The sequence below is a fragment of the Neopsephotus bourkii genome, unplaced genomic scaffold, assembly GCF_033783945.1.
Source record: "Neopsephotus bourkii isolate Nb327-2 ecotype Australia unplaced genomic scaffold, CSIRO-AGI_Nbou_v1 NB_1767, whole genome shotgun sequence".
Classification (NCBI taxonomy): domain Eukaryota; kingdom Metazoa; phylum Chordata; class Aves; order Psittaciformes; family Psittacidae; genus Neopsephotus; species Neopsephotus bourkii.
The window spans coordinates 11,609,379-11,680,588 of record NW_026902241.1 but is presented as its reverse complement, the minus strand read 5'-3'; the positions used below and the strand labels follow the sequence as shown (position 1 = coordinate 11,680,588).

Here is a 71,210-nt window from a genome sequence, read left to right as displayed (position 1 = left end):
TATGATCACCAGGGCTGTATCCAGATTAGAAAACAAATAGATCAAGGACTGCTCTCTGACACTGAGAGCAGGCGGCCCACATCAGCCCGGCTAAACTCTTTCTCAGGATAATGGGATGGCTGCCTTCAAGCTGCCTGAGTCATCTGTATCCTTATCTATGTCACACCTTGGCTGGATCCATAACTCTAAGCGAACTATTCAAAGAGCACTCAAATTATGCCTCCCTTTTCCTAACAGGCTTCCTGGATCCAAATCTCCTTTCATACTGGTGTAAGCCAGTACTATAAAGCACAAAGAAAATGGTAAATAAAGCCCTGTTCTCCTGTGGCACAAGCAAGTGTCTCTTCACTAGGTCTAGGAAGAAGACTTTTTATTTCAATTTGTTTTCTTCTCCATTTTTCGGTTTTGCAATCAGTAAAATTGTTAGTCTTGTTCAAACACGATTCACAGAATGCTTTCAGATGAATGATAACTGGTTGTATATGTATCCACCTTAACATCTTGACCTTGCTTTCCTTTACATGCCAGCATAAATCAGTGAAATCACTATATAAAACCAGTGTGAGATCAGAATCAAGTCTATGTACAATGACCATTATTAAAGGGGGAAAAAAAGTGCTTCCTTCCCATTCTATCAGATATCATCATTTGCCAAGCAACATGCCATGTTGCCTTGAGGCGCATGATTAATGCCAATGCAGTTCCAATAAAGCTTACAAAGCACACAGCCCCAGTCTCCCTGGAGAGTTAGCAACAATAATGAGCAAAGCCTAAACGATGCTGTTCATCTTTCAGTCACCAGGGACTCCTCATTTCTGAGTATTAATATTTATTTCTTTTTCAGAGTAATGACATTTCTTAGCAGTGGATGTTTTTATCAGCTGGCTACATCCACGAGACACTGAGTGTTCATTTCAGCTGTCGTCTTGAAAGGAATTTGCCTTGGAATGCCGCTGCCATTTCCCTTTTACCAATTTGCTTATTCTCTCATTTGTGTATTGGTTTCCAATTTGTCGTGGTATGAGGTTTCTCTGCTGTAAATACCAACCCCACCTCCTTTGCTTGGGCAAAGGGCTTTCTGTCAAAGTTATCTAAGGTATCTTGTGTGTCAATCATGCATAGCACTAGGTACAAGTCCTTTTGTGACTGGTATACTGGCCAGTCAGGGCTAGAACCAGTAGAACATTAATTTTCAATACAGACAGGAACAAGAGTGAGCCTAAATTTATGCCAAATTCTCATTTACACAAAATACTCTTTATACCAGTTTGGCAGTGGAAAGATACCTTACAGTGCCTACAGATATTTAAGGGCCATTTCCAGTGCCAGAACATTGGGAATCCTTCATTGAAGGGTCAGCTCCCAACTCTCAGGCATTTGGCCTGACTCTGAAGTTATAGTTTTGACCCACTGTGGCTTTTATTCCTGGACACTTTACCATATCAGTCAATGCGCTTCCCAAACCAAGCATTTCACTGCCTCCTCAGAGGCAGCCATTTGCAGTGATTGTGTGTGGGGCTAACAGTAATGTCTCTAGACTCTGAAGGCTGAGAAGTAAAAAATTACCTTTTCCCTTTGATCCTCCAGGGGCCACTTCTGGTGTGCAAAAAAATGCAGCTGCTCAGCCTAACATCTAGCAGAGCTCTTAAGAGTTCAGGAACCACACACAGTCTGTCCAGTGCCCACACATCACCCTTCCCAGGCATGGAAGTGTGGGATGCTGCAGGACCCGTCCAAACCTCCAGACTCAGGCTGCTTGGATGGATAGAGCTGGTGGGCTCACAGCACAGAGGCACAGCTACAGTGCGGTGAGCACAATACATATACTTTATTCATGTGTGGTGTGCCTCCTTCTATTTTCTGATAGATGAGTAGATAGCTAGAGAGAGAGAGAGTGCGAGTGAGGGCATTAATAGCATGCTTTCTTTAAGTGAATGAAATACACTTTCATTCGCAATTGACTAAATCAAGTGTGTCTATTCTTTCTTTTACCCATTCTTAAAGATGCTTTTTAGAAAACCATTGCTGATCAGGCCAGAAGTGATTTTTATAAAGGCTTCTAATAAATCTCCTAGCTGCAGTTGCCTAGGAGCCCTGCATACACACTGCAGACCAACAGGGAATCAGGCACTTGAATCTTTGGTTGTTCAGCTCTGGTGGAATAAATAGAAACTCGGTATGTTTTGTTCTGTCAGCAAGATCTGACATGATGTGAGACACTAAAAGTGTACTCAAGTCTAATGCATTAGTGCATTAGTTGAGTGTGTACAGGTAAAGAGGGAGCATTGTTTCACTGGATACATGAATCTTAAAGGAGTGAAGAGAACTGCTTTTTTGCAACACCCCCCGCTGTCAGTTCCTGGAGGCAGAGAACTAGAAGTGATGAGCCAAGAGTCTGATCTAGGGTGGCAGATCCATCTTTAGCATGGGAAAAACAGATACTTCACTATGAAATGACATCATCTTTAATAGCGTGGGATCTGTCACCAGCAGTTGTAAACAAAGACTGATTTACAAGCCAAGCAGCCTTCTTAGACAGCAAGATTTGATTCAAATATGCAATCCTAATGTGTTGGAGAAAAGATCTTAAAGTACCCTGAATTTATGTAACTCCTTTATTTAAAGTTACCCAGCAAAGAGTATCTTCTCACCAAGTAATTTCTACCTTAACAAAAGTTACTTGGAAAAAATCTCCCTGATGCTGGGGTCTTTAAAATGAACGATCACACACTGGTGGAGGCCAGTTCTGCAGCACCAAAGACTCATGCTCATTTCATGCTATGTCATATGTAGGTCTCTAGCATGACCCTATTGTGATTCATTTTAGACCCTGAGCACAGGTTTGAGTTCCAGCAGGTGAAGTCCATGCTATGGTCCTCCCTGGGCCTGGGAATGTGGGTTGTGCATTCACAGCCCCCAGAACAAGCTGTCTCGTGCTGTAGGGCTGTGTCTGTCAGGCTGTGCTTACGTGATCTGCCAGCCCCTGACCTCCCTCCTGTATAGTCACAAAGAGGGAGAGTGACAGAGGTGCTGCCTTGCAATTACAAGGGTTGTCCTGCAAATCACCCTATGAGCCAGCCCGCTCCTTAGGGAGCACCAAGAGCCATGGCCTTATGCACCAGCGATGTCTGGTGTGGTGTCCTCCATGACACCCAGTACAGTGCTATCTCTCAGAGTACACAAGGTGATTCTTAAGACAAATGTGTTACAACATCTCTCTGAGAGTGTGGTTGTATGAAGATAGGAGAAAATGGTCATCATAAAACAAGTTGCTCATTATGTCAGTGCTTTATAATACTAGCGCCCAACTGAGCAACCGCAACGGCATAGGAGTGTCTTTATTTGTCTTAGCTGAAGTGCCTCCAAATTTGACATAAGATAAAACAGCATAGAGCTCCTCATATTAAAATAGCTTATATTACTAGACTGCTACAAACTGACACCTGAAACTCTAGCAAAAATATTTACGTGCCAGTATTTTATTTCCAAAAAAACCCAGCAGCATTTCAGGGGGAGACTCAAAATCAGCTCCTGTCAGTTTTAGAGACTGTTCCCATGAAGTGGTTCATTAAACAAACCCTAAGAACAAACAGGAGGCAGATAACCCTTTATGGAAAAGTATTACCGATGATCTTTACCCTGCGGGAGGGTAACAGCTCAAACACTGCTAGTGCTGCACTTGGATTTTGAAACACTGCCACCTCACGTCAGTTCAGCAAGGAGGCACAACCCAGGCCAGCTTCCCAGCGCTCTTGGTAGAGGCTCCTCTGGTTTGCCTGGCAGCATACGGCACGGCAGCCTCACTCCCAGAGGCACTGTCGCCCACATTATTGTTGTTATTTTTTAATTGAAAATCATTAATAATGTCCATACCTCTTTACAAACCTAGAGCCAACATGTGCTCCCCTTTGGCAGGTTAAGCATCCAGAAAACATGAGATGTAAAGTTGGGTATTAGTATCAGCTGTTTCACACTGGTACCTGTGTTGCACTAGGTACATTGACATCACTTGAGAAGGCACTAGAGGATCATTCACTCTTCTGTCTGGCTCTGCAAGGTGTCAGGGGAAAGCTGGACATGGACAGACACTACTGGGGTGCTGAGGCCACAACTTCAAAGGAGAGCTGCCCCTGCAGCTGGCTTAATTTTCACATCCTGCAGCAGAGCTTGCTTTATTGCTCTATTTTCCACTGCCTCTGAGAAGAACTGAAGTGTCTCCCATATCAGGGAGACAACTGGAGAGTGATCTCTGGCGTAATCATTGCTTTTAGTGTAGAGCAGAGTGTTAAAATAGGTGCTGTGGTTTTGTAGTCAGTAGAATACTTAAGTATATAGTAGTTTGGCTATCCACTTCTGCAAAAGCACTGTCTTTTTTACCTGAAGGCTACTGTAGAAGGCAATTGTGAACTATCAGCTTCAGTGTTCGTGCACGCATGAGCTGAATTAGGTGGGCCCATGGAAAGGGCTAGAGCTCCCCCAGCATACTTTCCTGGTGACCCCCAGTCAGTCTATATCTGCCCGTCTTCTACATGTCTGTGTGTGAGTTATTCACACACAGAATCAGGCTCTATTTCAATGCTGTAATGTGCCCAGTTCAGCAAAAATGCCTGAGTGTGTGTTTAGCTTCACGCTCTTAACAGTAGGCGAAACGACATCTTACGCTCACTTTAGGAGGCATAATTCTCTCTCCACCTCTAGTACTCACCTGCTTGATCCCCTCTTCCAGCCTCTCTGAGACAGCCCGGCACCTACAGAGCCTGCAACACGTTGCGCAAGGAGCGCACCGGGCACTGAAGTGCTCGTCTGGCTCCTGTGAGCACTCGGTGGGGACACTCCTGACGCCAGCCGCCTGGCAGTAAGCTGTAAGGGGCTTGTAGGCCACAGGAAGGGAATCCAAAGTGAAACGGGACAAGTGTGGGTAGATAAAGCCTGGAGGAGCCGTGAGGTGGCACTAGGGAACTGCACAGCACACGGCACAGAGGGCAGATTAGGGTTCTAATGAAAACAGCCCTCAGGCTCTGACCCAGCACCCCAGCGAGGCAACCAACCCAGACTCACAGCATATATAAACAGGCTTGAATGTTTCGCCAACAGTCTGGAGGAGTAGATAGAGGGCAGATCAGCATCTCAGTGCTGAATAGAGAGCTGTTTAAAATCTGCCTTATATTATAGAATCATAGAATAGTTAGGGTTGGAAAGGACCTTAAGATCATCAAGTTCCAACCCCCCTGCCATGGGCAGGGACACCTCACACTAAACCATGTCACCCAAGGCTCTGTCCAACCTGGACTTGAACACTGCCAAGGATGGAGCATTCACAACCTCCCTGGGCAACCCATTCCAGTGCCTCACCACCCTTACAGTAAAGAACTTTTTCCTTATATCCAATCTAAACTTCCCCTGTTTAAGTTTTAACCTGTTACCCCTTGTCCTGTCACTACAGTCCCTAATGAAGAGTCCCTCCCCAGCATCCTTATAGGCTCCCTTCAGATACTGGAAGGCTGCTATGAGGTCTCCACGCAGCCTTCTCTTCTCCAGGCTGAACAGCCCCAACTTTCTCAGCCTGTCTTCATACGGGAGGTGCTCCAGTCCCCTGATCATCCTTGTGGCCCTCCTCTGGACTTGTTCCAACAGATCCATGTCCTTTTTATGTTGAGGACACCAGAACTGCACACAATACTCCAAGTGGTCTCACAAGAGCAGAGTAAAAGGGCAGGATCATCTCCTTCGACCTGCTGGTCACGCTCCTTTTGATGCAGTCCAGGATACGGTTGGCTTTAGGGGCTGAGAGCCCTCTCACCGATCAACACCCCCAAATCCTTCTCCACAGGGCTGCTCTGAATCTCTTCTCTGCCCAACCTGTAGCTGTACCTGGGATTGCTCCGACCTAGGTGTAGGACCTTGCACTTGGCATGGTTAAAGGAAGATGCTTACACACTTCACAGAAGGGTACGGCCTCAGCCCCTGGGAAGCTGTGTTTTCTAGTCGCTACTCACACGTAAAAGGGTCCCCGTGAACAAACTCTCTCATTCTTAATCCAGTGGAGGCTTCTGCATGGAAAAGTTAGTAGGGTTGATGGTAGGAGCCCATCACAACCCAATTTCATGCCAGTTTAAAATGTTATGGCATCACATCCTGCAGCAGCAAATGTTTCAGAGCTAGAAATGGAAACTGGAAGAATAATCTGCTCATTTGCCCATGGGCTCTAATCTGTTAGCAGCTGCTTTACTTAGGTCATATGACACAGTGATTTATATTTCCCATTACCTTATGAAAGGTACCAGTTTTCATTATTTATCTAATTGGTTAATCCTTCCTGACATTCTGCCTTTATTATGGAATGGTTCATGACACGTTGTAACTGCTTTGGGCCATTCTGTTAATCTCCAGTACCCAGAAACCTGGATTACACTTCTAGATATGTAATTTCCAGGTGGAACAGATACAACTGCCCTTCCCATCCCTCCATGCTAGGGTTGCTTGTGCCCTCTGTACAGCTCACAGGGGTTTCTGCAAGGAATTAGCTTGTCTGATGTGGTCATCTTCTGCTTTATTTTTGACAGTAGATTGTGAGAGAAAGCAGAACCAAAATGAAGACCTGGACTTCTAGGATGGCGGTTTGCAGATATCCACACTTAAATCACATGACTGCATAAGTAGGTGCAGTTAATATTGTTGCCTGAATAAACAGGTTTCCCTGATGCAATGGGACAAGCCTCCCATCCAGGTATATAAAAGTTCCTCTTGTGCAGTGGGAACATCTGGTAGTAGATGGATTAAATAAAACAGAAATTGAGCTGGGAGGAGAGGAAGGAGACAAAGATAGGAAGGAAGCAAAGCTAGCAAAGCTAGCAATTAGGTCCAGTGATCAGTTGCTGTGCAAGCTGAAGTGGGAGGAGAGGAAGTGGAGCATTGTTTGGGTTGTCAGGAAGAAGAGAAAATAGAAGCAAAGAGGGAAAAACAATAAATATAGATGAGTTCAAATACTCTTTGAATCCACAAAACAGTTTTGAGATTGAAAAAGCTCACATCAGACCAGGACTTACCTACCAACTCATCACAGCGCAGACAGGAGGAGTGATGATCCCCATCCCAAGGCAAGCTGAGTCCTGGCATCCAAGAAGTTTCCCAATGAAGCATATACAGATACATGCACATGCATGCAAACACATGCACACATGCAGACACAAGCAAACAGCGAGCATGCACAGCATGACAGGAAAATGTTCAGAATTGCATTTAGCATCTCAAGAAACCTAGGGATTACAGATTGGACTGTGAAAAAAATCTGTGCAGCCTGCAGTGGTATTGAAAATGTATGCCCACTTGGTTGCCATCTGTCCTTGCGCTGAATACCAAACAGGAGTGCTCCATATATGTTTGCCCAATTGCAATCCTGCTCACCTTAAGTTTGGGAGAAGCAGAAAACACCGTCAGAATGACAAGCTGACAGCAACAATATTGCAACAATATGCTGTGGGAGAAGGAAAATGAGAGAAAGAAAGGACATTTCCAAAAGAGATCAAGATGTGATGCTGACGTTATCACACCCCAGGGAGAGAGCTGAAACCATGCAAGTTACTTCATTTTAAAACTTTAGGTTCATTCAGATTTCCATTCCCAAAGGTAAGCAGCCAATTTCCTTTCTCCGTGAATAATTCAGCCTTGCTATGTATTTACTATCTCACATGTCATCTCCACCTTAGTGTGTAAAAGTTCATTTTGGACAATATCCTCAACATTCTGGAAAGTATCTTTCTCTTTCCTTTTACAAAACATTTGCAGATTTCTTCAGTTTCTAGATCAAAGCTATTGGAGTGAGTCCAGGAAAAGTAGGGGTTTTTTAACCTGTGGCTGTATATCAATCAGCAGGTCACCAAAGGTTTCTGGATGAAATGTTAACACTGCTTGGGAAGACATCCATAAGTTACTGAACATTTCAGCACAGGAAGGAGGAAGTAAAGAGTGACTCAAATCAAATCCAGGATTTCTTGATTTCAGTAAGAGAGAACCAAATCTCTTCACAACTTTCCCAAAACTGATGATTGAAGGCACATGGAAACACATGTCATAGCTTAGCGAAGCTGTCCCTGAAGTCCATAAAGCCATCCTTGTAAGGTTTTTGTGGTCTTTGGCTCAGACACAAAATGCACATGAAGCACTGATCAGAAAAAGGATTGTGCAGAACTCAGTAGAGAAATGAAGCCCTGGGCAGGCTGATAGGTTAGAAATCAAGATAAACTGGGTGTGAGCTTCTCCAAAATGCAGGTGGGAAGAAGTTTTTTATTCCTAGAGGAAAAGGCTCGGAAAATTTTGGAGCCAGGTCCAAATTGCCTCAAAATTTGGGAGATACTTGTGTTTGGGATTCTGTCTCATATTCACCCTAAGTATAAATAAGCGGAGTACTGAGGGAAGGGGTCCTTTCAGTATTCTAGTCACTGGTGCTGAGCACAAGCTAAAGCAAACTGGAAATCTGAATCAGATCCCAAACTTTGTGTTCAAGCTTCAAATTAAATTTCTCCCCTGCTAAGTTCTAGTATCTAGCTCTTCCAAGTGTGAAACAAACCACAGTAACTGAGCCAAGAAAATCAAAAGAAGACACACTTCTCATGCCAGGCTGGTGATGATGGGATGAGAAGCTGCTTGCATGGGACAAGCTGGCTTTATACTCTCTGCAACTAATAAAATAAAGGCCTAGCTATGCTAGAATTTAGATTATAATGAAAGTATAATTTGCAAAGCTGTAGTTGAAGGGCATCTCCTTCTCTGTTCTTATACCAGGACTAAGACAGCCTTATAGAAACCAAGCTGGATCTTGTTGGAAACTCCATCTGTGACCCAGACCAAAGTGCTTTCCTCCCACCCAGTTCATAGAAGTTCAGATAAGGATCTGCTATTTCTGTCTTTAAGCCTAGAGCTGACTGCTGTCAGTCTCGTTAAATGTGCAACATACTCGAGAACTTGTACAGGGCATAATTTTGCCAGAGGGCAAAATTTGGCCAAGGGTATAAAAGCTCCAAACATCCAGGGTGGAGGAAAGCAGGCCTCACAGTGAGGCATCCCTGAAAGCAGTAATAAAAAGGTAACCTTCCTTCCGTCCCATAAAATCAAGCAACAAATGGTATCTGCAGTGCTGACAGAAGTTGCTGTTTGCTGAGGCTGTGATATAGCCATTGACTGTTTATCTAATGCAGATAAATAAGCAGATATCAGAGTAAAGGTCAATGAAGTATTTGCCCTATCCCTAAATTACACAAGAGCGTGTCATCATGCGGATCTTAGCTCAGTGTAACTACCCTGGCTCGTGTTTCAGCTCGTTCCTTTCATCCCAGAAGTGAATATTCCTGTTTTTTGACATGTAAAAGGTAGTGAACAAAGTTCAGGAGGCACCAAACAGAGGGAGGACTCCCTAACGTTGTCATGGGAAAAGGGCTGCTGGCCAAAACAACAACTGTGTCAGCAGCACGTGTACATATTCAGAAAGCGCATTCTGAGTAAGAATTTTATGATTCCGGGGGTTTGTAGTTGGAGAATGTCAGAAAGCAAACGCAGAAAACCCCTCCACATAGTTTACCCAAATACGTGGCCCAGCATAGCGCGGGAGGAGAGAGGGAGTGGGGAGGGAGGAGTTTTACATGCCTGAAAGAGCTGGTTTTCAGTGTGTGGCCGTACTAAATACAAAAAGCATGAGTAAGAGCCATGGGAGAATGTGAGGAAGTCCCTTTGGAGCAGCTAGAGGTCAAACCCTGTTTTCTTGGACACAAATCTAAATGCAGGGTGCGCACTAGTGAACCTGAGTGCAGATGCAGTACACTGGCTCCACACTCTCCAGAATGAACATGGTTAGACACAAATGTCAGTACATCATTCGTATCTCTCTGAGAGAGTCCACCTGGGCTCCTATTTGGTTTTATCTTCTTCACATCACAGCAAAGTCTTCCTGCTGTGTCACTGTCTCGGACAGGATATGGACAAAGAGCCTTACTTTTTATTTGACAGCTACCATAGTGCCCTGAGGCCCCGGTGCAGCTGGAGCTCCTCTGTGCAAAGCATCATGCCACGTGGAACAAACACCCATCCTGGACTTTGGCATCGCTCTCTGCCCCTGAGTAAAAATCACTCACAGGGGGTGCTCTGCATCCTCAGGCTCCCTCTGCTCAAGGTGAGAGCCTTTGGGTGGGGTCAGGGCTCCAGCACAAACTTTGCTTCAGGAGGCGTGTCAGTGAGCCCGTCTTATGGCTTTGCCTCATTTCTCTTCAGCATCTCTGACTTCCCAGGCCCTTAGCAAAAAAAAGAAAAGTAGCTGCTTCATGCCTCTGTGACTTCACACAGTGAATTTCCTCCTGCAGCTGGCTCTATGCCCTGTGTTACATCACTATAAGGTGGGATAATACAAAGCCATATGTTGTCAAGACATTTGGGACAGTAATGTGTTCCAAGCCTCCTCCACTCATCTTTAGGAACTGCAAGCCTTGGAAAAACAGGTGCTTAGGCATATAGTTCAGCCACAAGGCTGGTGCAGTGAATCAAAAAACAGGGCAGGAAAGGATCTTGACTCTCGTTACCATGAATAAGAGAAAGCTGAAAACTGTGGCTCAAGCCTCTCAAGAATTTATGATCTGATATAACTGAAACCTCCCAGGAGATCCTGGGTCAAGATAGAAGAAATACACAATTTATGGCATTCCTAATGTATCCATCTCCTCCCCCAACATGTAGCTGCCATTTATGTTAGCTGTAGATTTTACTCAGACAAATTACTTTTCCTGCAAGCTACTACGATGATTCTTGGTTTTTTGCATGAGAAACAAGAATACTTGCAACAACAAAAAAGTCAGATGGAAGGGATTAGGGACCAGAAAAAAGCTTCATTTAAAACTATGTATCCACAGCAGCAAATTGTTACAGACCAATAACTTCAGCTAGGGTAAAAAATGGTAGAGCAGTTACATAGTGCCGGTTGAACAGATAGAGTTGCTCAAAGAACCAAAATTGCAAGAAACACCGGCACTGTTAAAAACCCCATCTTCTACTGACCAGTGTTCTTCTCCCCTAAGACAGATGAGACACCACTTGCTACTTTCTTTCATAAAAGGTCCTCATATAAAAACACCCACATTTCAGAGGAGTGCCAGTGGCCTCATTTCAGCAAGATCTGCAGATGCTAGGTCATGTCTGTATGGCAGATGCACTAAGGTGCTTGGTTCTTCTAGTGGGTAGGGTGCTCTGTCTGTGCTGTGGTTAAGAAAATATTACTTCCACCAGAAAACAGCTTTCCAAAATGGAAAACTTGCCCTTTCTGGCTGTTCAGCCCACACCCAGAATTTGACACAGCCATCTGTGAAAAGCCATAGCACTTCTTCCTCAGCTCATTCTCTGTCCCAATTATCTTCGTGCCCTAGGGTGACCAGCCTCCTAAAGTTGGCCATGTTGTCCCCCAGTGATACCTCTTGCAGGCACACATGAGAGCAAGGTATTACTCAGCCCCCAGAGCAGAAGACCATGACCCCTGGGCAGTCAAAAAGGTCCCTCACAGAGCAGAGCAGAAAATAACCTGCTAGAAAATCACAGTCTTTTGTTTTACCAATTGACACTTCCCAATCTGCTCCAAGACAATTGCTGAGTTATTTGTGGGGTTGTTTTTTTCCTTCTTCGCTGTGGCAGCTGCTACTTTGCTTTTTCCAAGTGTGCTTTCTGGCCACCAGTGGCTGGCCAGCCAGGGAGCAGGGAGACACTGGAGTAGCTGGTTCCACTCGTGAGGAATTACTACCATTGACTAAATACAAACACTTTGTGAATTTGACAGATATGTGTGCTGTATATGCCTTCATAAAGGCTAGAAAGACTGATTCCCAGGGATTCAACAACTTCCTCTTAATTAGTAGAATTTCATGAAGAGGTAGATTTCATTTCAAGCTTTTTCTCTATTTGCACATGAAGAAATTATTTGTTAGGTACAGTCAAAAATAGCTTTACATTTGCTAAGTGTCTATAAACCTTTCAGAAAGCAAGAACTAGCAGATGTGTAAAGGACATTCTGTTTAAGGTATTTGCTTTTAATAACAGATTGATGTGGCAGCACTTTTGTTCTTAATATATGTGATGTTATTGGAGGGGTTTAGTTTAATAGGATACTAATGCAGGTTTATTTGAATGATGATGTATTTATGTTTTCTGTATTTAACAAACAGTTTTAAAGATGAAACTTTGGATGTATAATTATGTTCATCCACATGGGGAGTTCCATACAGCTCATAAACAGACAAGGCAAGCTGTGCCTTTAAAAGCAGCTTCTGATCCCAGCCAGAGTATCATTGGAACAAAGTTTGGAAGTGTTTTTAGAAGCATATGAGGAACTTTCCTTTAGGGGTGACACTGACAATTCCTGATTCCAACCATAGTGGCCAGATGTCTGAAACTGCTGGAAGCCCAGTTTAAATTACCTGTTTTCTACAAGCCTTCTTTTTTGGAAGGATGGATCAAATTAATCATATTATTAAAAGAACAGCAAGGAAACTAATGACTGCAAGCACAGGGCACTGGTCCACGGAGAAGGAGATAATTAATTGCAGCTGTTAGAAACCAACTTGGGCACACCTGCTAAAGTGGGGAAGCCAGAGCAGTATTTATTTCGACACTTTTTTGTGGGAGAATGCTTGGAAAGCTACAGATATTGTAACATTAGCAGTTTACGTAGTTTTAAGTCTGAAATGTCCACAAACGAAAGCACCGAGCTGTTAATACACGAGACTTACATGTATCCAATTAGGGCTATTAAAAGTAAGAATGCTGTGGATAATTTCCAATGTTAATTAATTGAAATAGTATCAGTTGGAGAATGCCTCCCCAGAAGCTGCTTCAACTAACCCCTACCAGCTATGATTTATCACCACTTGGCCTGGCAGTGTGGAGGTTTTAAAGACTGAACTGCTGCTGCAACCTTACTCTTTAGCAGTGAAATTAGGCTAGAATTCTATGCAGTTTGTTGGGAATGAAATAAGGAGATACTTTTAATAATGATGTTGGGTTAGAATGTTGTAAGGATTTGCAAGTTGAAGCCCAAAGGGTTTCTGTGATGAATACTTGAAGCAAGCAGTAGGCAGCCTCTCTATCTTTATTAATTTCATAGAATCATAGATTAGTTTGGGTTGGAAGGGACCTTTAAGGATCATCTATTCCAACCCCTTGGTTCAATGGTTACTGTGAAGAAAAATGTTACCAAGGAAAAAATAAAAAGGTTCAAAATCTGAAATGTACCTTTTCAACATGAGCTGAGGCACAGGTGGGGGTTCCTGTGGTTTCACAAATATGAAGAACATGTATTAAGAGTCTACAAACTGGGAAATACTAGAAAAATCCTGAAACAGGAAAATATGCTCATTATAGGATGGTATGGTAATGGGCAGGTTTCCTTTTAATCCTAGAAAACATTTGAGGCAAAACTATCAAGACATCCAAGGGATGCCCTCTGAATAAAATTCTCATTTTAGCTGAGTTAAGAGCTATAGGATTTGCTTATTTTGAAAGGTTTTTAGATAGCAGAACCTGTTGTATGCATTTACAGTTAAGGGTCCTTCCTGAAAATGCAGATGAAAACTATTAGGTAAAGTGCTGTGTGTAAAATGCATCAACTACAAAAGACAAACTTGTAATGTGTTCAGTTTGCAATGCGTCATCTGACTAATGAAGGGGATTAGAATAATTATTCAATCAAATATAAGTGGATAGGGAAATAAAGCATTTACTTGGTTGATAATAGCTAAGATAATATGACCTAAGAATGAAAGATTACTTTCTAATTTTATGACTTATTTAAATAATTTAAAATTAATTATACTTGTACAGTTTTATTACCCAACACAGTGTTGCAGCACGTAATTTAAGAGCCATTTGCATTTTGGCAATCCCTCACACTTTCTTCAAACATGGTTTTTGCTGTTGGGCCAGGAAGACCTGCCTGTGCCATTCTGGAGTTTTCACCCATAAGTGTGAGATTCACAAGATACTCCTATTTATGCACAATTGTCCATTTTGAAACCAGAATCTAAGAACAAGGGGTTAATTCAATCCCTCCCTTATAGCAGGAAGATACAAACAACATTGCTATCCAGCTCCTCTTTGATCACAGGTGAGCTGGAGTTAGAGGGAAACTAAAAGGAAAGCACTGCAAGTTGAGAAAAACAATGAACAGAAACATTAGTTAGGAAAATTCTGATCAACTGTGTCTGATTTTCTCCCCAAGAAACGGCAAAGAAAAACACCCCAGTAAAGGTGCAGTCTGCATGGGGGGGGGGGGCACAAAGTGGATATTTATTGTTTAAAATACAACAAAGCCCAACAGGAAGGCTCTGCAGCTACTGTAAACTTTCATTTCAAATTTTAGTAAATGGATTGTGGCTGCACAGATTATGATTTAACTTGCAATATTAATATTTGATTGAATATAAATATTTTCAGTGAAAAAAAATTAATAGTGCTATGCCACTAGTAAATCTGATTTGTATTACAGGACTAAAGTTGTTACCAACAAGATTAAACGCTGAAGATGTATTAAAATTTCCTTCCAAATAAAGGCTGCCTATCAGTGCACAGTCCTGTTATCAGCCCAGTTAGGAGGGTCTCTCCCAATCCTAATGCTCTGATTTTGTGGAAATACAAATTGGGAATAATAAGAGGTGAGATGTTTGCCTAATGCCAGTGAATTTCATTGTAGGCATGAAAGTATGTTATTCAGAAAGGTTACAGAAAACCTTTTTCCTGGTTAAGAAACAAATTGAAAACATGCTGGGTTTAGCAGTTTACTAGAATTCCTTTTTCGTTAGTTATGAAGAGAAGGTAATATGAAAATACAGTGATGGTTTACATTTGTAGAGCAACAAGATATTAACTACCTTGACTAAAAGTTAATTAGAAAGTGGGAATGTAAAATAGCAAAGCAGGGCCTAAACAGCATCTTTAGGAGGAGGGCTCTTTTAGACGGTCCTAAGGGACCTCTAGACTGCCCACCACAACATTGCTGCCTGGCTGTGCTGGAGTAGTCCAGGTAAACAACCTCTTTGCTGACAGTAATAGTGAAAATTACCTCTATATTTCAGTTTTAATGAATCCCTGAGGTTTCACTAATAATTTTTAAATAATGGGCCAGAAATGAAGCTGGCAAAGGCAAGAGGTGTTAATTGGCTGGTTTTTACTCTGAGGATAATTGAGTGCTATCATCTTTGCTAATGTCTGCAGCAGAGAAAGCTTCGATCTCCTGCCTCTGGACTTCTGAATGATTTGTGTCTGGAATTAAGTATTTACAAATTGTATATTCAGACCCAGAGCCTTCTCCCATCAGTATGGACCATAAGCATCATTTGAGTTACCCTATTAGAAGAAGATCACAACTGGAAGGCCAGGCACAAGATCTTCAATCTTGTTACAAGTCTTTTAATATAATTTTGTTGTTGGTGGGCAAATCTCCCAAAATCTCCTTTTACAATATCAGATGGAGTGACCTTTTTGTTACTACTAACAAATAGTCTGAGCTCTTGTGCAGAGGAAACATACACAAACATGCACAAGGTGCAGGAGCTGAAAGAACACAGTGTAAAGCACCTTTGGCCGTGGAGTTTTAGCCCATGAGAAACAAGAGTGGGCTTGCACTATGTACCCTCAGAACATGATGCAGACTATCTTTTTGAATGTATGCAGCACAAACCACCTATTAGATCATGCAAACACCATTGCATGGGTCCTCAAAGAAGGCCCTGAAATCCGTCTTTTTCTGTCTTCAGTGTAAATCTTGTCGACGTACAAAGTGCTTAAACACTGTTGTAAAAAATGTGTTATAAAATATAGAGTTAAGCATGCTGGATCAATTATAGCTTCTGCACATCTAACTCTCACTACTGCTTCAGGAAGTAAATCCACTGGATTTATACTTCTATAGGGTTTCCATTAAGTCCTGTGCTGTTTACATTGGCTTTATATTTAAGGACCTTACACAGACCTAAATCTGATTTCTGGAACTTAGAGAAGGATTGTGTGTCACAGCTGTAATAAAATTTAATCCTCAGCCAAAACTTTGAGCATGTCGGTGATCGATGGAGTATGCGCATCACTCCATCAGCTAAGTGGTGTCAGAAAATTATCCTCTTTGGTCTCCTAGAAGAAGCCGACCTACACTTCTGTTACCCTGAATTGCTTTAATTGACTTTGTCCATCTAGACAATGCTGAAATCAACACACAAGCAGAGCTTTCGTGGCTTAATTGACAGAAGCCTGCAAACACATATTTGCATAGCTTTAAAGGATGATGACTTGTTCCTGTAGAGAATCAATCGCATCTGGTATTTTCAGCTGTGACTAGGATTTTGCTCAGTTCCTTCTCTTTTTCACTTTACTTTCTGGCACAGAAAATATCTCCTGTTCTTTTGTTTGTGCAGAAGAGCATCCTATATTGTCAGGCAACACTTCATCGACTCAGCAAGCAAGTGCTCAATTTATGCTTTAGTTCAGCAGGATTTTCTTTTTTTTTTTAACTTATTTTCTTTTTATTGCCATGGGCTGACTTTGGGATGACCTTCCATGAACAGCCCAGAAGCTTTGCTGGCATATACTCCCTGTCCCTTAAAAGTAGTAGCAGTGTAAGAGCTTCCAAGCTGCCTACTGCAAGACAACCCATGCATTTGGCAAAAGGTCCCTGAGCCTTCATTCCTCCTTTGCTGAATGTGAGGTCAAAAAGTGTGGTCAAGAGTGAAAACACATTGTTCAGATACATATGCGCTGTCTCTCTGAGGAGGTCACCATGCCGCTAGGAGGTCACTTGCCAGATTATGGAACTCAGGTACCAAACACCATACGTGGCACAGCACCACCACCTACAAAGAAGACCCGACTGGCCTGGGCCCAGTGCCATCCTGACAGATGGGTGTTTGTGCCAGCGTCCAAGTAGATGTAGGCATGGTACCTGTTTTGGAATGCGTTACTGGGCATCTGCTCCGACTTTCTCTGCTTATGACTGAAAGCAGGCATTCTCCCCAATCCCAGTCAGTATGAAGCTGCAGAAAACCTAAAAGCTGAATTCTGGACACCAAGGCCCTCATCTATACCTGCTTCAAAGACATTTACACTGCCAGAGTGATCTAAACAGACCTTAATAAGTGAGAATCAGGCTTAAATGCATACTTTTAATCAGAAGGAGGTGCTGAGTGTATCTGCCCTCATGGCTCAAAAAGGGAATTTGCTCTTCTGGGGCACTAGTGAGGGGCAGCAAGAAGCATCATGAAGAACTGGTGCCTCTGATGTACCCAGGGTAGGCATTGCTGTAGGTACAATGCACTTAGAAGACTAAAAGGAACAAAAACATTCAGCTTTGAAATAGAAACATGGTGAAGGTTGAGTCTTCTGACAGATTTAAAAATTCTGAAACATCAGCTGGGAAACATACCTGCCTCATTTGTCTTCAGCCTCTCCTCTAACTAGTGATAACATATCTGCGTGGGTTTTGTGTGACAGCAACAGCGAGGAAGCTAGATAAAATCATCAAACACATTTTATATAAGCCATCAATAACAGTATTCAGTCTCTAGCACCGTAGGCTGGATGGGAATCCATGCCCATTCATTTCAATCAACATGTCAGTTTGACGATGTGATTAAAAAAAAAGAAGAAGAAAGGAAAGAAGCTTATTCACAGGCAACAAGTATTTTCAGACTTTTATTTTCCAAAAAATTCTGTGGAAAAGAATAGCTACAAGGCAAAACCAGCTACAAGGTTATCTACAAGTGAATGCAAGCCAGGCAAAAACACAGCCATGAAAAATGACATGAAAAGTAGCCAGAGACAGAATTGCATTTTGGGAACCGAGGTTCACTTGCTACACAGATGTTGCATATTTAGGCATAGGTGCTTCCTTCAAACACTCTTGAACATGTTCCCCTTTGTAGCACAAGGAAGCTTGCGCACTTCATCCACATGGAGCAGCTCAGTTACCTCTGTCCCAGCAAATAGAAGGTGTGTTCCTTGGCTTTCATACCAAAAATATTGTGTATATAAAAGCAGCTTTAGATCTTCGATGTTCTGAACCTCATATGTGTTTAGAAAAAAGAAACTAAAATCTGATCCCTTAATAAGTAATCTGCTACTAAGAGATTTTCTTCTGTGGAATGCTTCTTGAGTATATGACAGTAAGTTGAAAAGTGGTAATCTTGCAGCTTTTAAGACATAAATATCCTGTGGCTTCAGAGAAATTTAGCACATATTTGGCAGTGAAAAGTTTAACACTGCATTGCAGACCAGTCTTAAACCAACTTGGCACAGACCACATCTCCAGGCTCATGCAAAGCCACAGCAACTTTTTAGCCTTAGAGACATCCCCTCACACATCACCACCTATTCTTCTCCCAAGCCTCTTCCAGCTGCTGAGCTTTCCTCACAGCCCCAACAGATGTGCTATGTGCCCTTCAGTGGCCTCTATACATGAAAGCTGGCCTGTCACAGCTTCCATGGCTGCATAATATCACCAGGTTCCGGAGGGAGAGCAATACTGGGAAAGTGTTACGTGCAGTTGCAGCTCATTTAAAGAACACTGCATCTGGAAACTGCAGCACCTCATGACCAGAGGACTCTTACTGGTCAGGGAGCGTTCTCCACTGACCACCACCTAGCACTGCCAGCCTGTGTCCCACCAGGTCTCCCTCTAATAGCACCTGTGCACACAACAAAACAGGAGCTTCACAGTCTGGTTAGATTTTTTAATGACAGCAGCTTTCAGAGGCAAGGATGTCACTACAGACAGCACATTTAAAAGTATGTAACAGCTCAGAGAGAAGACGAGCATATAAAAATTTGGCTTTACTTGCCAAACCTACACTTGAACAAGAGACATGGGAGTACTTTCATAGGGCAGGGTCCAGATGCACTGCTACTTGCAGCTACCACTACAGCAAGGCATGGGCATCATGGTACATTTTGGACAGGTTCCTGATTCAGTTGGCTGGGAGACAAGGACCCTTCGTCTCATCATGCATCCACTACTTGGTTATCTGAAACATAAGACGTGAGAAGACAAATTCCTCCTCAAGCATGCAGCGCATACACTGACCCAGACAAAGGCACAGCTTGTTGAGCCGTGCAAGTGAACCATGCAGGTTCACACCCGTGTCCAAAGCCAGCTTTGATTGCTTCCTGGTGCTGCATTCAAAGCAACTGAAGAGGCAGAATTGAATCAGGACTGCTATATCATATCTTCGGGGATATTCACTCAACAAATATGTCCCAAATTAGCAAGCAACCCTCTTCATTATATGCAAGTTCTCCCAAGCAGCGAAAATTGCTTTGAGCTTGAAAGGGGAACACTTATGTGGCCTCAAATGTCCCTGAGTAATCTATTAACAAATCTTCTAGTTCAAGTATATGGTACTAAGAATACCAACCCCTTTATCCATTCCCTATTTTTAAACATGAAGCCAATTACATCCCATGATCACTATTTCACCAACAGAGTAGTTAATTGGTGACACCATGAGGCTAACATCATAAAACACAGGTGTCACACAAATCCATCTGTATTCTAGACACTGTCAATGAGTAGTGTACTTTTATAACATGTCCCAGTTTTCTCATGGCTTTATTTTCGTCTGCCTCTCTTGACATGCTGAACTAAGTATTTAGACCCCTTATCTCTATTTACATGATTTTTCAAAATTAAATCAATTAAATCACTGTTTTTGGAAGCTACAGTCTATAGTCTGATTTCCTTTATAGTCTTATATATATGTATATTCGGTATATTTCTTTTTCAAATGTACAACACTAGTAAATGAGCATTAATATGTTTCCCTGTACAAAACACCTAAAAACATTATATAGAGTTCTGCAAGACGAAAAGAGATGTTACTCAATCCCTCATCAGGGCAAATTTGTACTGCAGCATTATAACATTATAGGATAAAGCTATCCTAAAAAGAGCCTAACCCAGGTGAGTCTTCACTAATACCAGGTTACATAGTGTGGCTGCCTTCTCCCTACTACTTGAAGAGAGCATGATGAAAGAATAAAGCAGATAGCTAGCATACAGCATGCCAGACTCTAGTTATCAGCAGCTACCAGTGGAGTAGTGTAGCTCATGGGATTCATATTTATTCTTGGAAAAGTTCACAATAGGGCAAGATAAAGGAGTGCAATTACAGCACCAACGTATCTTTGCAATCACATTCTTCACCAGCTCGCATCCCTCTGGGCTAACAGCTGAAGGCTGAGCCCATGATTTTAGAAGTAGCCAACCCATAAATTTCCAGGCGCAACTGTAATTACATTAATTGACAATCATGTTCATGGGCTGAGGGCAGCTTCCGTGGAGCTGAAGATGACAGTGTTCAGATGATGTCAGCTGTGTTCAGATGAAGTCAGCTGGCCAATGACACTGTGCACAAGGAGGTCATGGAAACCTCAGAGGTTTCTCAGAGCATCAGTCACCTGTCTTCATATTTCATTTGGGTCGTAGAAGCCAAGTTCATTGCTGCTTCAAAACGAGCTGAAGCCTGCTGCTTCCACATACAATGGATTGCTTTCCATATTCAGCACACAAGAACAGGAAAGTGCAGCAGAATACATTATTCCCATTTCACCTCAGTCTCTCAGCTAAGGCTGTGTGTCACACAGCCGTAAGTAATAGAGAAAACAAACAGCAGTGTTAGGCTGCTGTAGTGCCTTTCAATACGGCCTTGTGGTGCCACCTTCAGACGAAAGCAAGTCATGCTGTCCTGTCACTCCCCTGGATAACATCCCATCCCAGCTGCACTCCTGCCCCAGCCAGAAGCACTCAGTCCATAATGAAGGTGAATCCAAAACATGGCCCAGCTTCAGATCCAGAAACAACTGTTTTCCTTCAGTATGGCAAAGGAAAACACAGGGATCTGGCAACTTGCAATGATAAGTTATTAAATGCCAAATCGAAACCTGCAAAGACCTAAGTCAGGTTATTTTATTTTGGAAGCTCAAGCTTTCACAGAATACCCTATCCTCAGTTTGAATCTCTGAGCAGATCCTGGGGATCCTCTCTTCTACGCCTAGAGGCGTACTAGCTATTAAAACACAGTAAACACTGATACTGGGATTTTTAGAGAAATCTTAACATGACCTTCTGAGCAACTATTTTACAGCCACAACAAATTATTGGCACAATAATTGTGGTGACGGTAATTTGGGAAGGAAGTGATAGCATTTAAATGCCTGATCTGCAGATACAATTTGACATAATGTATCTGTATTTACGAGCCAGAAGTTTCTAGCAGATGTAAACAGCAGGAACCATAAATCAGAAGATCAATTAAACTTTTGTCTTTGGGGTTCATTTTCACCCTCAGACTCAAGATGGACATGAATGAGGTTAACTATTTTCTGATTACTCAGAAAAAAAAATATTCTATCAGCATATGGGACCCTATATTCTCAAATTACTGAAGCGTCAGCTGTATTTTTTCTAACCTAGTGCAATCTTTCTGAATTATTTCTGAATTTTATTCTTTGTTCTAATTTCCTCTTCAAAGCAGGAACACTGAAACACCAAATTGTATTCACCTCTCACATTGTCCTGTCTTTGCTCTACCATTCTTGTTGTTCAGTATTACTAATACAGAAAGCTTTACAATTTTAATGTATTTGATTGGCATGTGTGCATGTAAACTAATTGGGAGTGTTTGGAGGCAGAAGAGCGTGGCATTAGCATGATGACATGTTTATTAAATATAACCTCCATATAGGCAAGCTCATCTTGTAAGATACATGTAACAATAAAAACCAAGATTTGACAAGACTAATTTGTCTCAGCCTTAAGTACTGTTTATACAGTGCAAGATGTCTAAATCTCCATGTTCTCTTATTGCTATCACATGACATATTTCCAGTAAGTTATTTGTTAACACTTATGGGGGGGGAGGTGTTGAGCAAAAATAACCAACATTTATCAGGGATTTGGTGGCATTAGACCAAACTTCTTTAAAGCTTAACCTAAGCCTCAAAACATACCATTTTGGGGGACAAAGCTCTCATCTGTAGTATACTGAGATCCACACAGCTCATGTGAAGACCCCTCAGCTTCCTCCAGTGTTCTGGAGATCAGATACCCTAGAGAAACGCTTGTATGCAACATTTCAGACCTCAATATCCTCCCTGCATCAGGGCTGTAATAACTTTGGGGACCTGTCTACATAACCTTTAATTACTGTTAATAGTATGAACTTGTTAAGTAGTCTATATGTATCTTTGTCTATATGTATCCAAAACATCAAGAACAGTCAGCAGATTCTTTGAGGGGTTTTTGGTGCTGGCTCAATGCCTATTGTTTCACTAATGGAAACTTAAAAGCTGACCTTTGACCAGAAAGGCTTGGTAAGGAGGTGGTTTGGACAGACAGAGGCAGTTTTTCCTACAGCTTGGGGGATGGTGGCGAAGTGGGAAGAAAGGGAAGTTGTGAGCAACAAGACTAAAAAGCCAGACTAAAACCAGGAGTTTTTAAAAGAACTGGCAGAAAGTAGAATGTGGACAGAGAGGAAGTGTTGTCTAGGGAGGGAAAAGATAGACAGGCTGCTGGGGTGGAGACTCAGTGACCCTTGCTACCAGGCTAACCAACCAGTATCACAGTGTTAGACATCAAATGTTAGTAAGACATCAAATTATTCAACAATCTGGCTTTCCTTGGGGTTTATTTTGGAAGTAAGAAATGCAATGGTGAAGTCAGAATCTCTGAAAGTAAGAACTAAAATTAAACAAACCAATCAAATCCCAGTCTGGTAGTTTACATATACTACATCCCTCAAACAGATGTGCAGCAAAAGCCTCAGCTTCTGACTGAAATGCTGGCAACAGGGGGTTTGAAGGGACAGACAGAATATCGAAGAGCCTAGGGCACGCATTTTAAGCTCAGAGCTGGACAGTGGGCTGCAGTTTTCAGGACGAAGCGTCACAGGGAGCTTCTGTTACCGGGATATAAACGCTGATGGTCTCACCAGTGATTCGGAGAAAACTGGTTCAGGAACAAACTCGCCAATAAGGTTTTCAAGTTGGCAAGCAGGTATTCTTTATTGCAGTGCCAGGAGACACGGGGGACAGCTCCTCCTAACGTGTACCCCGGATTCCTGCACAGCCCATCCTTATACAGTCCTTGGGCACACATACATATTCATGAGGCTACACATGAATTACATTATTTTCCAGAAAGTTTCCCGCATGCATACAAAAATGTGATATGGTGGTCTCTGAGGGTTGTTTGCTTCTCCCAACAACCTTCACTTCTGGCAGTCTTTGAAGCACCAGCTTTATTAACATTACAGACACAGCAATCATCCTGTCCTTCTAATTATCAGTTAGTTTAACTGCTCCCACCCTGGACATCTGCTAGTCCCGGATATTCCCCAGATGTTTACACCAGTTTAATGAGTTCATTAACACCACAAACATAGCGATCATCCTGTCCTACTTACCAGTTAGTTTAACTGTGCCCACCCTGGACATCTGCTAGTCCCAGATACTCCCCATCCCCAGGTCCTGGTTTTCTATTCTGCTTTCCTTACACTTTTTGCACCGCAGTTATTTTCCATTACAAAGCCATCAAACTTAAGGTTACTTAGAACTGATCACATTTTGTGCTTTTGTACCTCCTTGTCTCACTATCAAGGGAAGTCAACCGGAATCTCCTCAGATTCGAGACTACCATAAGGTGCCAGCAGTGAGGGACCGCCCCGCTCCCCGCCGCAGCCTCCCCAGCTGCTCCGTTGTCCCTGAGGAACGGAGGGAAGGGCCCCGATCACACACCGAGCCGCACAAGTCGCGCTGGGATGACGGCTCACTGCCGAGCACCGCATTCACCTCACAGCCAGCGCCGCGCCTGCGCGGGAAGGCGGGCCTTGTGCCCCGCCCCACCCCACCACCGACGGAGGGCGAGGCGGGCTGGGCGCGCCTGCGCAGGTGCGGCGGTTGGTGCCGGGGCGGGGCTGAGGCGGGCCGGGTTGGGCCGGGCCAGGCGCCGCTGGCTCCTCCGCTTCCCTCCCGGCCCGCCCGTGAGCGCTGCCGGGCTGCGAGCCTTCGCTCAGCAGCACCGGCCCCGGAGGAGAAGGAGCGTTCGGGGGCTCGCCGCTCCTGAGATGTCGCAGAGTGCCATGTCCGAGACCTACGGTAGGAACCGAGGGGCGGGGTGGGCTGGGGTGACCCTCCTCTTCCTCCTCCCTTCCTCCCCTCAGCGGCGAGCGGGCTCGGCTCCTCGCTCTTCAGGAGATGAGGGCCCGGGCCCGCTCTCGGGGGGGATTTCTCTGCCCCGAGTGTTCTTTCACTTATCTCCCTCTTCGGTGTGCGGGCTGACACGGCAGTGAGCGGTCGGAGTGGTTTTACACGGTGTGGGGGTGTTGACTCGAAACGTAGGCGAGGGAAGTCAACCACTACTTGTTTCGTTGAGTTCAGGAGGAAAGTTGCAGTGCCTGTCCTCCAGGAGAAGCTGCACGTTAGTTGGAGATTGTATACGTTTGAGGGTCAGGTTAGGATTTCAGTCCTGCTGTCTGAGGTGTGCAAGCATTAGAAAGAGCTGATCATGAGAGTGAGTTAGGGCAAATGGATCAGTGAGTACGTTTTTACATCCATGTGTTGGCATGGATATCTAGCTGCTGTGGTAGAAAACATCCAGAGGAGTAAGTCAGAGTGCAGGCACTGATGGGGTGTGTCAATGCCTCACAAAGGAAGCATCAAAATCCAGAGGAGGCCATGAAGGTATTCAGAGGGCTGGAGCACCTCTCCTATGGAGACAAGTTGAGAGAGTTTGGCTTGTTCAGCCTGGAGAAGAGAAAGCTCTGGGAAGACCTTAGAGCATAAAGGGAGCCTACAAGAAATCCAAAGAGGGCATTTTGCAAGGGCATGGAGTGACAGGACAGGGTCAAATGGCTTTAAACTAGCAGAGGGGAGATTTAGATGTTATGAAGAAGTTCTTTGTTGTGAGGGTGGTGAGGCATTGGCACAGGTTGCCCAGAGAAGGTGTGGGTGCCCCATCCCTGGCAGTATTCAAGGCCAAGGTTGAACAGGGCTTTGAGCAGCCTGGTCTAGTGAAAGGTGTCCCTGCCTGGGGCAGAGGGGTTGGAACTAGGTGATCGTTAAGGCTGGTCAAAGATAAGTGAGGGGTAGAAAAGGTGTACAGAGCTGGTACTGCTGGCTAGGTGGAGGAGGTGGGAAACAACTGACTAGTATTTGTTTCTCTTCTTTGTAACTGCTTGAAACACCTGTTTACTTCAATTTGGGGGTTTTCCCCTTTCCATAACATACAGTTCTGAAGTATTTTGCCGTATAAAAATGCTGTCACACATATTCAAAGTCCATGTGATTCATTTGTCATTCATATGTCAAACATATTCAGGTGGCAGGTTGTTGGGGAGTAAAATCACTTGAAACGTGATAAACTTTCTCACTTGTTTTCTAGCATTTTTTTGTTGCAACATCTTGTCTTCAGGATCTGTTCAGACTTTAGAGCTGGACTTGCATCCTCTTGCTTTTAGAGCAAAATCTTGAAAATAGATAGTAGTTTGGACAAATCAAAATTGAACACAACTGCTAACTGTGAGGGAGCCTGGCATGGCCCCCAGGAATTCTTACTAGTAGTCTAATCGATCTGATTATTTCTGCTGCATATTTGCAATACTGTAGTCATCAGTAACATTAAGTCATCATCAACATTAAGGTGTTTTGTCCCACCAGTTAGTGCTGCAGTGTACAGCAAACACAGAACTAAGGGGCAAAATGAGGCAAGAGCATGGGGCAGCTCTTGAAGTGTGAACACTGGGGTACTCAGACCCTGCTTTTTTTCCATGCTTTCTTGAAAAACATAAAACTTACATGTAGAACAGAGAGATGTGCTGTGTAGATACAGATTTGAGTTTGAACTCTCCTGTGCTTCATGAACTCCCAGGGATTTCTGACCATCTGTTACAGGGACAGTTGAGAATGATAGTATTAGGGCAGTTTCCCCCTGGTGACTGAGATCAGTGGTTACTGTCACCTCAGTGCTGGAATCCCTGTAGCTTCTGCCCTTGTAGATGCTTATTCATGAGCTGAGTTTTTCTTCTTATCATGTGGATTATGACCCATTCTAGTTATGTAACCTCAGTCTCTTTATCCATATGGATAGGCTCAGGGAAGTGATTGGTGGGGTTGGTTTGGTTGGGTTTTTTTGGGGTTTGGTTTTTTTTTTTGGTTGTTTGGTTGGAGGTTTGTTTTTTTTTTGGGGGGTGCTTTAATGTAATTTTGCTGTCTGACTTTTACATGACTTCAGTTTTGCCGTGAGGTTGCAGCTTGCCTTCCCTTTGAAAGGCAGTATTTTAGGTTTGTTGTTGGTGGTTTTTTTTTTTGTAATACATTTTTCTCAATCCATGAGAAACAAAGAGTCTTTCTTCTGGTCTGTCCTTTCCGCCTATCTTACTTCATTATCCTCCTCAGTTAATTTACTTGTGTTTCCCTGTATGTTGGTTTGGATTTTTTCCCTCCTTGAATTCTTATCTTTCTTATGTCTGTCTTATTTGAAGCTTTCCTGTTCACCCACTTTTCCCACCTATTTTTGTCCCTTATTCTGATTCTGATCTCTTCACTTTTTTCAAACCTCTCTGTAGCCTCTCACAGTCTTGGCACTAAATTCTTTGTTTGTAATCTGTATTTTCTCTCCCTTAGATCTGTTTCATCAGCTGTGTATCTTCTGTTCTCAGCTTTCTGATCTGTTTATCCTTTACAAAGTGCCAAAATCAAAACCAGAACAATCATAAATACAAGAAAACTTCATGAATTTTGAAACTGAGTTTAGAAAGAACATTATACTGCTGCTTTTGGGACAGGAGGGTCATTCTTTAAAAGTTTATCGTGTAGCATTGGGAAAAAAATCTCTTATAGGAAAACTACTTTAACTCAAGTTTTCTGAGCTGCAGTGGTCTCTCTGTAGATAGGTACCATGTAACAACACATGTATGCTTTCTCCTGCTTCACAGTGCAGAATGTGAGTTTTGTTTTATGGTAAGTGTAGGCTGACCTAAAAATAGCTTACCCTTAATAGGTAAATGCAAAGCAACCTTTGGATTTTAAACAGTAGGAGGGAAGAAGAAAGGTTGTACTACCTTTGAGTAAACATGATATGTAAGATTCGAGTCAAATCTCTTTAGTCCATACTGAACACAAGTTCATCAGTCTGTCATTTTTAGAGAATGTATAGGCTTTCTGTCCATTTAAAAATATCCCTTTTTTGTCTGGGCAATTTGATTCATCCTTTTCTTCCCATTCCCACCTTCCCTCTCCCCTGCCCTTGTCCCTTATCTGATGCTCCCTGCACTTATCATCCTGGCCTTTGGATTATTTCAAATCTGATTTTATTGCTTAGAGAGCATAGCTCTTTTTTGTTTGTAAGGAAACAGATCTTTCATCTCTCAAGCATTCATTATGCAGACTAGAATAGAGAAGGCAAGTTTATCTGTGCTGTTATCTTGGTAACACTTAACTGCTCTTATTGCTGGAGAAAGGACTAAGTGGGGAGAACAGCTCTTTTCTCCCATTTAGAGGAAGCATATGGCAGTGGGAATGCTTCAAAGCAGTCTTTCCTTATGCAGACTTCTGCAAAATAGAAGATGTCTAACTAGTAGAAGACTTTTTCATTACGTTTCCAAAGGGTCAGCATTAGTGAGTATAAGTTCTACTCTTTATCAAAGAATTTGAAGAACAAACTGAGAGTGAGGATATAATTTGGTCTTCCCCCCCTTCTTTGTTAGCAAGCATACAAGAAACAATTCAATCCTCATTACGTTTTAAAGACTAAGCTGCCGTTGCTCAGAAGCTGTTCAATTAGTCCTTCTGCTGGAGTAAACTTCAGTTAAAGGAGGAGGCTAGATGTCTGGGGGTGGTTTCCACATTATCATCTGTTTTTGCTGGTACTTGAGTCAAAGCCCACAATTGTCTCCTTTCTTCTTTACCCTCAACTTCCCCTCCTGTCTCCCAGCCACCCCCCAAACCATGTAGTTTATGTAGTTTAGCTGCTGGTGCATTTTTGGGATGGAGCCTCAGTTTTACTCCTTTTCACCTATGATAGAAAATAAGTTTTGTTCCCTGCACCCCCTACCCAGTTTGGGATTGATCAGGTGATGCATGTAGCTCACAGGGGAGAGTAAGCTGATTTTTCATACTGCCTTAATTGCTTAAAACAGCCGTGCTATGTTATCTTTCATCTCTTTATGCTTTCTGTAGTGCATGCCTTGCAATCTTTTTCCGTTTGGCTCAGAATTCGGTTTTTGTCCTAAATCCTTTCTGTGTGATGATGATCTTATTTACAGGCAAAGTACTTCAACTTTCTGACTTTTTCAGTAGCCAGCACGGTAGCAAACATCTGAGTGATGTTGCTTTTCAGCTTTTCCATGAAGGAAGAACAACAGAATTCAAAAGAAGAACTTCTCTAGGGTGACAAGCTTGGCATCTGACTGGAATGTTGGAGCTCAGAGCTGCTTTGTCAGTCACAAAAAAGAAAAATAAAAAGGGCTATAAAAATGAAGTAACTTAACTCCTCTGGGACGAGTGGGAAGAGGACACCAGAAAGCAAAACTAGAGCAATTAAGCAGTAATGCAGACATAACCATATGTGTTGCATTTGGGGAAATTGTGAAGAATGAATATATAAAAGTTTTTCCCAGTGTGAATATACAGTGATGTTACAGTTTGGCTAAAAGAAGCTATCTGTCCTGTCTCATTCAGTTTGTGTTTCTCTACTGTTGTACATTTTGAGATACATCTGTGCAGTTCAGAGAGAAGATATTTCATGCCTTAATTCCAGCAATAAAAAAGGTATAAAAATTTAACTGATGTGGTTCCTGCTATCATACAGAAAGACATTATAAGAAAGAAATTCCAGAATAACAAAATGAAAGCTGTTTTTCCTGTGCTTACCTGGTAGTACCTTATCGTCAACATGCTAGGCTGTGACCTTAGAAACACATACGGATATTTGTGACTTTTGGCATTGTCAAATCCGTTTTCTTCCCTTCCTTGCAGTTGATTAAATGTGCAAAGTATTCTGAAGTATTTCCTGAAATATTGTTAATGTAAGTCTAAAAGCCTTTTGCTATGTTGAACAATTTACATAAAATGGGAGTTTAAACTGATAGAATACATTGCACTTGTGAATGTAACTTCAAGGTGTCATTTGTTGTACGAGCCTACATGTTTGGAAACATTGCTGCCTTCTCTGGTGCATAAAGGTTTTGAGTTTTTGTTATAATATTTTGATATTTCCATTCTTTGGTAGAGTAAAACACATTTATCTTACTTCAGTACTGCAAACAAGTGATCTGTACCTGCAGTTTCAGGTTTCACTGCTGTGTTGCCAGAGGAAAATGGGGGGGGTGTGTGTTTGGTTTGGTTAGGTTTGTTTCTTTTTTTTTTTTTTTTTTTTGTCTACCAAGTGATAAACAAATGTTGAATAGTTATCAACATGATTTATTTATAGGAAAGATTCCCTTTTAAAGTTGTCTGGTACAGTAAAATCTTGATAGGAATTTGGAGTCTGTTATATAGAATATGTTCTCAATTGAAAGAGATGAATATAAAATCCCCAAATACCACTCTTTGTTTCAGAACAAAATATAAAGCACCCTAACATAAAACACCTCAGGAAAGTATAGTGCTGTTCTGAAGCTATTCCAGATCTGTCTCTGACAGTGACACCATTGTCCCCATTTCCCACTGGCCTGCAGCTTGTCTGCACAGAGCAGTGTGCTAAATGTTCAGCATGACCCTGAGGGTTGTGCAAGCATGGCTTCATCAACCACATTTAACCAGTGCCTACAGTTACAGAGCAAATTAGTATAGGAGTAGAGTTTGGCTTTTATTCTTCTCCTGATTTACTTCAACATTAGTTGTTTCACTACTGTCAATAATCTGAGACTTCCAGGGGGTGGTGTGGTGAGAAGGTGGACTTGAAATTTGTAGTTGTTCTTAACAAGAAAAAATGCCAAACAGCATTCGCCAGATACAGAGGAGAACCAGCTTTAAATGGATTTCAGATTTGGTTTTGGGAAAAAATGCAGAGACTAGAAGCAGGTTATTTTAATTGTGACTGTGTCTCACATTTTGGGGAACTCTGCAAGTGGTAAAACCAGTGAGATTACACACACCCACAGTAGTTTAAATATACAAAAAGGTACACAAGGCAGCTAACTAGTGATATTTGGTACATAAAAAGAGAAATTTGGCTTTCTTTCAGAGATATTTTTTTTTCTCTTAACCTAACACTTTGAGGCTATGTATCTACATTTCATATTAACAGTGAAGTTTGGTTGGAATGAAGTGTTTCTCAGCTTCAGCCTGTTTTGCAGTTAAGATTACATGAAGGGCCCTTCTTTAGAGGAGATAACATACACAATTTTCACAACCTGAAGCAAAAACCTTCTTGTAACTTATTTTTTTCATCCGGAAAGCATGAGCAGCTGGTTGGAGGCGTGAAGAGTGAGAGCAGTTTGGAACAGAATGTCTTAAGCGTGTAAATGGTCATGTTTGTGAGCAAGAAACAGCAGCCTCTTTCTGAGAAGGGTAGAATACAGATTCTATGCCAAGCATTTTACAACATTTGAAACAAGAAAAATCATGCAAAGGTAAAATGTAAAAAAAGCAAAGATCCTTAGTAAATATGAGTAAAATTTGGAAGACAGGTGAAGACAATGGATAGTGGACATTCCCAGGAGTAATAGCCCTGTTTTACTGTTGACTTTTCACCAATGGAAATCTTCTTACCATGTCAGAAACTTGCTTGTTGCCTTTATCATTGCTAGCTAGAATTCCTGCATGAAATGGAACGACCGTGTAGATTCATGTGCATATTAAATTCCATTTGTAAAACTAAAGACTCAAAACAAAGTTCTGATAGAGTAACATGTCAGTGCTTTGCGTTGCTTAGCATAGTCTTCATTCTGTTTTTTATTCTGCCTCCTCTGGGCCAATATCTGTGTAACCATTTGGCAGCTGTGAACACTGTTAATGAAATTAATGGTAAGTTTTTATCTTTGTTGATATTTCAAACTTACTCATTTTCATTGAATGCTTACCTACTGTCTTCTGGAAACTTACTATGTTTGTAAGAGAAAATGTGCAATAAATTGTAAAGATGGCTGTAAAACAAGCTGCTGTTAGTAAACAAATAAGTAGTGAATCTTGCACCAACTATTACCTCTGTATTAGGGGAAGCATTTATGTATAAACTTTTTAATCACAGTTTATCAGTGTGTATGTTTGAGAGTGCTAAGACAAGGAAGCTTTTTTCAGTCTGTAGATAAACTGAAAGCAGATCTGGGGAGGTAGGATTAAAGCATTATATGTAACTGTTAAAACAATACTAGTGACCATAAATCTTGAATTTATAAAAAAAAAACCAAACTATTTATTACTAATAAACACTGATGTAAATAGCTCAATAAACAGGTAAATGCCAAAGTACCTGTATCTTAACTTACCATGTGGAGGAAATGGAAAAACAGACATCCCAGAGTAAAAATATTCCTTGTCTGTACATTTATAGAAAAATACTGTAGTTATTCAGCTTTATGAGTATTAAGCGGTTAATACAGGGAAGCTCAATGTGAATAAAATAAATTTTAAAAGTAAAAACCATACAGCTTTTAAGAAATGACATTTTTATATAGGGCATTTGTACTGACTATAGTTAATCTTTTATATGCTCTTAAAACAGATTGTGGAATACAAGCCAACCATATACCTGTGATTTGGCCTGTTTTAACTGAATTCAAATTCAGCTGTTTCCGTCTCTTCTTGTCATTCTTTAACTCCATGAACAAACGACATTCTTAGCTCTTACTTTGTAATACCACTGTTGAACACACTGGTTATTCTTCAGATTTAGTGCTGTTTTGTTAATTTTGTCATCTATTCCCTTCTTTTTGGGGATAACAGATAATAGAGAATAGCCAGCTTGTGTATTTGGTCTTGTGACAACAGTGTGTGTATTGAAATACAGCAATTTTTTTTTTTTTTTTTTTTTTTGTCTTTCCATCTTCAGATTTCCTGTTTAAATTCTTGGTCATAGGAAATGCTGGAACTGGAAAATCCTGCTTACTACACCAATTTATTGAAAAGAAATGTAAGTATATGTGAGCATGGTAAGAGTTCTCCATTGCTTTGTACGAGAGATGAAGGCTCTGCCTACATGAGTATCTATTCTTTCTATGGAAGTTCCTGTAACTCTTTTAGTCGTATAGGTGAAGATTTTGACTGAGAATTATGTTTGCAACTGTGCTGTAATCTTTATTGCTCACTGCCTGTGATCAGAAGCCTGATACTGACCAGTATTTCCTCTTCGTCTTTTTCAGTGTTGATGAAAATATAGACTTATTTTTTGTGATAGTTGTGTCTTGCGGCTATAAGCTTCCCTAGGTATATAGTGGAGACTTGGCTTTTCTAGAAAAAATACTAAGCAGATGAAAGAGATGTTGAAATGCTTGAGTAGATTTAGAAAGCCTGCAGTCTCTAAATAAATAGATACTTTGTGTTCTTTGTTAAGGGCTGTGTTTTATGATAAATACTGGTGAAGAGACTCCGTTGTAAATGTTATTTAGTTATGAATGACTGATACAGAAGAATATTTCATATTGGGTAGTGCATTTAGCATCATGATTAAAGAAAAATAATGCGCATTTTTAGAAACCTTTGTAAATCAAAGGTGACTGTTATCTTTTGCAACCAAATGGCAATTCACCCTATCTCTTGAGGAGTAGCTCTAGGATAAGAATGTGTAATCACTAAGGAACATGGCATGAGACTATGATTGATCTTGAACTGGGAATCTCTGAGAGCAACAGTGTACCTACAGCAAATATCTTAAATTTGTGCTTTAAAGAAGTAGCTCTTACTTATTCATGGGAAGACTGTGCCCTTGTATGTTCTGCCATTCCATGAATTTTAATTTTAAATGGCACTGAAATATCAAAAAACACAGCTGGGGCGAAAAGAAGCGTACAAAAGTTATCTTGCCGTTTATTAATGTGACCTGGGAATGGTCATCCTTTCTAGCAGTAATTTTGAATTGAATAAACCATTCAAAATTGTAAGAGTGTTTCTGCATGGTGGCATTAGACTTCTAAATGGCACTAAATTTGGTGGCTTGGGAAGTAGCTTGTGATTGGAACACTGAGAAGTTTTGATTATACCTCAACTGGACTATGTAAAACCTATTTATTTGCTCTAATTAAATCTGGCTTTCTTTTTCCTTTTTTTTTTTTCTTTTTTTTTTGTAGTCAAGGATGACTCAAATCATACTATAGGAGTGGAATTTGGTTCGAAGATCATAAATGTTGGTGGTAAATACGTAAAACTGCAGATATGGGATACAGCAGGGCAAGAGAGATTCAGGTACCCATTTCAGTGATTTTATTAAGTGTTTGTTAGTAAATTGTTGCTGTTGGTATTGTGTATTATTTATGCCTACTTATAAGTCAGCATAGTTTCTTGGTCAGCGGAATTGTTTTGTCTGCTTTCATATTATTTACTAGGCCAGATCTTCCAACTTGGACATAGCGGCATAAATCCATTGACTTCTGTAAAGCAGTGCTGTCTGGCAGATCTGAGGTTCTGCCCTTTCTTTCCTTGGGTATTTTCTGTGATAGTTAAGGTATATGAATAGAATATGGGGCTAAAAGCCTGTTCACCAGCCAAGCTCAGAACAGAACTGTTTGTGCTTAACTCTTGTGTTTAGAAGACCTTCTTCTGGTGGGAATAAGTAAATGCCAGGAAGTTGTAAACTCTTTAAAATCAGCATGAGAATAAATGCATAATGTAATACTATTTTATTAGAAGGAAGAAAGTCAGTTGTCAAGTTCATGTGGCTAAATACTTTTCTAGCAAGACTGAAATATTTTACATTGCTTTTTTTTTAAGAAACTTACTTGTCAGCTGAGATCCACCAGTGTACTTTTAGTGTTGTTTTTTGAATGTCATATGTCTGAGGAATAGGTCAAACTAAATGAAGATCTGATGTGTTCCTCAGTACATTCCTTGGATAGGACATCAATTTTCATATTTTTGGAGTGTGGGTGGGATGTTTCTTTGGCGTGGGGGTGGGAGGGCAGTGGTTATCAAAGGTGAGCACGGTGGGGAAAGTCTGAGTAATGGGCAGCAATCCATGTCCCCTATTAGACAAGTTCTCTAGAGACGTCTGTTGCTGGGTGAAGCTGGGCAGTGCTGTATAGTCCCCATTAACGAGATATCTTTGGTGTGTTGGCCAGATATCCTGGGATTCTGAGGAGCTTGTAGGCTATCTGTACTTTCAAAAGCTTGTGCAAATTCTGCTCTTTAAGTTGTCCTACTTCCCAATAGCTGCTGCACTGCTGTGTCTTGCTTTAGTCTGAGAACAATGCTGATAACACACCAATGTTTTAGTTGTTGCTAAGTAGCACTTACCCTGATCAAAGGCTACTCAGTTTCTCATGGTCTGCCAGTGAGGAGGGGCACAATGAGCAGGGACGACTGAACCAAACTAGTTCAAAGTAGTCACAGGCTTGCAGGTTTTTTACCCCACCCCCCCGGTTTCTTTTTTAATAATGTATCTATTTTCTTTTTAAGGATGGTCACACCTCTGTGTACTTAGCAGGTTTTATTTCTTTGGCTACCTTTTGAAGGATGCTTTGTTTTGCTTTCCTTGCCTTTTTCTCTTCAACTTAATGAGTCTTAAGTTGTTCAATTACAGCTACTTATTCTCTCCTCGTTCAAACACAAGTTAATTACACTGATTTTATGCCACATATAGTACCATCAGCTCCCAGTTCTGTATCAGGACACTTAGTATGATACTGTGTAGCTTCAGCAGCACACAGGTCATAATGGACTTTGAGAATCGCTGTACAGCTATATTTAGTGAAAGTGCTTTGTCAAAAGTCTTGTTGTAAATAATCTGCTGCTGCACAGCTGATGTTTTCTAAAAAACATTTACTTAAACTATGTAAATGAGAAATGTGTTTCATAATACAGATTGCATTATATTAACCCAGATTTAAATCAATGGAGTTATTATGGAAATGTACATCTATAATTCTGTTTCAGGTCTGTAACAAGGAGTTACTATAGAGGAGCTGCAGGTGCTTTGCTTGTCTATGATATAACCAGGTAAGAAAGGTAGCAACTGTTTTGCTTATATACTACCAGATACTATTAATGCATAATGATTCCTCCCCAGCTATGTGATCCTATAACAGCAGGAAGAAAAGAAATATAAAAACTGTATCTCTGGTTTAGTGCATATTTAAGTTTTGGAACTTGCTTATATGAGATAACTGTGAGTGTCATAAATGTAAACAGCCTATTTTAGTTAGGGTTAGACAAATAACTGGGAATTGGCCCATCAGTAGCTGGTCTGAACATGGTGGACTACCTGCAACCACTGGCTCAAGAAGCCTTGCAACAGAACCTAAGAGCAGGCTTTGACCACTTTTAACCAAGTTGGTACACCATTTATTAGTATTAGTAGCTGTTGGTGTAACAGGTCATTCTCTGGAGAAGCTAGCTCTTCTTACACATTTCTTAACTGTAGTCCAAAATTCTGTTCACTTCTGCAGTTTTTGATATTTTAATAGGGCAGCCAATATAATACGTTACACATTGCCAATATTATTCCTGGTCACTCTAGGCTGATACTTGGCAGATAAGTTTTGTGTCCGTTAAGGATGATTCACTAGATCTGTTGCTTTTTTCTTTTTTTTTGTTGTCCTGTGAGTGGACTGTTCTCTTCTGAACAGTCTTTGAAATCTGTGGTACATGCTTAAGGTCATTTGGACTCATCTGTCAGTCTTATTGCTTGAAAGCTTTATCTCTGACCACCACTACAATGACTAATGGTGTGTGCAGGGTAACTGCCTGGTATATTACTGGTCTTGTCACAGATGTGAAAGTTCAGGCATGCAATTCTATGCAAGCATAGTAAATCCTTACAGTCCCACCTGAAACTTAAGTATCCATTGAATTCCACGATAAACAATAACTCATTCTCTTATCCCAAGATTTCATGCACAAAAGGCTGAAACTAGGTTGGTGCTTAAAATCATAACTTTTTACAGTAACTGGGCATTTAATAATTATATGTATTGATTTCTATATTGTGGTTGATTTAATTTTGTTTTTTTAAATATTAAGTTTTTTAATAGTTTCATGAAGGAACTTGTTACTCTTCCCAGTTCATAGCTGGCATATTGAGCTGTGTAGGTGACTTGCCTGACTAGCAGCCATTTGTTGTTTGCCACAGAGATTTGCCTTCCTGAGTTTTAGTGAAATGTGAGTTCACTAAATAGTGATCTGTTCACAAGGAATGAGCATGTTCTAATAACGGGTGCTATTTTCTACACAGCCGTGAAACCTACAATGCCCTTACTAATTGGTTGACGGATGCGAGAATGTTAGCAAGTCAAAATATTGTGATAATACTGTGCGGAAACAAAAAGGATCTTGATGCAGATCGTGAAGTTACTTTTCTAGAAGCATCCCGGTTTGCACAAGAAAATGGTAAGTAGTACAAAATCTTCGTGTAGCATTCAAAGACACTTAATATTTTAAATTATGTATTCTATATAATATATACAAATATATAATTATATATTACTAAAATTATGCATACATATGTACAGTTAGGTAGGACATTGCCTACTGTACCTAGTCAGATTTCTATGGAAAAAGAGTTCTGCCAGTACATGAGGTATAGAGAGAAGAAAGTGCCTGCAATGAAAACCACATGTACTATTTAAATCTCATTACCAGTTATTCTTACTGTTGCAGCTTAAATAATACCTTCTGTGTGGAGATATACTCCTTAGGGAATGTAATACAACTTCAGGTATTACCTTGCCTCTGTAGGGCTGAAGAGGAGTTCAATTTTCTAGTTTTCAGCACCTTACAGGTTGTATAGATCATAGACAAGTTTGGATAGGGTGTATTGCAGTTGGAAGCAATGAGTTTTACTCATGGGAAACTTGACTTCAGTGCATGGTATAGCTCCAGAGGACTGTTACCTGGTCTGTAGTAGTCAGAATTTCCAGTCTGAGGACACATTTGTGTGGCAGCTAAAGCCAGTCTCAGTCTGAGCTGCTGTGCTGCAGTCCTGCCATCGGTAAAATCTGGATTTTCTATTATAAATCAATTACAAATAGTTTTTTCCATGAACTGTGGCTACTGGCTGTCCTTTTGCTTATTACTTTTTATATTAATGGGAAACTGTATGAAGTTGGTTGCATTCGCTGTTTTGCAGGCACAGCCCAAGTTATCTTTGGATTCCAGCTTTCTAGGGTTATTGTATAAATTTCAGAGGAAGTTTTATGTGTTTTTGCCATCAAAAACTGTTTTTTTTCTAGACCATGCTATTTGACAGTAGTTCTCCTTAAGAAATTTTTTATTGTTCCTAGCTTTTATGCATTGAATTAGTATATCAGGTATATATTGTTATATCCAGACTTGTTTTGAGATTGTTTTTCTGATGTCAAACGCAGAGCTGATGTTCTTAGAAACGAGTGCGCTAACAGGGGAAAACGTTGAAGAGGCCTTTGTACAGTGTGCAAGAAAAATACTCAATAAAATTGAATCAGGTAAATTGAGATTTTTTTTTTTAATTTTGTTTATTTTTTTAATTGAAAACTGAAAACATCCATGGAAATGCTATCATTCAAAGTTCTCTAATAGAATTAATCCAAAGAGCCAACATTTTGTTGTGGTAAAATAACCCAGTTGTCATAAAGCTGCTTCTCATGTGTTTTCATAGAAATAGATGTCCAAGACATCTAAGAGGGAGGAGGTATGTAAATTATGGATGTTTTTACAGTTTACCTTAAGTCAGCTCTGAGTGTAGGCTGTGCATTCTGTGGATTGCAGTGTCCCCACAAATATCAAGCTTGACATTAGACAGATTTAGCAATGCAGGACAAAAACCTAGGATCAGGGCAGACGTAACTTTTAATTCTGCTTCTCATATGTAGCAGAAAATACAGCCAAGAGAATTTGAACAGTAATACTAAAGATTTCAGGAGTGTTTCCTAGCAACTGTGTTTCTTTGAAGTGACCTTCCTGCCTCTCCGTTGAAACCATTTTTACATTTGCAGATCTGAAATAGACCAGAAGCTTCTCAACACAAGTGGGCAGGTTTCTATTGGAGACAGGCTTCTAAGAGTTAGGTGTCATTTCAGCTAGTTTGCATTCTAGTTTTCCTCTCTTCTAGCTGTTTGATATCTTCAAAGTTATAAGTGTTAGCTCCACTGAAAAGTTTGTCTCAGACTCTAATTACCTATTTTGAGTGCCAAACACAAATTTTTAGATTAAAAGAATATGGTCTTTTCATAGGAATTTCCTGATTACTGCATCAAATTGATGCCAAACAGTGAATTTCATCTTAAACACACAAAAACCCCAAACCAAAAAGCAAAGCATAGCTAGTTTCTCTTAATACTGTAGTTCCATGGCTGATTAAAGAGGCATTACCACAAGAGAAATAAGTCATGCTCTCTGTGAGCTGTTCCTGTTTTCTTTGTGCCAGTACAGAAGCACTGAACCATGGAAAAACCGAGACTGGAATGAAGCTATGGAGGTCTCTAGTCCAGCCTCCTGTTTAAAGCACATTCAGGTTCAGAGTGAGAGCTCCGTGTGTGTAATTGCTGAATTTCAGAGGTTCCTGCTGGCCTGTTCCTCAGGCTCAACCAAGGTCTTTTCTGAATGGCAGCCCTATCCTTGAGCTGTCAAATTCTCCCCTCAACACGGTGTCATTTACTAACTTACAAAGGGATCACAAGTGTGCGATGAATCTAAATAAGTCTTCAGAACTATTCAGAGGGATTTTTGTATTGAATTTTTGTTTAAAGTAAATATTTCTAATCTTGGTCAGTCCACTATACAGCCGTAAAAACATTTCTGAAGGCATGGGATATAGAGAAGGCAGAAATGGATAGTAGAAGTAAGGAGGATTGAGATCTTTTCTCTGGGGGCGGTGCTTTATGGAAAACTACTGTCAGATGGATCCATTTCTGTTTGGCTTGGTATCTACAATGCTACTTTCTTTGCATATAAGTCTCTGAAAGAAGGTGGGTTTTAATAGTGTTTGCAGAAAACATTTTGGACATTTCCTTTGTTAGAAGCACTTAGTGCAAATACATTTCTTTGTTGCAGCCTGACTCAGAGACAGATTGCTTTGTCATTATGATTAAGGACACATGGTTGAAATTACAAGAGAAAATGATGCGAGTTTGGGATTGCCTAAAAGTAAACAGAGTTGCAATCGATCTCTCCATAACTTGAGTAGAATATAGATACTCTTCTAATGTTATCAGTTAAATTGGAATGTATTATTTTGCACATGATCCATCTTCTTGTGACCATTTCGTTTCTCATCAGGAGAACTGGATCCAGAAAGAATGGGCTCAGGTATTCAGTATGGAGATGCTGCCTTGAGACAGTTGAGATCACCACGTAGAGCACAAGCACAAAGTGTTCAAGAATGTGGGTGTTAAAGAAATGAAACACAAAATCCCAAATACTTACTTTAGATACAGAAGGTAAGGTTACAAAAATTTGAAGGTGTTGGGTAAATTGCCATACTTGATAAATGTGCTGTATCGTGTGCTTGGCTTTTTCAGGGTTAGCCTGGAAAGTAACATAGAATCTAGTGAAATAATGCACAGTAGAATGGATTCTTTTGTTTATACTTCGATTTTTTTCTTCTATCATCTGCCCACTACAGCAAGACTGGTGCTGAAGTATTACATATACTGAAGTATTTCTTGTGTTTGCTTACTCTGAGTAGTGTTGTGGAATACATTTTAAAATTCTGCATTGCTGAAATGCATTATAGCCCTCATGGTTACCTAATGCACTGCAGAGAAGGTGAATAATTCCTGTTGTATCATGGACATATACTGCTAGAAACAAGAATTCACAAAATGTATGGTGCATTATTGTTGTGGTTTAAGCCCAGCCACACAGCCTCTCTCTCACTCCCCCTTTTCCTCCCCCCGCTCCTCAGGGGATGGGGAGGAGAATGTAAGAATGTAACTCCCACGGGGTGAGATAAGAACAGCCCAGTAAGTAAGGTATAACAGAAACCACTGCTGCTACCACCAATAATAGTAATGATAAAGGAAATAACAAGGGAAGAGAATGCAACTGCTCACCACCCGCTGACTGACACCCAGCCCGACCGAGCAGTTATGTAACCCTTCTGGGTAACTGCCCCCAGTTTCTATACTGGGCATGACGTGCTGTGGTATGGAATACCTCTTTGGTCAGTTTGGCTAAGGTGTCCTGTCTCTGCTTCCTCCCGGCTTCCCCTCCTCCCTGGCAGAGCATGAGACTCAGAAAGTCCTTGCTCAGAGTAAACATTACTGAGCAGCAACTAAAAACATCGGTGTTATCAGTGCTGTTCCCAGGCTGAAAGTCAACACAGCACTGCACCAGGTACTAAGGAGAAAAATGACTGCTAATGCTGAACCCAGGACAATTACCTTGTCTGAAGCTATTACATAGTCTTTTCTCAAAATAAGAAGTTTAAACTCAAGACCTGAAAATTAAAAGATTATACTGGTTTTCAAACTCCCAGTAGCTTTTTCGGTCTTCTTACCCAGAAGCAGCCTGAAGTCATTCTGATTCCTGAGCAGAAATGTAAACAAGAGAGTATCAGTATTTTCTGCTTAAGCAGTGTTGTCATCTAAAGTAGCTGTTCTGTGGTTATAGCCTGTGGAATGGATGTGCAGTTGTCTTCCACAGACATTCCTCAGAGAAGGCGAGGAACAGCTTTTTCCCTTTAGCAGTAGTAGAGGAAGTGACGTAAAAGTCACAGGGGAAGAGACATAAAAGTCACATAACCTACTCCTAGAAACAGCTTGGTAGGTAGTCTTTCTTATAAACAGTTGTCCTTAAGACACCTCTAAATATTCATGGATTTTACATAACTCTTTGCAGTATGCTCTTAGGACAGTTCTTTCTCCCTGTGTAGTTAATTATTCTGACATAATCCTTATTTCGCTAATATGAGGACAGTGGTATCAAGTTAATCAAGTACTGCAGGCACAGATGGTGCATTGTTTTCATTGTATTAATTTTTTCGTCAGTTTGAGCAGTGCACACACCAGAAGCTCTACAGAACGTTAAACAAGGCAGCATGTGACTCTACATTCTCTTATTTGGTTCTGTGCTCTGGGAGATTATCTCCCAATTAAAGCTCAGAGTTGTAAATAATGGATGGGAATCTTGAACTGCTTTCCTCCCTTAGTTTCTTCCCATAAAATATCCTCTTTCACCTGGGAGACTGCTGAAAAACGGCATTCATTTAGTTGAGCTTTGGTATGGCTCTGCAGAAATGAATAATTCTTTATCTTATTTTAGAAGCTGAGTTTTCAGGTTGGTCAGATGCAGGTAACTGATGGAGTTCTTGTGTATTTTACAGCTGTCCTTGCAAATGGTGTTTGGAGAAACAGCAGCTTGAAGGCTATGCGGTTTGTAAAAACACCTTTCCACTATCTACAGATAGGGCAGACCACTGCTGACAGAACCGTGTTGTGTGGGGCAGGAATGTTCCTGTGACAGACAAGCCTGTGAAGCAAACTTGCTAATTTGGTGGACAGTATTAAAACTCATACCTGTATGTAACCATTTTCATTATCTATTTTTGTTCTTTCACCTCTAGTTTAAAGCATTGCTTATATACTGTAAATAATGTAACAGTAAATTTACGAAGCATGGTATACTTATGTATGCTGATAGAATGTTGCACTACAAGCAGTTTAATATTTTATTTTTTTATCATATAAACAGGTTTAACCCAGGTAGGCTTTGTCATGTTTGTTTGTTGCACAGTAGTTTATATTTATGACCTGAATTATAAAACCACTGATACTGTCAGTGAGGGGTAGTTGGTTTATTTTTTCCTACTCAGCTTGCCACATTCTAACAAGCTGTTGACATGACTGAGTCTCAGCGTGTGGTTAGGACCCATGATTACATGTGCTACTATAGTTGGAAGTTGGAAAAGTCATTTTTGTTCATGTCCATGTATCCTATTTTATCACAGTTCTTGAGTAACTTCTGAAGTGCTTTTATCAAACTTCAAAAGTTTAGGAAAAAATACTTATAAGTCTCTCAAATGGCTGTTGACTGAGTCGGATCTTTTTTCTTGGTCCTGATGTTTTGTATAGCACTGGCATCACAAAGATGGAAAGTATATGTGAACAGAACTGTGCATCTTGTGTGTGTGTGTTGTAATTCCAGGGCAGGGGCATGGGCTTACAGAGAATTATCACAGCAGGAGTTGTCCTAACCTCTGATGACAACAGAGCAATCCACTGTGGAAGTATGATCTCTGTTGAATCGTACCTGGCAATGTACAAACTGAACCAAAATAGGTGGTTCTAAAGTATCTTGAGTGTATGACATTTAAAATACTGATTTCTTTTTCTTAAATATTCATAAAGTACAATTAAGAACTTGGAATTTTAAAATTAGACTTTAAAATTAGGAACTGTCTGTCTTGCTGGTGCTCTATCTTTGAACTTCATGTGAGTGCACTGTGTAAAATGCTGTCCACACTGCCCCGGCAGACTCCTGTGATGGAAGGTAAAAGCCAAGCATACCACTTATGTAACCTGTTCTCCCTGTGGAACTCATCAAGGGGAATTTCAGCCTTGGTACAGAATTTATTTATTTATATTTTTCCCCTGTGTTAAAACACACAATTCAGACTTTCTTTCCTGCCTTTTTTTTTTTCTTATTGTGGGGAAGAGGTGTGAGGCAAGAGATTAGCAATCCTGTCCTCATTCCTCAGCTGGAGACAGAAGAGACCTGCAGAAGGTCCAAGAGGGAGGGCTGAACCACAAGTATTGCATGTGATTTTTACTGTGCCATGACAGCTGATCAGGTAAGAGACCTGTGGCTTTTGTTTTGCCAGATAGAGAGCTGCAGAACTAAACCAGTGTTTCTGGAGTTAGCCGAATTCAGCCAAATCAGGAGGGCATTTGCAGTGACAGGAATCACTAGTGACACTTTTACTTAGTCTTATTGGAAGTGCAAGTTAACACAAAGTAATTATGATCAGAACCCAGTACTGAAATTCCAGGGTCAAGCATGCTTTATTATTGTCTGTATATGATTATCTTCTATTTAAAGGGTTACTTGTCAAATGTGTGTTTAAACCAGGAAACTGACATGTTGTTGTAATTTAGAGGGCAGTTAAAGCACAAGAGCTTGCTTTGTTCTTGCCCTACACAGAGGTATATGACCATCTTTTATGGATTTAGTTTTGTGTTTAAAATTATTCCCTTTGTCCTGACATTTTTGGTTCAAGTGGCTGCTTATCTGAAAACTATACACCTTAGGTCATCTGTGTTAAAAGGAATTAAGTTCTCTTTGTATTTGAAAAGTCTACATTTAGGTTTTAAAAGGCTGTTGAGTCCAAAGACTTCTATATAATCTCTCTTTCTCCTATGTTACTTAGGATTAGATTTGTTATGTAACTGGTAACAATTATTCCCAAGGAGTATTCTCTTCCTGGCAGGAATGTAAAGTATTTTTTGAAGCAGCTGAACTATGCATTTAAACAAACATCAAAGAATTCCAAAGAAACTTACCTGTCTTAATCCTCACTCAGTATATTTTAGCTCCTAGTACTCAGAAGTGGAATTACCAAAAGCAAGTCATCTGAAGTGAGTGTTGGACATAATTGTCTCCTCCACCAGTCTAAATGACAGATTATTAACTGGGTTGTGTTGTATTTCTGCCAGAGTTCTGGTATGCTGAGAAAAGATGAGATATGGTGGAATTTGTGTGTCCCCCCTCCTGCCTTACCACAATCTAATCAGGTTTCTTGGTACACTGACAAAAAGTGAAAGCTGAATACTTGCTTATCAGCTGGGACACAGTACAAGTGAAGTTGACTGAAGGTCTCTCTCCTGTCACTGTTACCGTGGTTGAAGTGGTCTTGGCTGTTGATCAAAACGTCTTTCCATTATAGCAGTAGCAGTTGAAAAGAGTGGGGGGACTGTTACTTAATTCTGTTGCTTTTAAATATAAATTATAGGGATTTGGCTGGGATTTTCTTATATTTCTTCCTGCCCTTTTCCCTTTACATATAAAAAAAAAGCACAGTTCTATTCTTTCTTAAACCAACTGTCTTAAGCTGTCCCCTTCCTACATGGAAGGCAAGAATAGTGTCATTATAATGAGTTTTGACATGTTTTTACCTTTTTTTTTTAATGTATACTCTTACTATATACACATTAACCAGGTTAATGTGCCTGTTTTGTAGTAGCACAACTTTTTATGCTGTGCCTGTCACTAACATTTTGAAAAGAAACTTCCTAAAATGGGAAATCCTGATAGCAGTAATAGCTCTCACCAGTGCAAGCTATACTGTTTACTGTTTCAAACATCATGTCAGTAACAGCCCTGGAGTAGATTTTTAAGCTCTAGCATTATAGTTTGCAAACCAAACGTAGCTCACCTAATAATAGTAAGGGAGAAATATATTCAATTATGTATGGTTTTAATGTAAAATTCTTACTTTACCAAAGCAAGATGGCTTGGAGTTTTACATGAAATAATACTTGGTACCTGTTTCCTGGGAATCTATTGGATGTGGAGCCTTAGCTATTTAGACCTTTAAAGGATTTAAATGTCTTATTAAAGCCTGTGTCTTGCCTTTTAATGAGTCTGTTGGCCTACACTATTTCATTTAATGCCTGTATCTAGTCCCAAATAAAGAATCTTTCTTGGTTTTCTAGGTGTTTTAGAGCAAATCCTATTTACTTGTACAAGCTTTTCCTACCAAGTGAAGTCCAGAACATGACAAACCTTAGGTAGTCTTAAAAAAAAAAAGACTTCTGATGAGTTCATTGTGTAGTCAGTACATGGGTGGGGAAGCAGCTGGAAGTGTATTTCTTGGGAGCAGGGCCTGCTTTGCCACCAGCACAGGAGGGCCCCAACCCTGCAATGCTGCACTTGGCTTCCTTGTGTCTTTTTGCACTAATGACTAGGGATGAGATAGATCTAAGTCACTTGGATAATATGGCTTCAGCAGCTAATGCTTTTTTGAAGCTAAAGCAAAGGGAAGATGTTTTCCCACTTTAGGCATCTCAGATTGAATACACAGTTGATCTATTCTGTTCTTTGTATTCAGTGAGGTACCTCATAGCCCAAGACTACACAGCTCTCCTAAGTCCTTAAAGAATGAATGCTATAAAAAGGAGCTTGATTACTCTGTGCAGCTCATTTGCATTACACTGTGTATGCTGAAAGACTTAACACCATAATAAAGGAATACATCCCTTGTACATCCACAGAGAATGAAAGCGTAAGATCTCTATTTTTACTATAGAACCAGCAGCATGTAGAACTTCAGCACAGCCATCCTTTAATAGCTTGACTTTTCTTATTTGCAAGATTATACTTGTTCTTAGTGATGCAGCTTCCTAGTTTCTTCCCCCATATTACCCTCTTCTTCCCAAGTTCTAAATAAAGGTTCCCAAAGGTTTCAGCATGCATAGCAATCCAAACAGCTACTACATTTAGGCCCTTGTTAGTAGTAGAAAAAGAGAGTCAGGAGGGAAGGGTTATTAAGAATCTGTTTAAAGGTTCCAGGAGGAACAGAAAAGCTCAGCTCTGGACTTGTAATCTAACCCTCCACCAATTTTGCATGCAGACTCTAAAGCAGCATGCAAAGGAAAACCCAAGAGCCCCCCAAACACCCACTACAAGCAGCCAAGGCACTTCGTGTCACTCATTTTATTCACATATACAAGTTGACACTACACTATTAAATATAGACAATACAGAAGCATTAAAAACAAATACTGTTTAAAAACTTACTTTAAAAAACACATATTGCTTCAAGCTTAGATGGTATTTTCCTATTGTTTTTAAAGTGAATTCAGTGCTAACAAGAGCTGAGGCAGCTTCCCACTCACTTGGACCCCTGATTTATAGGGGCTGCTGTCAAGGTGTTGAGTCAGGCTCCATATATGGCTTTGCTGCTGAGTGTACTAACTGAGCTAGAAACTAAACTGGCAGGTTTACCACACATAAGGCCCTCAGATTGCTAGCATTTGGTCCTTATCACAGTAAGAAAAACAAAGAGAGGCCTTTATCATTCAGTGGCACTGCATTATACCATAAAAAAAAAAAGCCAAAGCTAGATACACTTCCATACATATTAAAAAATTAATTAAAATGTGCATTGGCCACCTGGATAAAATTCTTACCAGAAATTCATATTTCAGTTTTGTTAAGTTTGGCTGTAAGTTAGCTATCACCTGGACTATCTCAGTTTCCAGTGGAAAAAGTCAGTAGTCTATAGTTGCAAAGATGTGACAGCAGTGACTGAACAGGCATGCTACTTTAAGCTCACAGGGACATTCTTACTCAGTTTTCATTGTAACATTTCACATTGTAAACACTAGTTGTCACAACACTACAGTTAAATTTCAGCATTACACATTGTAAAAGTCTTGTTTCACTTAGCTAAGTACTTTCAGAAATAAAAAGGAATAAGCAGTTATTTTAATGAAGACTTGGGACAACTGAGTATTTGCTGTGTTCTTACAAACAGTTCTACAACAGGAGCGAGAAATTTTCATTACTTGGCTGAATTCAAGAGTCCATGCAAGACAAAGTTCAGAACTTCCTTACTTGATTGGGTGACATTTACTAGGTTTTCCATTTTTAGTGAGTCCAACTTGATGCAAAACAGTCATCTCCTATCAGAATCTATGCAATATAGTTAAAGCTTTTGCACTTGAAGAGTTCTGCTTTCCAAGTCGATTGGCTTGTCATTTCTTAATGTCAAAACATTAAAATAACAGTTTTTCAGACTTCAGCCTGGGACATGCCAAATATTTTGCATGTACAACTCTGCAGCATCAGAACTAAACCATTTCACATTGTCTAAGCAAACCTACTAGCCTTTTAAAGCCAAATAACACCCAAATACAGGAAGGCTACCTGAATTATAGAATGATTTATCCCTCACTTCAGGCATTACATTCTGTAAACCACGACAGTACCAACATAGCACCCAGAATCGGTTTTAGCTACAAATCATTTGAAAAAGCATGACTGGGACTCACTTGACCTGATTAATGTCACTACTGTCTTCTAGCAGATGGTTTTGATGGGGACAGTTCTTGACCTAACAAGGATAAGAACTAGATCCTCAGTACACAGCAGCCTTGGTGCTGGTGAAGATTCTTACACCCTGTAGAACACCCTGAACAAGCCTGTTTTTACATGTTTTAAGTTTGGTACCTGGTATCCAAGGCAGAAGACATTTAAACCTTCTATAATTACTGGAAAGACCAGCATCTGATGGGAGGTCCATCTTATCCAAAAATGGGTACTTGAAGCAGGCACATAGTTATCTCAGTTCCTTCATTGTCAGTGGGAAGAGAGAACCACAGAAGCTGTCTTTGAAAGCATGGCAAGATGAGCCCTGCCCCACACAGTCAAGGAAGCTGTTTAATGTGACAGAATGCACCAGGGGCACAGTCCTTCTACTGTTACACAGAGCCTGCAAAGCCTGTGGGCAGCTGGAACAGATAGGCTGTTAAACACCACTGAGTAAATGCTTTCATACCATTACTCAAAGTTAGGGTGCATTTCTGAATTGAGACATCAGTAGAAGCAACTTAAGCATATTTAGAGCAGCTATTTAAAGAGGAAAACAACGCATAAAAGGAAAATAAAGGAATCTCAAGACATATTCTGGAATAGTCTGCCTCAGTTTTGCTCACTGTCCGGCAGTTTTAGGAAGTTTTAGCCTGTGGTTTACTTAAGAGTTGGAATACAGTACTTTTTGCTACGTATAAAACATACTTAATCATACTTTGCAATCCCAGACTTAAAAGCCATAAGATCAGGTAGATTTGAACAAGAGTTGTCTGTATTTTTATAACTTTATGCTTAAAAGGCAAGTAAAACTCAGGTTATAATTTCATTGATTCTAGGACTTTAATAAGATTAAAACTGGGAGTAATGAAACCTGTACTGATGGAATGCCATTAACACTAGGAGGCAGCAGTGCTTAGTCCCTTTGTGTGATTACTTTCTTTTGATAACACTTAAAATGAAACTTTACACTAAGAATGTAGCTATGTGCTGCAGTAGTAGTTCAGGAGTCCTGCTTACTCACAGATTGTGGAATGAAGCTAAGACTAGCGCAGGCATCTGCTACACAAGTGCAAGTGTGCTTCCTGTGAGAAGGTGTTCAGTCTGCAAAACACAAGCTGCAAGACGATTAAACTGAGGTAACCAACACATGTGACTAACACACAACACATCTGAACAAAACTTCAAGCTCACAACTACAGCAATCATCTGCCTAAAGCTTAGTTATCCAACTGAAAACAAAATAACTTACAGCAGCTTGAGGGGAAAAGCGCCCACTGAGGATATCACAAACAATGACTTGCTATGTAGAAGTAGGACCTATAACGTGAGTGTTCAAAGTCCACTGTATGTTCCTTCCTCTCACCCCTATAGCAAGGGCTTCCACACCAATTTTGAGAGGCAGAAAGCCACTCAGGACTTCATCTGCAAGCCTTATCCACGCAATCCTCAAGTTTAAAACCTCTAACAGTATACTTGTACAATGCCACCAAATGGAATGCATATTGCACTCTGGTCCCCACTGAGCATAATAGGTACTCTAAGTGTTAAAAATAGACTTCACTAGACAGGAGCCAGCCCTCTCCTTCAATAAACACATTTACATAATTAAGCACAGAGTAAGTGTAACCATGAGCTTATACAGTGGTACAACTTCATACTGGTAGAACAAGCAACTGCTTATTGAGCAGCAGCTAGCAGATCATGATTGTCTACATCCATTATTTGGTACAACAGGCACAGCAACAGCAGAACAATCCTGTAGCTGTTTCTTACCCTGAAAATTAGTAGTTTATTCTAATGACCTTAGAAACAGCAGTAAGAGTCAGCAGATCCACTAATCAAACAAGGTTTTTCTGAAAGTTTCTGTGTACAGACAATACTTAGTATTTGCCTGCCTAAAGCATGGACATTTATTAGTGCTTTTTACCAGACCCACTGGCTTTCCTGTTACCTGTCTTAATATGCTTATTTTGGTAGAAGTATTAAATCAAATAGTACTATAAATGCAAAGGCACCTCCATCACACCTTTCAAGTCTTTCCCCAGCACCACTTCCCTGCAACTTGAACTTTTAAAAATAAGGGACAATAGGTTATTTGTAACCAAGCTCAAAAGAGTGTTTGACTCCCTGTATGCTGAAGCTCCCCTTCCACCCCAAAAAACGAGTCAACTGAAGCATCAGAAAAATTCCCCAAAAGGGGAATTGGTTAAAAGTTTGGGTAGCTCTATCTAAAAGCCTCTTCAAATATTATGGCTCCAACAATGCACCCCACTGTGAGGTAGGTAGCCAAGATAAAAACATCATAGCAAATACTTTAACAGCTGGAAACTCCCTATAAAAACCTTGCATAAGTAGTTTGGTTCCTTGCACCAGTGTCCTGATATGCATAACTTCTTTTGAAGATGCCTAAGTGAATCCAGATTCACAGAGCTCTTGCTGAGTAGCATCTCATGTACTCTGTCATCCAAGGGTTATCTGGAGGGGCGGGCTTTATTCGCCAGGCTTTCTCTGCTTCTGCTGATCGTACCCGCCTCTGAGAGAGCTTCCTTTTCTCCACTTGCCTCCTGTTCTTTGCTCGGAGAGCAGATTCATGAATCTAGAAGACCAGAGTTAGTATTACAGCAGGAAAACAACCTCAGAACACCCCCAGGGAAGATGACTTTGTCCCAGTTGCCATCCTGAATTAACAGGGGTTGCTAGCAAGAGTATGTTTTCTTCTGTAATTTGTACCTAACAGGAGTATAGAATTTTATTAAAAATACCTCCAGTTCTGTTCTGCATTATCTTTCCATCTTGAATGTTTCTCAGTCTTACTCTTGCATATTATAAAAACCTCAAGTTTCCCATTTCTACCATTTTAATTTCTTAAACATTCCTCAATATACCCAAAGCATCCCTTAAAACCTAAGTTAAATAGTAAAACCAATCCCAAGACACTGAAGTACATAATTTTGACAACGTGCTGCAGGCACACTACATGCATGCTTATATGAATCATATTTCCTCCAAATTTAAGAGCCAGCTTCTATGCTTGCTTGCTTCCATCTCCAGATTTAAAACTACATCCCATCTCAATTAGGAGAATGTGAAAACTTTCAAACATTAAAGAAAGGGGACCTAGCTGAGGCAGTAAGTACTCACTTTCCACTTAAAGAAGCATCTTAGCAATAAAACATTACATAACTAGAAATGCATCAGAAGTGTCCAGAAAGGAAAAGACTTAAGCTTCAAGCCCCTTCCAAAACAGTCCATCAGAACTCAGCTCTATCTCATAGATCAAGAACACCATCCACCTTCATCATCAGATATCTCAGGTCATAGGTTCAGACTCTACATTAATGAGAAAGACAAGATGCTGGCAGGGATACAGTAATGGCTATGTTTTGCCAGACTAGAACTACAGAAAAGAAAGAAATGGACCTGCTGCAACACTCCAACTTCAGTGTTTCTTGCGAAGCCAGGAAACGTACCCTACCATAGCAGAATCCTGGTGCTGTCCATGACCATATGAATTTTATCTGTGCTATTTTGCTAATACATCAACCCTGCAATCCATCAGCCATCTCATAGACCATTCTTCTGTCAGCAAGAAGTTAGCAACCTGCTGAAGCAAGCTTCTAGGCAGACATCTCAGCAGCAAAGCATTTGTTCCTTCTCAGTGAGGCGCCTATTCCTCATAAGTGCCCCAGCACAAGTCACTCTTTCACAGCACATGTTCTACCCCAGTGTGTATATACCTGCCTGCTGTGGGATGCCTGGTGCTAACTGCCTGCTGCTGCTGCTTTTCTCGTGTTTTCCTGAAGTTCAGAATGCAGAAATACATTTATAACAGCCAGTTTTGCTGGTAACACTGTAACAGCCAGAAACAAGATAGCCAAGATTTAATCAGAACTTGCAAGTATTAGTCAAACATGGGAAGTTTCAAAACCAAATTAACAGTTAAGAGCTGCCTGATTCAGACATGTTGAACCTGTTCAGGTTCATTGTTATAGTTTTTAATTTAATTTATTTATAATTTACTGCTAGAATTTCCAGGCACTCAGAGGCATCCCTGGGAAGTTTTATCTCAGTATTAGACATGTGTCTTACCCAGGCACTAAGTAACAAAACAGAAGCTTTCACTTACTTCATTTGCTGAAGCAGAAGCACAAACATTGTGAGTTTTCTGGCTTCCAGTATCTGTCTGTCTTTCTCCCCACCCATACAGAGCAAATGGATGTTTATTCTCCTTTGGTGCATCTGTCTTTTGAGGGCTTTTGGCTGATCTTCGATCATTCCGACTGGACAAGGCACTTTGACTTGGACGTCGTCCTGGACGGCTGGTTTTGTCTGCTTCCTTTACAGAAGGGTGTTCTACAGTTTTTTCTTGCTCTTCCTTCTGCTTTTCTTCTCTTTCTTTCTCTAAAGAAACAAAAAGTTTATGCTTTAAGCTCCCAACAACAATATATTAAGGTATGACTTGCACAGCCTCTCAATACATCACCGAAACTGCTGTGTTTAGAACTGAAGTCATTACTTCCAGCAACAGATATATACCTTGCTTAAATGCCTTCACCCTTTCTTTAGTGACTACAATATTTCTAAGCCCATCCCTCTGTACATCAGCTTTCACATATTCAAACATGCCTTTCACTAGCAAGGCCACAGATTACCAACAGCTCCAGGCAGCATTTCAAAACTGTTTCCAGTGATCTTCAGTCTTCACTACCTCATCCTTCCACCATCTTTCAGACAGCAAACATACGGACTGCTGAATGCCATGGAGATGGTGCCAGCCAGCCAGAGATGAAGCCTGATAAGAACATGTGCAATATTAACTCCCTCTATTATAAGCTTCCACTGAAAGAAAAAAAGTGATTTGTTTTCAAGTACCCTAATTATACCTACATCTTGATGGTGGTTTTCTGCTTATGGAGGAGAGGGGAGTATGAAGCAAAGACTTACAAAGTGGAAGACATCACCCATGCTATCTGTTCTGTGATGTGTGTTTTACATTTAAAGTACCACACTCCACAGGCAATGCTCCCCAAGGCTAATTTCCCCACACACATGCTTTTTAAACTTCCCATAACAAGGGTCCAGCATTTGTCCTCCAGGCATTGGGTAAGCAGAGTTTGTGATGAAAAATTTGAAGTCTGTATCATTGTCTCAGCTTTGCACATAGACTAACATTAGAGGCTGAATTAAGATTATACAAGACATTAATAAAAACACAGGGAAACAAGATCCAATCTTCTTGCATTGTAGAGCTAGAACTACGGAGGAACTAGTTTTCCTGTTTGTGGTTCCTCGCAGCCAGCAATTCTTGACACTTCCTGCATACTACTACTTACATACAAAAATCTGTGTCTTAGACTTAAGATCAAGGAAGCCAGTATTTGGTATAGCCCTGCAATAGTTCATAAATCTGAGAGGCTGGTAAGAAAGTCATGCCTTACAATAAAGTTGCTTTGAACAAGTCCGGTTTATGACATAAGTAAATATAATCAAGTGAACACCCACGGATAAAAGTTGACTGGAAGAGGATGATCAAAGATTTTACCACCATTGAGATGTGTAAGGTCTACAAACTGGTAACAAGAAGTCATAAACTATTCTCTTACTACTAATCCAAACTATTTATCTTAATGAGCTGGATGAGGGGTGGAGTGCACCCTCAGTAAGTTTGCAGATGACACCAAGTTGGGTGGGAGTGTTGATCAGCTGGAGGATAGGAAGACTCTACAGGGGGATCTCAACAGGCTGGATTGATGGGCTGTGGCCAGTGGTATGAGGTTCAACAAGGCTCGGTGCCATGTCCTGCACTTGGGTCACAACAGCCCCATGCAACATCACAGGCTCAGGGAAGAGTAGCTGGAAAGCTGTATAGAGAAAAAGGACCTGGGGTGCTGGTCAACAGCCAGCTGAACATGAGCAGCTTGTCCCCCCAGGTGGCCAAGGGCATCCTGGCTTGTATCAGCAGTAGTGTGGCAGCAGGGCCAGTGATGTGATCCTCCCCCTGTACTGGGCCCCTCACTACAAGACAGATGTTGAGGTGCTAAAGCTGGTCCAGAAATGGGCAACAAAGCTGGTGAAGGGTCCAGAGCACAAGTCTGATAAGGAACAGCCGAGGGAACTGGGGGTGTTTAGTCTGAAGATAAGGAGGTTCAGGAGAGACTTTACCAGTCTCTAGAACTACCTGAAAGGAGGTTGTGTGAGGTGAGGGTCAGTCTCTTCTCTCAAGTAAGAAGTGATAGGACAAGAGGAAATGGCCCTAAGTTGCCCCAGGGGCAGTTTAGGTTGAATATTAGGAAAAACTTCTTCACCAAAAGGATTATCAAGGAAAGGGAACAGGCTGCCCAGGGAAGTGATGGGGTCATCATCCCTGGAGCTATTAAAAATGTGTAGATGTGGCACTTAAAGATGTTGTTTAACGGTGGACTTGGCAGTGCCAGGCTAATGGTTGGACTTGATCTTAAAGATCTTTTCCAACCTAAATGATTTGATTCTGTAATTTTAATCAATATAGTACTTACAGCATGCTGGGAAATACAACTGTGGAAAAAACACACAGAACCCTGGTTTAGTTCTCCATCCTGCTAATCATCAACAGTAGTGTTGACAAGCTGGGCGTGTATGGTAGACATTGAGCATGACCCCTAAGCATTGTGGGCAGCAGCAGACATTGATCTGAAGTCTGTGACTTTTAGGCCAGTGATGTTACTACCCTAACAGCATAGCAGTCCACTAGTAAGGGTGTCCTTTCAGGTGTCCACCTTTGTGCATTAAATGCTGCCTTCTGCTAGACACACACAGTGACACATTGAAACTGCTGACAAACATGCTGAATTTGGAAGTCTTCCACCATATCATCTATTTCTGGTTGTGCTGGGACCAGCTGCAAGATACCTCTGTTCCAAGTCTCAGCACATTCAGCCACCACCAGGATACACTGGTACATACAGAGGGAATTTCTCCACTGACAGGAGTTCATCTAAGGCTTGCTTACATACTGAGAGGTTGATCACAAGCCACTAGTACAAGCTTTACCTAAGGGTCTTCACTGAAAGCAGAAGGTCCTGCCAATACTGTGACAAAATAGCAATCATTCTTGCCAATTGCTATGATTTAGATAGTCAAGCAAGTATGTGCCCAATGGGACACTGCTTTTCATGCTTGTAGGGTAAAAACATGAAGATTTGCCACATGCCCCAGCATGCCCATAAGGCAAGCCTCAGATTCCTTCTCACTAGCCCTAAGTCTTGCCAATACATATTCCACTTGCTACCAGCCAGCACAGGGGCCCTGGTGCTGGGCCCTGTTAAGGCTAGCCTATATACACAGGTCTTCCAAGCTGTGCAGGTGTGGCATTCCACAACAGATGATACTGCAGTGCATCTGAGTATTTGGGTGAGAGAGCAAGCAATGTGAGTGTGTAGAGCTCTATGTTAAGAAATCACTTAACTGTCCCCACAACAAAGGACAGTAGTCAAGGCCATAGGAGTGACAGAGTGAGAACAAAAAACAGCCAGAAGAATTTCATGTATCCCAGTATTGGGAGCACATAGTTTCAGTCATTATAGCCACGGCTGGATGAAAAGTAAGCAGCAGTGACCTCAGTGTGGTAAAAGCCTTCCTCTGCATAGTATGCCCTGAGCTCTGGGACACACAGCTTCACCTCTAGCAAGGCAGCTCACATTCATTACAGGCAGCACAGGCCTATCCCTTTACAAAATATCCACACAGCTCTCTCCCCTGCCCACTCCTAATAAAGGGACTGCTAGGTCCATTATCAGAAGGAAACACTGTTCTGAGAAAGCACTACAGGGGGACATACTGCTGCCAATTCTGAAACAGGAGTACTTTTATTTTGGGAAGCTGTTCCATCCTCTGTTCAAGAGAAAAACGGCATCTTCCTTCTCTGCAAAGAAGGATGGAGCAACACGGAGTTCATGAGAAGCAGAGGTGGCATTTAGAGACTTAAAAGATACAGAGAAGTGGGGACTTGGCAATTGCATGGAAACTCCGGGTTTAAGATACTATTTCAAGGCAACAGCCATGCCTGGGGGATGCTGTTCACTAGCATATATAGTTCCAGCTGGTACAGAAATGACTGAGCCTGCTTGTCCCAAAATAGCAATAAAAGCATATGGATAAATGGCATGCAGAGTCCTGTGCACAGTTTCACAGTAAATGCTGTATGCCAGAGCACACTATAGCATCTTATGAGCAGCTGCTATTAGAGCAGGTATTTCAGTTAATTCACTCCCACATTTATACAGAACTCGGTGAAGGCACAAGGCAGGTATCTGTAACAGTTAAGCCTTTTATTTAAAACTATAGTTTATATCCAGGCCATTTTGTTAGGCACCCCTCTTCTCAGGAAGGTAGAAAAGCAGCAGCTGATAGCAAGAAAGGAGTTAGACCCAGCTGCTCAGGGAGTCTAAACACCAGCAACACTTACCCATGTCCTCCTTCCCATGCAGTGTGCTAGCTCCAGCAGGCACAGGAAACTCAGAACTGATTGGCAGCAGCATTACAGGGATTAGACGGGAGTGGGAAAAAGCTAGGAACATTTAAAACTACATCATGGATGCTAAGCATAGCATGCTGGACAGGAGGGGATTAAGTGCTTAGCAGGCAGAACAAGGCTGCCAGGCCCACCCAATATGCCTGTTGAAAGCTCCTGCCCAGAAGGGGCCATTTAAACCCCACTGCATTGCCCGGTTCACACAGGAGCTCCCTTCCAGGGCTAAAGCAGGAAAAGCTCCAGTGGAACTTCCTCCCTCCCACAGTACTGCCTGCCCTATGGGGCAGGCAGGATTCCCATTTCAAAGGCCCCGCTGACTCACTAGAAGTATCAACAACCTTCTGGTTAGACCCACAGGTCTAATCTCTATTGAAGCAATGTTTTTTATATATTTTATTATATTCTATGGCTCTATGACTCTATGATTTCAGTATTACTTCAGTAGAGAAGTTTGCTCATCATGCTTAGGATAAGCGCTTTGTGCTTAAACTGCCACAGGCAGAACTCAGAGCTTCCAGCTTTAGTACACCACCTTTCTCCAAATACAGCAGGTTTCTAAGGCCTCTTGAAGAGGGCATACATATACTCAGTTGTGGGTATGAACAGACTACAGCTGGATGGAATTCAACATCATTGAATTCCATTTAGTAGTTAGAATTGTAGTTAGTACAGCTGGAAGAACTCAACATCATTGTTTCAAGAAATCTTATATGAAGCAGTACTGGAGCTACCAGCAACACAGCAGCTCAAAGCCAATTAAGTTCACACAAGCTTTATCTACCACAGAGTTTGGAAAATAATGACTGGCTTGGCTTCATAGCCAAGCTTGTTTCCAACCAAAAAAATTAGAGCAACTTTGAATCACAGTACTATAAATCCCTAAGCTGACACTATTGTCACTACTCCTCCCCATGTTCTTGGGCCAGCAAATGCACCTGCAACACAATGGCAGGCAAGATCAGGAAACAAGTTTGAAACTGGATATTCTGTAGAGTTGCACTAATACAGATCAGTCACTTTCCAGCTACTGTGTGGCAACTGCTTTGACAGCCCTTTGTCACTATTGCCATTTAAGACCACTGCACAAACGTGGTGAAGGCAAATGACAATAAGGCTGAAAGATGCCTTCATCCAGCATGCGTGTGCAGTGGCATCATTTCACAAGCAACAGGTCTGACAGCAGCACAGCTGCCAAGAGCTCCTGCCTTTCACTTACAGGCCCACTGAGCTGTGTTGACAGTTTTGAGGATGTGTCAACTAGACCAGTTGATTTAGGTCAAGATTTTGCTGGATTGTGTTTAAAGCACATCTGTGCCTGGGCATGTTCTACAGAACTATTGCTGCAAGTGAAGAGCTGGAAGCAATTAACCTAAATTTGCTACCAAGCACACCTTAGGATCACTCAGTTATAGCTTACACACAAGCACCATGGCAAAATGCGTTTGTCCTATGTAGTATCTCAGATGTTCATACTGGTTGTACTTTAGACCAACACCACTAAACCTTAAAGGCATGCTGTATGCATCACTTTTCTCTACACTTACAACCTGCTTTACAAACACTCACAGGCTCATCTTCATAAGGGAAAAGCAACCATGGGCACACACCATTACAAACTGGCTTTACCACACATACTAGGAAACATGAGTGCTGGCCAAATACTCTTGTCCACAAGCATTATCAGTACTACTCAGCCAGAAATCAGGTTCCCCACAGAACAGAGGGAAGCAGCAGTAGCCAGGTAACAACCAGAATGCTGCAGCATGTGGGTGGATCTCAGATTCAGAAGACAAAAGATGTCATCAACATGAGCACACTCAGCTACCCCCACAGCACTTGGGTATAATTAAGTTCCTCCAGAAAAGAAAAGAAAAGAAAAGGCAGTTGAATAATAGAAGATGCAGAGTGGCAGTCTCCATGTTATCTCCTCCACAGGTTTTAATTAGCCAGCCACTATGCAAAGGAAACATCCTTACAATTGTTCAATATCAAATCACTCGCCTATACATTAGCATATACGCTAATATACAATAAATTCCCACTAAATCCTGATGGCTAAGCAGAGTTGCTTTTGGTCCTTTTGCTAAGGACTTAGTAAATCCCTTGAATACTTGGAGAGCTTAAAAAAAATAAGTGTTTACCCTAAGCCACCTAGCAAAGAAATAAATGTTAGGCACAGATTTCTCTCCCATTGTAAGTGTAAAATAGCAAGGACCTAATAGAACATTAGGCATTCCCTTCTAGCAGCATGGCAAATGTACATCAGCTACAAAGCCACAACCATCCAAAATCCCATAGCTTAATATGCTACAGTCCCTTGGCAACTGATACTGTAATGAGGATACAGAGGTGGGTGCACTGGATAGTGGCACACAACATCACTGATGACAAAGTGCCTGCACAAGCAGCATATCCACAGCTATCAAGCTTTCACTCACTGCCAAAACCAGCCCAGCCAGAGCCAGGCGACAAGTAACTGCAGCCAGACCTGCAGGTGCCCTGGCAGCCAGCAGATGTGTGCACCCCAACATGGGGCTGGCACCACAGAAACACCCAGCCATGAGGAGGGCAGCTCACTGCAAAACCCCACAGCATGCCCTGAGACACCAGGTCTCTTCAATAGAGGACTTCAGCAAAGCTAAGCTTTTGTATAACATGGTATCCTTAAGGACTACGAGCACAGTTTAGTCTTGAGTGTCAGAATATAGATTATTCTCATAAACTCAGGCCCCAAGGGATACTGAAACAGATTAATCACCCCACTCCAAACAACCACATCCAACCAGAAAAACCATCCAGGCCACGTGAGGCTTAACTGAACAATTCTCAAGGACTTCCCTTCCTACAGTACAATAGATACATAGAGGATTCAAAAGGCATTCCAAAGACCAATCAATGGCTGCCAGATGATGCTTTCTTTCATTATAGGTAAGAGACAATATGCTACAGGATAAAAACCGCACCAACCGAGGAAGCTTGACAGTGTCATTACCTGTCTAACCGCTCTGCATAGTTAATTCTCGAGATACCAAAAGGTAAGATATGCAAGAAGAGAGCAAGACACCACCAGCTCTACAGCTGCTCAGGCCTACACAGTTGTCTGCACCGAGCTGCAAACCCAAGGCCAAACCTCAGTTAGAACAGAGAACCAAGTGTTCAGCTGAGGCAAACTACGTGTGCACATCCAGGAAAGCAACCGAGCTAAGTGCCTGCCACTGGCAAACAGTCCAACTTGCCGCTGCTTTTGCCAGAGAAACAGCTTATATAATTGCAGAGATGCTGCGCTCCCATGGCAACAGTTTACATCAGTGGCTGTGACTCAGGGTGAGAGTTAGCACCGCTTGGCTCTTTAAAGAAACACCTCCGATGCCGCAGCTACGGCTTCTCCGCAGGCCTAGAGCAAGGAGCCCATTAACAGCATTCCCTTCCGTCGGAACAGCCACCGGTGCTGCCCCGACGTGCCCCCGAGCCCTGCCCGGCTTCCCCCACACCTCATTTGGAGAGCACCAACCTGTACCCCCCGCTGTATGACACAACCCGCGCTGCGCTGGCCCTGCCGCCCCACCGTTCTCCCCCAGACCCGGCCCTGCGGACATCCCCGGGCCAGCTGGGGACAGCGGGGTCTCTCCGGGATGGGGGAGCACCCCCCCCCGCCGCGGCAGGGCTGCCGGAGCCATCTTTGCCGTGCCCCGCTCAGGCCGGGCAGGACCCGCCTGGCTCCGGGGACGGCGGGCAGCGCTGCCCCGCGACACACAGACACCCCTCCCCAAACACTCACCGCCATTACCCCGCTCCCGAACGGGGCTGGCCCGTCCCGCCTCACTCGGTGCCGGTGGTGCTGCAGGTGCCGCCGCCGCCTCCTCCTCCTGCGCGGCCGCGGGGCTGCTGGCGGCCGGCGGCGAGGGGGATCCGGCAGTGCTGCTGCCGCCGCCGCTGCCACTGTCGTCCTCCCAGCCGTCCCACAGCCAGGGCCGGTGCGCCTGCTCCAGGAGGCGGCGGCTGAGGCGGTAGCGCAGCAGCTCCAGGTAGCAGGCGCCGCACGACTCCCACTTGGGCTCCTTGAAGCGCTTCATGTACTCGGTCTTCACGCGCCGCGCCGGCACCACCATGGCGGAGCCGCGAACGGGGAAACGGGAGCGACAGAACCCGCCCCCTCCCGCTGCAACGTTTAAATCCAAACAGCGGCGCCAGACCCCGCCCCGCCCGCCCAGAGCCAATCGCGGCGCGCAGCCCCCTCCCCAACCAGCACCGCCCTGCGCGTCACGTGAGGCTCGGCTCGGCTCGGCTCGGCTCGGCTCGGCTCGGCTCGGCTCTGATCGGATCGGATTGGCTAGGCTAGGCTCGGCTTGGCTAGGATTGGATTGGATCAGCTAGGATCGGATTGGCCAGGATCGAATCGGCTAGCCTAGGCGAGGCTCAGATTGGCGAGGCTCGGATCGGCTCGGCTAGGCTCAGCTCGGCTAGGCTCGGCTCGGCTCGGCTTGGCTCGGCTTGGCTGGGCTCGGCTAGGCTTGGCTTGGCTCGGCTTGGCATGGCTAGGCTGGGCTCGGCTAGGCTCTGATCGGATAGGATTGGCTAGGCTAGGCTCGGCTTGGCTAGGATTGGATTGGATCAGCTAGGATTGGATTGGATCAGCTAGGATCGGATCGGATTGGCCAGGATCAAATCGGCTAGCCTAGGCTTGGCTCAGATTGGCTAGGCTCGGCTCAGATTGGCTAGGCTCGGCTCGGCTAGGCTAGGTTCAGCTCAGCTAGGATCGGATCAGCTAGCCTAGGCTAAGCTCGGATCAGCTAGGCTCAGATCAGCTAGGCTCAGCTCGGCTAGGCTCGGCCAGCCCAGGCCAGAATGAACTAAACTACACTAGACCAGAACAGCAGAGTAGATTAGAACAGAATTAGACTGAAGTGCTGCAGCCTCGCCAGCCCCCTGGCCATATCTCAGAAGCATCACCCAGGCCAAGCACGGTCTCACAGGAGCAGGCCCCACATGCTGCCCTGGCACGCTGAGGATCACCCCGCGCACACAGCAGCCCCTGTCACCCACACCACTGCCTCCTGCGCCAGGGTGAGCCATGTCCAGGTCAGAGCGGGGTGCAGGACCCCAGATTTGCAGCTCTGTGCCCTGCTCCTGCCAAGGGACATCGAATCCTGGAGGGTCCATGCCATGTGCCAGAATTAATGCGTTTGCAACAACAGTTCCTTTTCTGTGCCGCACCACGCAGCGGGGATTGCTGATTTAAGCTCTGCTTCTACAAGACAAAAAGATGGGTAGCAGCAAGGGGCCTGCTGAAAGGAGATGAAGGCAGCTGCAACAACAGGGACCTTTCTCCGTTTCGCATTAATCTGCTTTAAAAACCCATCTCCAGTGAACGCCAGAACAGGATTTGCCTAATCCAGCCCAGTGTTAGGCAGCTGCGGTCACTTGGGAAATGAAGTGCTTTGGAGGTGAATGCAGAAAATAGGGCAGCCTCTGCGGCTGGCCTCCCTCTTCCAGCCTGGCTGCACCCAGACACAGCACGGCTGAACACCATGTCCCTGCCAAGCGGCTGCACCCCGTGGCCCTGGAGCCATTTCTGGATATTCTCTTCTCTCTCTCTGACTCTGTATTTAAGGCATCGCACACAAGGAATATGAGCATCCTGGGGAGCATTGCTGCGATGCCATGGCCTCACACCACCTCTCTGAATGAGCCCCAACCCTTGGGCTGAGGGGTCACAAACGCCTCTTTTTGGCTAGCCATAAGCCTGATTTCCCCCCACCCTGCACAGGGCTTGGCTCTCCTCCTGCCACTCCAGCCACCACTCCAACACACGGGGGCACTGATGGATTTCCAGAAGCAGTTCCAGGAAGCTGCTGCTTCTTTTCCAGTCTGGAGGCAAAGTTTCTCTTCCTTGCCCTGTGCCTCCCCTAACCAGCACAAGTGAAAAAGTGCGAGCTGACATGGATTCCCAGGATGGAAAACACTGGCCCAGGCTGCTCAGTGTAACAAAGTGGATTTAATGTGAGGGGATGGTGACTGTACACAACGCCTCTGCCTGTGCAGTACATTGATAACAGCTACCATAAGCACATGGACTTAGTTTAATTAGTTTGCTCAGACCAAACAGAATATAGCTGTAAGGTTTTACATGGACTGGTTGATGCTTTACAACCCTGTGTGTGCATTCGCTCCTCCTCTGGGATACTCTAGCACGTTGGGAATTCCCGTCAGGCCTTGGCTTTTGTGTAATGAGTTGGGTGTTGGAATGTCCCTTGACCCTATCAGGAACTCCTATTGCCTGGCCAAGGTGGGAAGTGGCAGCAGGAATAATCAGTCATCCCCTGGCAGCCTTGGAACAATCCTCACCTCAGTGATACAGTTTTGTGTCTCTGTGTGTGTATGTGTAAGTTGATTTAGCTACCCTATAGCAGTTACAGTATGAATGTCATCATCTCGGATCTCTACTGAAAGTCCCTGTTGTGACTGCAGCACATCCTATTGGCTCAATTTTAAAATGTCCAATCAGTCAGGGATGGACTGCTACTCCATCTTGTGTTCCACCTTAAACTGCGAATATCCCTAGACAGCTGCTAGACATTGTGATCCACCTTAAAACTGCAGTCTGCTGCTGGGTCAAAAGCCCTGTAAAAATCCCATATGGGAGGGACTGGTCCTTTTACAACACAGTAAGTCCACCTTTTGCTGATGTCCTTTCAATCCCAATGGATTACACATGCAACCCTACAGACCAAGCCTGGGACCAAGATTGGACCTAGTCACACCTAAGCTCTGTCAGGGGTTTAGAAAGCAAGGGGGTCTACTCTGAACCCTCTGACTCAATGGGAGCATCTCCTTTACCCTTTTGCATCTTCAGTCTCTGTATAAATAATTCTAAATCAATTCTAACTTGATTTTCCTTTGTATGTTTCATCCATGTAGTAAGTAATAGAATGAACTTTTGCCATCAAACTGTGTTAAATTCGCTTTTATAAAAGCGAATTTTTATTAAAGCTAATTCTGCTAATAGCTTTGATGGTGATTCTTTAAGTGTCCCTAAACTACTCATTCATGACATCCTGTAGTGCCCTGGTGTGAGCGAGAATACAGCTGTGTTCATAAACCTGTTAAGCCCCATTTTAAAACCAGTTAGAGCTTCTCCAGCTTCCTTTGACTCTGCTGGCTGCTCTCAGGGACAGGCGGTGATGGAGCTACAAGGGAGCAGAGCCTGGACAGTGCATCTACCAGGAAGACAGGCACAGAAATAGCACTGCTGACATGCCTGCCGTCACACAGCAGCTCCAAAAATGAGCAAGGATCTCCTGAGTGCGCTGCCTTGTCATGCTGTGCCACGCATGGTGCCCTGTCCCAGGGAGACATACAGGAGCCTTGCTGATGTGCTTCAACTAGAAGAAAACCAGGCAGATGCAGTGGTTTCCCCCGACTCAGTGCTATTCTGGGGAATACATGTGGGAGCTGTTGCACTCATTCATTATCCCCTCTGAGGGCTCCAGTGGCAGATGGGTTGTCCCTGCTGCCTTCTCCCATTGCCCTTAGTGGTACCCCTGTGGTCCCACTGCAGTCTCACCATGCCCTGCTGTAACTGAGGGTGGTTTTGGAAAATGGCAGGAGACAACTGGTATAAAACCACCCATACCTGAAGGCAGCACTAGAGAGGTCTGTAGCAGTAGTGCTGGCTAGAGAGGAGAGCAGGCTATTCCCCGGTTCACTGGGACTCTGATTTCTTACTCTGATATTCTGCTCAGTCCGTACGAGCAGCTGACATTAGTGGATGGGCAAGCTCTGGGGTCTGCAGCATTTGCTTTCCTTCTAGAAAATGTTATTTTGTACAAAATGTGAATTTGAGCCGACCTGCAGGGTTTTAGATTGGCAGTTATGTTTATGAAGAGGCTGCTGCTTTTCCCAGGTATCATTTTAGAGCAACAATCATTTATGGCTTTTCCTTCCCACAGAACTTCTGTTCCCAGTTTAGGAAAATGCAGCTGTATCAGGTACACCAGTACTCTCTCATTGCTTCCCTTCCTGATAGAGAAGAAAAGGTTCACCTTCTGCAGGGCCAAACTTCTCCCGTGGTGCCCATAAACCTACTGCTCATCACTAACCTGCTTCTCAGCCATCATGTATGAAATGCCAGAGTGACAAACACCCAATACTGGTACGCAGCCTGTCAGTTCCCATTTTCTGCATTTTTCCCTAAACTCTACACTCTCCAGAGCAGGCATCTGCTCTTCATACCAGCCTGCAAGGTATCAGCACTACGTGAATAACATAGTGTTGTTAGTAGCTGTCTCCACACCTCCTCTCCACTGTACTGCACTGGACTTATGGCATTTATCCCTTGCTGGCATGAAAATGAGTGCCCAGCCACCCATGTGCTACAAGGTAAGCTGCACCTTCACAGTCCAGCTCCCGTTTCTCCTTTGCAGAACAGCCCTATCCTACAGTTTGCCCATACATCCCACAGTTCCCGGTGGATTGGCAGCACTAGGTTTGGAAAATAGCCAGGGACCATTTGCATAAAAAGACCTGTAACAGAAGCGTGCAGAGACACCCAACAGCGATGAGGCTGAAAATCACATGCTACCTAAGGCGGATGCGCACAGCAGTGGTGCCTGTTCGGCATGCTTCACACAGCCTGCCATCATCAGTCTGACAGTGCAACAACTACAAAGAAACAGGACCCGATGGCCCTCTAGCTCAGCCACCATCCCAGTCCAGTTCCAGAGACATCCAACAGCTCTGGGGGAGGATGCTGAGATTGTCCTGGAAGGACAACTCCTCCCTCACCCCTCCAGCTACAGCGAAGTAGCTCCATATGTGCCAGACAAGAATCATTCCCTGGCCTCTGGATGTTCTCAGTGTAGCTGTATAAACAGTGTTATTTTTTTAATCCTAATGAGTTTTGGCTTCACTGTCTCATGGCAGAGACTTCCAAAGGCTGAGAGTAGCAGTTATTAAATGGTTCCTGAATGAGGAACTACAATGTTTATGTGGTTGATATTAACACTTGAACTTCCCCCTTGCATGTGTTGATGGGGTTTTTCCTTCATTAAAAAATGAAATAAAGACACCATTCAAACCATAACACTGAAATTCTAAACAAGCTTTTTCCTTTTTAAGCACTTTTCCCCTGAGGATGTCAGTTATGCCTCTTAATCCTTATTATTGCTCTCCTACAGGTAGCAAGCCAGGTGGCCAGGTAGGTTGAGAGTTTCAAAGCAGACCCATGACAGGTGACTGATCAATGCCAAACCCCAGGAGTCCCAATCTCCTCTGCTACCTCCGTTCAAATGGGAGCACCAGAGCTTCTCTATGGGGAGGACAGCAGCCTGGCCAGTGAAACATTCTGATTTCTGACAGAAATAAGAACAAAGTCATAGCAAAGAGATTGCTGATTTGTGCACAGAAGGTGGCAGGTAATGACAAGTGACCATGGATGTCGTTCTGCATATTGTGGTCACAGAAACACGTAGTTTACACAAGGTTCTGACTTGCGCTCTTTTGCCATTGCCCCTGTGGCTGACTCCGAGCAGTGAGGGGGAATAGTGGACAGCTTATGTGTAGCAGGAGTGTAAAATTACATGTCAACACATCTTTCAGATTGGCAGACTGGCTTCCAGCCGAAGCAGGAGCTGTCATGATCTGCGATTGGGCTGCTGAGCTATTGCCTGGGTAAAGTCTGGAGGAGAGAGAAAATAGGGAAAAGGAATAAGCTCTTTCTCATAGACAACCATGGTTTTACACTATTTGACAGTATAAAGCCCAAACCAGCAAGAGTATTTGCAAAAACACAGGCTCCCTAGACCTGTGAAACTCCACCTTCATCTACATCAGGGAAACTGCCAAATACTAGGGGTAGCTGTCCCAATCGCTTCACAAAACAAGCCATTGCGCTGTTAATAGAAGCCTGGTTAATCCCTCAGATGTGGGTTCTTTGGTTTCACGGGCTATTATCCCTTTTAGGTCTGCACCAGCTGCTCACAGGGTAACGCTGTCATAGAAGAAGGATCAGAAGAGCCAGTTCAAATGCTCTGGGGACCAGGTTAGCCAGTGGTAGTGGAAAGGTCCCCCAGAACTGCCTGATGCTCTTATCCAGAGCTCTGGAAATCTGCTTTTAGCCAGCATGGGCTGCAGGGGAAGCCCTGCAACCCCTCTTCCAGCAGCTCTGAGCACTGATCCTGCTACTTGTGCAAATCTCACCTTTTTCTCAGAGCCCTTGAAGCTTTTTACCACTATAGCTCCAAGTGGCTGTGCCCCCAAGCACCCACAGCAGCAACCTCAGCTGCTCCTCTGAGCCTTGGTGAAGGTCCACACTTTCCATCCACCTTTCTAGGGGTGCTTGTCAAGGCACTGCCCCCAGTAACACATTTGCAGGTGCCTGCTCAGCCTGATGAAAAGCCAGATTTACATGCTCTTCCTACAAGGAAGAGGCAGGTGAATCACGACAGATTCCTCACCTGCTCTTTTTATCTTCTGCTTGAGCACCCCCTGGATGAGCCAAGGCAGGAGGCAGCCTGTGTGCACCCATTCAGGGAGAGGGAGGTGGTGGAGAACTGTCTGAGCCCACACAATTTCCCCCAACCTTATCTCAAGTTCATAATGCTGCACAAAGCTATTCTCTGCTCATACCCCCTCCCCTCTAAAGCTCTGGGACAGCAATCCAGCTGCTAATAGAGGTTATTTTTACTGGTGTTCCCATTCATATTCCTTTTTCAATCCCATGCATGTTCTTCTCTCCTGTTTTCACTCCTGCATCACAGCACAGCACCCAGGAGCCTGGTACAGGATTTGCCACAAGAGAGGGAATACAGATCTCCATCACGGACTGGCTGCCTCTGAGAACCAACTTGTCACAGGGAGAACACAAATGCTTCGGGGGGAAAACAGGGGCACCTGTGCTGAAATCTGCTCCCCATCTCCCAGCAGTGAAGGGGTGCTGCTGGAATGACCAGTGCTTCACACTGTCCCCATGGCCTCTAGGTCATGCGGACTGCAGCTCTTTCTGTGGCTTCAGGCTGTTGTTTCCAGCATAGGAACCCTCATGCCTCACCATTCCCTATGTGCAAACCTGGCACATACCTGTCATGGGGCCCAGTGCCAGTCCTGAATGTAGCACCAGCCTGTGCAGCAATGGGCTTTGGTTTCCCAGTGAGTAAACTGATGGGTAATAACAACTGAATTGTGGAAAATAATTTACTGCTTGAAAAAACACCACAGAATTTGCAATAAGGGGGCTAAGGAACAGGCCACGCTCAAGTGTGTGGTCCTGAATGTGATTTTAGACACCAGAAGTTAGTGGCAGCTCAGTGCTGACTCTTGGCTGATTTCACTGTCAGCCTGGGAAATCAACATAACTTAATCTCATTGTTCCTCCTCCTGGAAACCATCGGTCTTCAACACAAAATAAACCTCACCCCAATGTAAACTCTGTTTATGGACCTCTGCTGACATAACTGCGTGCTCTGAGATCATCCACTGAAGATGCCACAGCCATCTACCTTCCTTGTGAAGCATCTCCAGCACCAGTCTGAGTGTTAAAAGCTCTTCCCCAGACCACCTAGAGAAGCAGCTCCAAAGGACCTCTTGGCTGCAGCTGAGGATGGGGGGTGAGGAGGGCATCACAGCGAGCCTGTTTGGGAAGAGCACTGGTAAAGAGGACAAGCAGTTGGGCCTCATCCTCTCTTGCTTCTCTCCCGGAAGCCACCGCTTTCACTGCCTCTTTAAGGCGGGATAGAGAGGACCTCATGAGGAGCCTTCCTATGGGGAATGGGCTGGAGTGTGCAGTCTGGACTCAGGGAACAGCATCCCTAATATGGCCTTGGCTGTGCTGACTGGCTGGGGGCTCCCGGGGGAGGAATAAAGCCTCTTATAAAAGCACCCAGGTCCTCCCACGAAGGCAAACCTCGCTGGGCTTTAGCAGAGCTGGAGAGAGGCTTGCTTGATATGGGAATTTCGCCGGCCTTTTGGAGGTTATCCAGGCTTTCTTGGGTTTCACATGGCGCGAGGCGGTGGCCTGGGCTGTGCATGACCTGATGGGTGCCAGCAGAGAAAGTCCCTTCTCAAGCAGCACGTGGCTCCTGCCAGCGTCGCTCTATGAAGGAAAACTGATGGCACCCCTGTGCTGTGCTGTGCTGTGGGCACCCTGCCTTGCTCCCTGCTCCTGGCCACTGCAGCAGCAGCAGCACACACTTCTAAGGGTGCAGACCAGTGCTACTGCGCCAGTTCCCACCTTGCTGCTCCCCTCCATGGCAGGACCTGCAGCAGCTCAGCTTTGTTTTGCCTTCTCAATCTGCCCAGGTGCCCGTTCATGTGCTACACTGATCAACTCATCACATCCTCATCCCAAGGAGGCTGCGTGGGAACCCCCTGTCCTGCAGTGCTGGCTGGGAATGGGCCCTACCCATGCTGTGGTCATAGTGTGTTCAGCACACACCATCTCTCTACTGCCTTATTTGTGGTGGGGAGGTGGCAGTGCCGACGGGGCCAGGAGCGGGTCATGTGTGAGCTGGGATGACTGATGCAACCAGCACCAGTCAGAAGCTGTTTTCTACAGCACACACATGGCAGACACACAGAGGAACACGTGCCAGGTACCTGCTGGGATATCCACCCCAAAAGTAGCATCACCAACCCACATGGCTGACATGAGCAAGTGGCAGAAAGGACAGTGCTTTTGTAACGAGTCTTCCCTGTCCCCATTAGAATAAATTGAAAAAGATGAAAGGGAAAGAGGAAAGAGGGGAGAGAGGAGAGAGGAGAGAGGAGAGGAGAGGAGAGGAGAGGAGAGAGAGAGAGAAAGGGAAAGGGAAAGGGAAAGGGAAAGGGAAAGGGAAAGGGAAAGGGAAAGGGAAAGGGAAGGGGAAGGGGAAGGGGAAAGGGAAAGGGAAAGGGAAAGGGAAAGGGAAAGGGAAAGGGAAAGGGAAAGGGAAAGGGAAAGGAAAGGAAAGGAAAGGAAAGGAAAGGAAAGGAAAGGAAAGGAAAGGAAAGGAAAGGAAAAAACATGTTATCCATTTAGAGAGCGAGTCCCTGCCTTGCTCAGAAAAACAAACTCAGCAGCTGCTGACCAACACAGCAGCAGGAGTGGAGAGCACCACAAACGTGCTGGCGGTCATGCTGCAGTTCCCATTCAGAACAGGGCAGTGGGGAGTAAATGCAGCCCCCCTAAACAGTGCTTACAAGGGGAAAGCCATGCTGTAAAAAACCAGAAAGGGCCTTGAACAAAATGTGACCCTCATGAAGGCATTTTCTCAGGTCTGACAGAGGAGCTCCAGGATGGATATGCATGGAAAGCATGGCGCACCTTTAAATGGACATAACATGTGCCATTGGCGGGGTGGGATCTATTTTTAACCCCTTGGAGTGTGCAGATGTGCGAACCCCATGTATGCGGGTGTTTGCAGCTAGCAAGAGGCATTCGATCAGAGGTTTGGCTATTGCACTGGGAAACACCAGTGTAGTCAGGGTTCATTTAGCCTCCACTGAGAAGGGTGATTAAAGTCTCACCATGACCCTGCCTTTGGCTCAGTAGCAACCCCAGCTACAGCCTGAGCACTCACAGGAATACGAAGTGCTACTGATCGGACACCATCTCCGCAGTTTTGTTTTCAGATAGGACCACGCTGGGTTCAGGTTCCTCACCCCAGCATCCCACCTGGCTCTGCTGGTTGGAGGCAGCTGGTGGCGGTGCTGCCACAAGGCAAAGCAAAGCAAAGCATGACAAGGAAGGCTGGGGAAGGTGAGACACAAGCCAGTGCTGTGGCAGAGGCTCAGCCCATCTGTCAGCACTGCAGAGAAGCCGGCGGGGCTGGCCACCAGCCATGCTGGCCTGTGGTCTGACACTGCTCTGCTCCCCACCACCCCTTCTGCATGGGGTGACATGCAACCTGGCCTCCTCCACTGCTTAATTAAACCACCAGCCTACCTCAGCATGGGGTTTGTCTGCAGCCCTTTGTGCTGCCCAGGAACTTGTAGAACCTCCCATTGCGTCTTAAGGGATTCCTCATCGCTTCCTTGAGGAATACCGAGCTGTTCAGCAGAACACCGCACTGATTTAAACCACAGCCATTTCCTCAGGTCTCTCCAGATTAAATGTTGAATATGTTTGTCCCCAGGCACCTGTCTGATCCCTCTAGTGCTCTCTATCCTAAAATACTCCAGCAAAGCAAGGACAGCCACCAATGAGGCCAGCTGCTCTCTAACAGCAGCTATGGACCCTGCAGCATCCTTACGAAATGGATACCTCAAATCTGCCACCACACATATTTTGGTTCACAGAGGACAGGGAGTAAGCACAACCTGTGCCCAGAGGGAAAAGCCCTGGTTTGAAGCACCGCTTCCCCCACGGGCACCGGAAATATCTTGGGAACAGTTTTGACAAATGGATGCCCTTGAAAAAACCTGTGCACCACTTGTGAGCAGCGGCCCTGGAAAGTGCTGACATCCGCGTATATTGTGTGTAATGGATTACCTACTCGGCATGGGGAACCTGTTGGCTCTGGAGAGCGGCTGTAGTTAGGCTGACTTTCATCTCTCCTGCTTGTTGGTGTGAATCCAGCCCGAGCCACCCATGAATCAGACCTCTCCCTGCACGCCCCACCATGGTGGCACCGAGAGGAGAAGGCAGCTGGGCCCCCTTGTTCCCGGTGCCCCCATGCAAAACAAACTGTCAGTGTCCAGAAACACACTGTAAGTGTCAGCTTCAAGTGCATGTGGAGAGTTATGTTCTGGTCTCCCCTCCAATGGGACCAGGGATGCTGCAGGTGGGATGGTTTTGAAGCAGTGAAGGAATCGGCTGTGCAGCTTTTCAGCTCCTTTGCCAGCACCCATCGCTCCCCTGGATGAGGGGTGATGGACAAGGTGAGGGAACTGGGGGGATACAGAGCTAAAGAAGCTGCACTGAGCCAAGCTCACTGAAGATGCTCAGTACCAGCGGTATGCTCACTTAGAAGAAACACTGGTGCTATCCATGAGCAAGCCTGAGCTGCGCATTTTGCTAACAGCAGCTTTACTCCTGGGAGAGGAGACCGGAGTCTGGGACCCTGGGTTGTGCTGCTGGCACTCCCACAGCTGTATGGTCATCCCTGCTATCCTCATGCTCTTGATCCCCCACCCAGGCAAGGGCAGAACAGCATCTCCCTCTGGCTGTGAAATACTGACTCATTTGGAGTTGTACCCTTGGGTGAGCAGCCCTGCGTGACTGCTTCAGTGTGCTTGTCCCCACGGTGCTCAGACTGACTGCTGCGGAGGAAGGGGCTCAGCACAGCTGAATGAACACTATGGCAGCCCAGCCTTGCTAAGATGCACAGGGTAGAAATCGCCTTCCTATGAAGTCCTTCAGAGTCAAATGGGGTCCACCAAAAAGCGGTTAGCCCCAGGAAGCACAAGAGGCAAGCAGGAGTAAAACCAGTACCTCCAGTCACTAAAATCTCAGGAACAGGCAACTGCAGCCCTGCCACTGTGCACAGGTGGTGCCAGATACCCTTGTGCCAGAGGTGGACGCTGATGTGGTGTCTGGGAGGGCTTCTGCAGCGCAGCCCTTGGGAGCACG

The 71,210-nt window shown here is 43.3% G+C and overlaps 2 protein-coding genes across 6 annotated transcripts; one reads left to right on the top strand and one right to left on the bottom strand.

Moving 5' to 3' along the window:
- Positions 1-24,055: 24,055 nt before the first annotated feature.
- Positions 24,056-41,825, top strand: RAB4A (RAB4A, member RAS oncogene family). Of its 3 annotated transcripts, none has more exons than XM_061378848.1 (9): positions 24,088-24,156; positions 31,000-31,026; positions 32,051-32,131; positions 33,285-33,399; positions 35,086-35,148; positions 36,383-36,537; positions 37,515-37,610; positions 39,403-39,563; positions 41,450-41,825. In XM_061378848.1, the coding sequence occupies exons 1-8, from the start codon at positions 24,126-24,128 to the stop codon at positions 39,516-39,518; spliced, it is 684 nt and encodes a 227-aa protein (XP_061234832.1). In that variant the 5' UTR covers positions 24,088-24,125; the 3' UTR covers positions 39,519-39,563; positions 41,450-41,825. The 3 variants fall into 3 exon arrangements, with proteins under 3 accessions (XP_061234835.1, XP_061234832.1, XP_061234834.1); XM_061378850.1 differs by having other exon boundaries at positions 41,389-41,825; XM_061378851.1 differs by lacking the exon at positions 31,000-31,026 and having other exon boundaries at positions 24,056-24,156.
- Positions 41,826-48,513: 6,688 nt separating this feature from the next.
- Positions 48,514-59,791, bottom strand: CCSAP (centriole, cilia and spindle associated protein). Of its 3 annotated transcripts, XR_009729306.1 has the most exons (5): positions 59,427-59,791; positions 51,284-51,552; positions 50,895-51,007; positions 50,342-50,487; positions 49,630-49,753 (listed from the first exon to the last, which is right to left on the bottom strand). XR_009729306.1 is itself a non-coding variant. In XM_061378846.1 (3 exons), the coding sequence occupies exons 1-3, from the start codon at positions 59,773-59,775 to the stop codon at positions 49,580-49,582; spliced, it is 792 nt and encodes a 263-aa protein (XP_061234830.1). In that variant the 5' UTR covers positions 59,776-59,791; the 3' UTR covers positions 48,514-49,579. The 3 variants fall into 3 exon arrangements, 1 of the variants encoding a protein (XP_061234830.1); XR_009729307.1 differs by lacking the exon at positions 50,342-50,487 and having other exon boundaries at positions 49,617-49,753; XM_061378846.1 differs by lacking the exons at positions 50,342-50,487; positions 50,895-51,007 and having other exon boundaries at positions 48,514-49,753.
- Positions 59,792-71,210: the final 11,419 nt, after the last annotated feature.

Excerpts from the sequence above, each read along its gene's own strand:
- CCSAP (XM_061378846.1), bottom strand. The coding sequence starts at position 59,775 with ATGGTGGTGCCGGCGCGGCGCGTGAAGACCGAGTACATGAAGCGCTTC. Across the intron at positions 51,553-59,426 it reads CGGTGAGTGTTTGGGGAGGG|AAAGAGAAGAAAAGCAGAAG; the intron begins GTGTCTGTGTGT and ends CTTTAGAGAAAG. Across the intron at positions 49,754-51,283 it reads CTTCTGCTTCAGCAAATGAA|ATTCATGAATCTGCTCTCCG; the intron begins GTAAGTGAAAGC and ends CTGGTCTTCTAG.
- RAB4A (XM_061378848.1), top strand. The coding sequence starts at position 24,126 with ATGTCGCAGAGTGCCATGTCCGAGACCTACG. Across the intron at positions 24,157-30,999 it reads TGCCATGTCCGAGACCTACG|CTGTGAACACTGTTAATGAA; the intron begins GTAGGAACCGAG and ends ACCATTTGGCAG. Across the intron at positions 36,538-37,514 it reads CCGGTTTGCACAAGAAAATG|AGCTGATGTTCTTAGAAACG; the intron begins GTAAGTAGTACA and ends TGTCAAACGCAG.